At 34.5% G+C, this 69,717-nt stretch overlaps 8 protein-coding genes across 11 annotated transcripts in view; 4 read left to right on the top strand and 4 right to left on the bottom strand.

Annotated features, from left to right (window-relative positions):
• Positions 1-11,800, bottom strand: part of LOC18607078 (ABC transporter C family member 12) — an 18,911-nt gene extending 7,111 nt beyond the window's left edge. The window contains exons 1-21 of one of the 4 annotated variants that reach the window (XM_018115244.1): positions 11,396-11,800; positions 10,437-10,478; positions 9,994-10,339; positions 9,443-9,621; positions 8,977-9,016; positions 8,148-8,304; positions 7,546-7,660; positions 7,380-7,460; positions 7,205-7,229; positions 6,719-6,775; positions 6,400-6,465; positions 5,865-5,939; positions 5,575-5,682; positions 4,836-4,970; positions 4,111-4,217; positions 3,924-4,017; positions 3,163-3,330; positions 2,510-2,650; positions 920-1,120; positions 697-795; positions 455-607 (exon numbers count right to left, since the gene is read on the bottom strand). In XM_018115244.1, the coding sequence (XP_017970733.1) occupies positions 455-607; positions 697-795; positions 920-1,120; positions 2,510-2,650; positions 3,163-3,330; positions 3,924-4,017; positions 4,111-4,217; positions 4,836-4,970; positions 5,575-5,682; positions 5,865-5,939; positions 6,400-6,465; positions 6,719-6,775; positions 7,205-7,229; positions 7,380-7,460; positions 7,546-7,660; positions 8,148-8,304; positions 8,977-9,016; positions 9,443-9,621; positions 9,994-10,326 (2,334 nt within the window). In that variant the 5' untranslated portion in view covers positions 10,327-10,339; positions 10,437-10,478; positions 11,396-11,800. Of the gene's footprint in view, positions 1-454; positions 608-696; positions 796-919; positions 1,121-2,509; positions 2,651-3,162; positions 3,331-3,923; positions 4,018-4,110; positions 4,218-4,835; positions 4,971-5,574; positions 5,683-5,864; positions 5,940-6,399; positions 6,466-6,718; positions 6,776-7,204; positions 7,230-7,379; positions 7,461-7,545; positions 7,661-8,147; positions 8,305-8,976; positions 9,017-9,442; positions 9,622-9,993; positions 10,340-10,436; positions 10,479-10,835; positions 10,964-11,395 lie in introns of those variants that run through there. The other 3 variants (XM_018115241.1, XM_018115242.1, XM_018115243.1) reach the window with 3 other exon arrangements.
• LOC18607077 (ABC transporter C family member 2) lies at positions 12,012-27,508 on the bottom strand. The gene is made up of 28 exons (XM_007041061.2): positions 27,394-27,508; positions 26,367-26,784; positions 25,278-25,456; positions 25,065-25,104; positions 24,722-24,878; positions 24,195-24,309; positions 24,029-24,109; positions 23,647-23,671; positions 22,841-22,897; positions 22,235-22,300; positions 22,068-22,142; positions 20,853-20,960; positions 20,276-20,410; positions 19,986-20,092; positions 19,774-19,867; positions 18,961-19,128; positions 18,582-18,722; positions 17,905-18,105; positions 17,521-17,619; positions 17,264-17,416; positions 16,275-16,660; positions 15,507-15,687; positions 14,923-15,246; positions 13,943-14,699; positions 13,528-13,649; positions 13,124-13,369; positions 12,557-12,983; positions 12,012-12,383 (listed from the first exon to the last, which is right to left on the bottom strand). Exons 2-28 carry the CDS (start codon positions 26,697-26,699, stop codon positions 12,286-12,288), a joined length of 4,875 nt encoding a protein of 1,624 aa, XP_007041123.2. The 5' UTR covers positions 26,700-26,784; positions 27,394-27,508; the 3' UTR covers positions 12,012-12,285.
• On the top strand, positions 31,663-33,403 carry LOC18607076 (cell division cycle protein 123 homolog). Its single transcript, XM_007041060.2, has 2 exons — positions 31,663-31,781; positions 32,173-33,403. Exon 2 carries the CDS (start codon positions 32,216-32,218, stop codon positions 33,218-33,220), a length of 1,005 nt encoding a protein of 334 aa, XP_007041122.2. The 5' UTR covers positions 31,663-31,781; positions 32,173-32,215; the 3' UTR covers positions 33,221-33,403.
• LOC18607075 (DNA damage-binding protein 1) lies at positions 34,096-42,532 on the bottom strand. Its single transcript, XM_007041057.2, has 19 exons — positions 42,234-42,532; positions 41,955-42,003; positions 41,743-41,802; positions 41,562-41,653; positions 40,962-41,013; positions 40,763-40,825; positions 40,604-40,653; positions 40,112-40,187; positions 39,503-39,712; positions 39,285-39,391; positions 39,022-39,130; positions 38,105-38,305; positions 37,792-38,007; positions 37,407-37,517; positions 36,858-37,133; positions 36,305-36,579; positions 35,413-35,761; positions 35,027-35,311; positions 34,096-34,880 (listed from the first exon to the last, which is right to left on the bottom strand). Exons 1-19 carry the CDS (start codon positions 42,335-42,337, stop codon positions 34,299-34,301), a joined length of 3,267 nt encoding a protein of 1,088 aa, XP_007041119.1. The 5' UTR covers positions 42,338-42,532; the 3' UTR covers positions 34,096-34,298.
• Positions 44,247-44,998, bottom strand: LOC18607074 (photosystem I reaction center subunit psaK, chloroplastic). The gene is made up of 3 exons (XM_018114668.1): positions 44,772-44,998; positions 44,594-44,674; positions 44,247-44,522 (listed from the first exon to the last, which is right to left on the bottom strand). Exons 1-3 carry the CDS (start codon positions 44,850-44,852, stop codon positions 44,295-44,297), a joined length of 390 nt encoding a protein of 129 aa, XP_017970157.1. The 5' UTR covers positions 44,853-44,998; the 3' UTR covers positions 44,247-44,294.
• Positions 57,067-61,343, top strand: LOC18607073 (eukaryotic translation initiation factor 3 subunit B). Its single transcript, XM_018116307.1, has 11 exons — positions 57,067-57,335; positions 57,416-57,653; positions 57,750-57,896; positions 58,439-58,567; positions 58,816-58,944; positions 59,022-59,105; positions 59,191-59,315; positions 59,427-59,625; positions 59,703-60,235; positions 60,404-60,512; positions 60,707-61,343. Exons 1-11 carry the CDS (start codon positions 57,211-57,213, stop codon positions 61,040-61,042), a joined length of 2,154 nt encoding a protein of 717 aa, XP_017971796.1. The 5' UTR covers positions 57,067-57,210; the 3' UTR covers positions 61,043-61,343.
• LOC108660562 (F-box protein SKIP19-like) lies at positions 61,556-64,134 on the top strand. Its single transcript, XM_018114561.1, has 2 exons — positions 61,556-62,121; positions 63,183-64,134. Exons 1-2 carry the CDS (start codon positions 61,730-61,732, stop codon positions 63,808-63,810), a joined length of 1,020 nt encoding a protein of 339 aa, XP_017970050.1. The 5' UTR covers positions 61,556-61,729; the 3' UTR covers positions 63,811-64,134.
• LOC18607072 (F-box protein SKIP19) lies at positions 64,547-67,448 on the top strand. Its single transcript, XM_018116489.1, has 3 exons — positions 64,547-65,002; positions 65,951-66,604; positions 66,899-67,448. The coding sequence occupies exons 1-2, from the start codon at positions 64,689-64,691 to the stop codon at positions 66,558-66,560; spliced, it is 924 nt and encodes a 307-aa protein (XP_017971978.1). The 5' UTR covers positions 64,547-64,688; the 3' UTR covers positions 66,561-66,604; positions 66,899-67,448.

Here is a 69,717-nt window from a genome sequence, read left to right as displayed (position 1 = left end):
TTTGTTTATGGTTTTGGAGCTATTTTAAACAAAGTTTTTACTAGAGCCTAAGCACTCCTCGTCCTTGCTGGACACTAAGTACTAGCTCAGTAGTTTCTTATTGGAGTGTTATGAATCTATATATTGGTGTGATCTTTACACTACGAAAACAAAATATCATCATAGAACTTTTCAGCACTGTTGCTTTTATGTTTCACATTGGGACTCTCATTTCTTCACCTCAAGTTTAAACCTATACCAGATCTTATACAGCTGCTCTGACAATTTCCCTTCATTTTGACCTCAATTAACCCTAAAATTTAGCCTCAAAACCTAATTTTCTCATTTCGTATACACGTAATAAGTTCATGTCAGTTTGATAAAGCCTCTTTCCCGTCTACATACTATGAAATGTACTACAAGCAGTGTAGAATGTGACAAAATTTGCGAATGTTGATCAGAGTAAACAGATTACCTGTTGTGCAACATGTGCATCAAGGGCACTTAAAGGGTCATCAAATATGTACACATCCGAATCGGAGTAGACAGCTCTAGCCATGGAAACTCTCTGCTTCTGCCCACCACTAATATTTACCCCTCTTTCACCGATCTCAGTGAGATCATGATCCTGAAGGGCAATATCAGATTAGTTAATTAGTAATGGAGACATTTCACAATAAAGAAATTACAAAGAGAGATGTATTAAATCCACTTAACAGGAAGTATGTCGAGATCATGCCATAAAGCTGTCACATCAATGGTCTTCCAATATCGTTCTGGTTGAAAGCTAGACCCAAACAATATGTTATTACGAACCTGTGAAAATAAATTTTGACGGTCAGATGCACGCATGGTAGTAGGAAACTTTAATATTCAATAAATACTGGAAGTGGTAGATATTTGAAATGAAAGCAAACAACAAAAGCAACCTGCATCTTACAGTAGCATTAAAAATCCATGAAACTTGTGGAACATAAGCAACAGTCCCTCTTATGACAACACTTGAATTTGCATCACAAGGAAGCTCCCCTAGCATTGCTGATATAAGTGATGTTTTTCCTTCTCCAGTTCCACCAACAATTGCAACTAAGCTGCCAACTGGCACATCTAAATTGATATTTGCTAAAGTGGGCTTTTCTGCCTGGAAAAATAAAATTTCAAAATTGTCTTCATCCAGGAAAGAAGCACATTGGAATATCAACGATGTTTATGATAATACAGTACGTGAGAACTTCCTTATTACAAAGCTGGGAATAGTGCATGGTCGGTCATTAGGCTTCTGCTTAGTATATGTGTTAGCCAATCTTATCATAAGCACCAACCAAAGAGTTACATGTTTGTAAATATGCCGCTTATGTGGTTGATTTGGTAAGTAAATAATTTGTAATGAAGATAAACAAGTGTTTGTGTCACGCCCCTTTTTTGGAGGAGGGCAGGACAGCCCGATGGCAAGGGCTTGAGGCTCGGGAGTGGGTGAGCCAGCTCGAAGATGGGCGAGCAATGAGGGCTGCAACCCCAATTTGGCGCCAAGGGACTTGAGACATTGGCACCCATGGGCGGATGAGCGCGCAGGCCAGCTATTAGACAGGCAGTGTGCGCGGGCCAGTACGCAGACGGGGGTGCGCAGGCGCGCAGGAAAATGGCACCCAGCAGAGCTGGCAGACTGACGCGCAGCGGGTGGGCGCGAACTGCCCAGGCAGTCTGCCAGAAGCGCGGGAAACACTGTCCAGCCTGAGGCCTGCGGGGCAGCCGTTGCCTGCCGTTGGCAACAGTGCCAGAGGTGCGTCAGAGGGGCCCAGCAGAGTTCAAAACAGCCCCTAGCCGTTGGGAACTGCCTTGTAACGGCTCCAAGGGTTCCTAGGCTATATAAACCCCTTGAGCCCCCTCATTTGGGACTAATGACTCTTGTATTGGAATTTCTATCAATAAAAGCTCTCTCTTTGTTCTCTCAACTCTCTTGTGCTTGCCAAAATCGATCCTAACTTCTAACTTGAGAAGGCTGCTAGCCTTTCTAACCGACCTTAAGCAAGGCAAAGGCTAGCCCGCACAGGTCAAGAGAAAACCCCCGTGACATGTGCTCCATGATGACATTAAAGAAGCATCCTCTTGTGTGAACCAAAAGAAATCTAGTTACATCCATCATTAATCTGCTTCTGTGATGGTTATTTTTTTTAAAGACCTAAAATGATGGAAGCCCTCTAAAATAGCACCCAATTTATTAGGTTAGTATAAATTTATTAATATGGGGGCAAAGTAATGTTTACATCAAGGATACTTGCAGCATTTCTGATATTCCTTCCCTTAACCCTTATTACATCCAAAGCTATAATGCTCCAGCCAGATGCCTTGAGGAAGAAATCAATACCTAACAACTCTGCCTTTCCAATCTCTTGCAAAGCATGATGCAAACTCAATGTATTGACTGATCATTAGTAAACCCTTAATAAGCAAAATCAAATGCAAAAGTCCCATTTTCTCAAAGTAATTGACTCATAATTTAAGAAAAAACCGAATAAAACTATAGATTGACCTTTGAATCCCATGAAAAGTTTCCGTCCTTAATTGAGATGGCTGGAAGCCCTGGCTGAAGGGGTGGGTTTGGCACTAGAACTCTCTCTTCTGCTAAGAAAAGCTCCTCAAGACGTTGCAAAGATATATTTGCATTTACAACCTGAAAAACCAGGGCATTAGACTGTCGAGAAGACAATAAAAGTTATTTGAATTTTTGAGCAATACTGCTAAAGTAAAGAAACTTAATGATTAGTGAACCTCGAAATTGTCCCAACTACATTACATTGCAGATAATGATCAACAAAAAATTTAAATAGATTTTACATCTTTTAAGGTTATTCTCTTTTCATCACCATAAATTCCTTAATTTTATCAATAAGCTCTTCAGTTAATGAGTAACTGAACAGCTTTCTTGTCTAGACAACAGACTGAGAAAGGTTAATTAAGCACTATGATAACTTTGGACAACTAAACAGGTGTAAAGACTAAGGTACGAACAAATTGACCGTGTGAAACTCAAATTTTCAGTAAACTACAAAGACAATATATCGGATAAACAAACTGTACCTAAAATGTTTTCCCAACAATAAGATTCTAGCAATGGGAGACATAAAGCTGCAAGCCAATTGAATTCTGCTAAATATAATGGTATAAGGGTGAAATAAGTTAAACCTGACTTAACAAGTTAGGAAGTGTGTTCAGAGGCATTCGAAGCAATGCAAACAGAGAAAGTGATGTGAATGCCCTTGCGGGTGTTAAACCCCCACCAAGCAAAGTGAATGTCCCAAATGAAACTACTGTCACGACAACGGGTATGCTGTTCAGTATGAAACTGTTGAACTGCAAGAAAAGGCAACTTGTTAAAAAGAATGAAAAAAGAGTGGTAAAAACCCATTCATACTTCATGTAGCTTGAAGGCTAGTAGCTTAAACAGCTGGTACAACATGCATAATTTCAGATCAGCCAGATCGATAATGAGCATCCAACCATGTTTTGTTGTATGCAACTTGCATAACCAACCTACATACTCTACAATGCAGTGATAGACCATGGATTTGTGTCATTTCATTCTACACTTAAATGTACAAACACACATCAAAAGCAAGTATATGATACTCTGGTCATAGAGCAGAATCAGGGTAGCAATAATGTAAGCCACCTTTTCCCATAAACTGGCTTAAACTTGTGGATCCAATATCATGGATGAAGCCCATCATAATCACATTTTCCCTTGCAAAAGAAAATGCATAAAATAGTGAAAGCATAACATGTCCAATGTTATGGTTGGTGACCACCACAATTACATTTTCCAGAGCAAACATTGGTGAAAGCAAAATTTCACATGGCAACAAGCAATGTCATATCGTGTTTTGGCATTTTCAAATAAAAGACACGCACAAAAGGAAGCAGGACTAGAATTTCAAATATCATACAGCAGATAGTAATTGAGCTCTCCGAAGCCATGACAGCTCATCATTCCGTATACTGTCAACTCTAGACTGAAAGCTCTTCTCCCATGCATAAAATCTGAAACATTTTCAAGCATAGAGCCAGCGTCACTGTCGAATGGCAAGAAAATATACTGAAATCTATGGACGGTGCTTTCTGAATCAACCATACTTCACGGTGTCCATAGCAGCTAAAATTTCATTCATAAGGCTGACTCTCCTGTCAGTCCACTGCAGTCCTTGCTTAGTCATTTTTCGCATTTTGCTAATCACAATGGTCTGTCCCCAGAAGACATAAAGAAAAATCAGACAAGACAAGATTAATCATCAGAGATATTGTTTAAATAATTTCATCTTGGATGGCAAGAAAAATAGGTAACAGCAGATATTAGAAGATCATCGACATGGACAATCATTTCCCAACTTAAAATCATCACAGTTGCTTGCCTTGACTGGCAGGTTTCTCTTTTAGACAAGATTTAATCCAATGATTTGGTTTTCCTACCTCTGCCACTCCTGATGCTCTTTTGCTTTCTTTCTTTCTCTCTGATCTAGTAGGAGTTTGCATGAATTATGGAGATCAGTTGTCTGTTAACTCTAGAGAAAGGGGAATAAACTACAGCATTACATATTTGTAGGCTGCCAGAAATTACAATGGCAAGCATCAATTCCTCAAGTAAATTCTCTCTTTGATAGGAAAATGAAATCTAAGCTGTTACATTTCATCAAGTAGATTCTACATTAATTGTTTCACAAGTTTCACATTTTAAGATGTTACTTTCCTTTTTCTTTTTTAATTATCCAAAAATACATAAATCTAACATCTTAAAAAAGTGAAACTGGTAGAAACGATTAATGAAGAAGAGTTTCAATAAAAAAAGGGATAAACTTTTTTACCTGCAGTGGGACCATGAGAACCAGCATTAGTGCCCCAAGAAGTGAAGCAACACCGAGTTGCTGATAAAGAAGAACCATGGAAATAATGATACGAAATGGAGCTGACCATAATACATGAAGTTGTTGGCATATTTGCTGCAAAAAATAAAGTAGTATCAATAATAGTTTAAGTCAACCCTCTAATATGCAAATGTTATGCTTTTGTTCCCGAATCTGCAACATTCTAGATGTTCCCCAATGGTTATGTTCCTCTTACTAGGTCAACAAGTTATGTACCAGAGTTCCGAGAAAACAATTTACCATAGGAGAAGTTATCAGATTTTAACGTACACATCAATTTTAACACAATTAAAAAAAAAAAAAAGCCTTCTCTAGCTCAAACATCAGAATTCCACACTCTAAAATATTTGTTTTTGAAGCAAAATTGGCCAATATATCCCATATTTAGGGGTATAGAGGCATAGTACTTCATTTGATATTTCAAATTCTCAAATTTCAACTGGCCAGTTATATTGATTACATCAATACTGCATTCTTCATAATTACTGTCAAAGGATCAATCATCTTTCTTAAAGTAATGACATAAGGCATAAATTTAAAATATATCAGGAATCTACTAACAGTTTCCTGTGATATACTGTCTTTTGTCTTCATGTGGACTCTGATTCTGAATGCATAATATACATATTTAGCATCACTTAACATATGCATTTTCACAGCAATTGAACAAGACCCATACCTGAAGCGCATTAGCATCTGTTGTGATCATATTTGTTATCTTTCCAGATGGGAAATTCTTGCGAGCTTCATGAGTCAATCTCAGAGATTTGTGAAATATAGCTGCCACCTAAAACAGAAACAGTAAAATAAAATTAGCCAACCAATTTGAAAAAGATAACTCAAAAACCAAAATATGCTCCGATGAAAGCAACTGTGAAATCTTGAAAGTCAAAGGAGGCTAAGTTTAACACACTCAAATAGCTCCATGTGCTTGTTTGTAAGCATTTTAGGATGAAGGAAATATATTACCAGAGTAGACCGTAGACGAAAACCAACTCGCCAGACATTCTGCATATACTGAGACTCGAGTAGTACAACAGATAACTGACATGAGTTGAAAAAAATCACAATATCAGAACTGCAGCAACAGCTTTACAAGGAATCATTTCTTTGATTTTAAATTATATCAATCACAGGAAGAGCTAATGGAAGCAGCGTTTTATCTTTTGCTGAAAGAGCAAACTAAGAACCTACTTTGCTCATGCAAACATTTCACTTAGGGCCATGAAATGGCATTTATAAGGATTGCAGAAACCGATAGTTCTCAACAAACACATTGATAAAGACAAGGATATCAACAGAGCTAATCAAATTACAGAAGAAATGAGAGAGAAACTTCAATAAAACCCTAAAATACATTCATTGGGTGAAACACACCCACCAATTCAAAAACAGTTGAAAAGAAAAACATAATCCATAGCAGATACCGTGTCTAAACTGAGAGATTTTGGTTTATATTAAACCATAACTCCTCATAAGGAAACACATAGAATAAGGATCATACCACTCCAAGAAACATTAAGAAGGCATAGATATAACCAATCCAGGCTGGGTCACCTCGTTGCATTGACTGCAGACCATAACAAGAGAGTTACAAAATTAACACAACAGATAGAATGCACAAAGTAGGGTCATGTTATATCTAAAATGGGATAGAATTAAAAAATTGACTACCATCATCACTAATATAGGGTTAGTAAATCTGTAGAAAAAATTATCAAAATAAAATAAAAAGCTAATATTTCTCTCCTGTAGCAAACCAAACAAAGAAAAACAAGGTCATCTTTTACACAGGCCTTAGCCAGGGGAAAAAAAGCACTGACCTGTAAGAGATGGTTCAATAACATAGGCCCCACAAACTGACAAAGGTCAGTTCCAATCTGTGATGATCAAATAAGAAGCTATAAGCTTGCATTCACAAATTTGTTTCAGATTCTTTACACAACATAGTCAGATCTTCATGAAATGTTAAATCTCCATAACATTTTCTAGAAGGAAAACTTCACACTTTATCTATACAAAATGTGCATGGTCAGCAGATTTATCATGAGATTAGGTATAACTTTATATTTAAGAACAAGAATCAAAAAGCTCAATAAAAAATCTCTTGAGAAAATGAGATTATGTGCATTTTAGCTCAAAATTATTACAGTCATGACACATGCCCGTCAACAGTATGAATATTGCACAACTTAAGTATTACAGTTTCAGATAGTAGATATTGAAGGAACATCACTTCCAATAAACTACATCTCCATACATAAGGATGCGAAATTCCATGAAAGAAATATGAGAGCAATGCTCATTACCTTGAAAACGCCTCCTAACCAAAACCTGCATGACTCATTTATGAAACAAGAGAGTTAGTATAAGTAAGACAAGATGACATCTATGCTCGGAAGAGAAACTATTCAGGATGCATAAGTTCTTGTTACCAATCATATAGGAAAGGAAGAAAAAAACATTATCACATAGCTAACTAACCTTCCTCCTAAGCTACTATTCAATGCTCTCAAAAGCCATGGTTTAGGTCTTTGAGTTTCTTTAACCCAACATCTGTGGAACCTGCAAAGGGAAAAATTGTTATCACTGAATAGCTGTATATGTTATCATGTGGAAGCAAATGCAAGGGAAGCAACAGAATACTAACTTCTGAATCAGTGTTTCAGTCTGATCCCATGTATCTAACTTCCAAACATCCCTTTCAGTGATAGGTCTTCTATGACCTTGCCGCATGAGGGGAGTAATCCATCCAAAAACAATTCCTGTCATAGCATATTGCAGTGAACTTTCAATTAGAAGCTCACAAGTTTATAGTAAAGCATCACTTGCCAGAGATTACTCCAAAACTGATATTGTAACATAATAGTGAAGGTTTAAACTCAGCAAACCAAACTCAACTGTCTTTCCTAGTACAACCCACAGACCATATCTTGCTAAATGGCCATTCTTGGAGAGAGGAGTAGGTTGGGGGACAGACAGGACACAGGTGAAAAGAACTGAAAAGAAAAAGAACACTATGGATACCAGACTTCTAACAAAGAATTAAATATTTCAAATGTAGAACATCCCAAAACTTGCACATATTGCTACTATGCTGGTCGCTTATTCACGGTCTAGCCAAGTCATTATCCAGTTATAGTTCCATCAAAATGATGCTTTTCTACAAATAGCTAGCAAACCTGCAGCCATTTTAACTTTCTAACATGTGGCATCTTGACCACTTGAAAAAAATGGTATCAGAGTACTTACTTGAAAAAATATTGGCTTGCCTCTCGGGACATATTTGCTCTCCTCCACGAAGTGGTTCATATTCTTCATCATCAAGAGACTCACTTTTTATCAAAATATATCCAGGACAGGGATTAAGATTGGGAACATAAACAAATAGAAGAATCCCAAATAAAACCTACATCAGAAAAATAAGCACAAATAAATGAAACTGCTTTAAGATAAAAGCATTAAAATTCTCTGTCAAAGAAAGAATCCAGGTTTTTCTGTCCCACAGGATTTAATTTAAGACTGCCCCAGCAAACATTACATTACCAGGAGTTCAACTTAATTACGTCAAAATCCCAAGAAGTTATAATGGCCTCAATTATCTAGGAGCATTCTGCACAAAAACTAGTCATGCTACTTAAGACAGGCTTATATCTTTTGTCCATCTATGACTTTCCAGTATGGTAAGTGAGAAAGTGCTAACTTATAACCCATAAAAGGAAGGAGGTGGCTAAAATAAGCTAATTGATGTCAACCTAAAAGTAGGCATGTAAATGGTCAGGGTGATGAATATTTGGAAAAAGTGGTGATGATAATATTTCAAGAGACAATCATAGTGGGAACAGTGAACGCACGCGCGCGCGAGAGAGAGAGAGAGAGCTATGCCTCTCTATAACTTTCATGCTAATGTTTATACATCATAGCTTGCTAATGGACACAACTTTAGCCAGATATCAAGTGGCTACATAAAATTAAAACAGGTGTTGTGGCACCAAGGCAAATAAAAAAGCAGGTAAAGGCCACTTTTGTAAAAACACTTGAAAAGACAGAGTAGGATAAAAGGCAAATATACACAACAAACCTGGCAGAAAACCAAGCTGATGCTCAAATACAGTGCATAGCTGCAAGAGCAAATAAACTTGCCACTGTGAGAAGTTAATATATGGTCAAATTTCTTTATGATCTAAGTAGTTAAAGAGTCATTATCTTCTATAAATGCCAGTATTTGAGAATAAAAAAAAATAAAAAGGATAAATTGCATTACCAGTAAGCTATTTTTGGTCAGAGATTTCTGAACAAACATTTACTAAATGATTCAATCACATTCATGGGATCAGGCTTATAAAAGAACATGCATAAAAGAAAAGAATTGCAAGTCATATATAACAATTTATTCCTCATATTCCCTAGTACTTAGAATCAGCAATAACTCAACCCCCCCCCCCCCCCCCCCACCCAAAACAAAAAAAAAAGGTAAAATGCTTATGGATTTTTTTTTTAAAGGCTTTTGGTAAAGAAACTAAATTGAGGAATGGGTGGAACCTGACCTACTGTACAAATCTTTCATCGGGAGAACACGATTTAGCAGCACAGCATCCCCAACCAGAACATAAACAACTCCAAAACGCACATACCACCGAAACTCCTTGATGTAACTTTTTGTTTCCAATCCTATCATGATAAGCACAGAGCACCAAGCAGTAGCCTCAATAATCAAAGAAGTTGCCTGCAAGAGTGTAAAATATAAAGCATAGACAAGTTTAAGCACACTTCTGTGTTGCGCATAGCAGATAAACAAATGGAATTGCAAGAACTAATGTAACATCTAACCATCACCTGGAACCAAATAAAGTAAATAGGATGAAATAAGAAAAACAAATTCAGCATAACTAAACCAGTGGTCTGTTTTTAAAGCAATAATAGTATCTATAACAGTCCTCCATAATTTTAACTAAAAATACAGAACTTCATTTTAAACTAGTAATAGTTAAATTTTAGTACTTGTTCTTGTGCGTAAGAGTTGTATTTGAAGATAAAGTTCAAATCACTAAAGCCACGAATAAATACAGGGCCACCTACTAGCTTAACAGAAACGCACCTCATAGGGGGCAAGACCAGTCTCTCCATTCAAATTAAAGATTGAAATATCCATCAACAACCTTAGTAATGGCTCGATGGTACAATAACCAGCCAACAAGCCAAGCACATAATTATAGCATTTTGACCTCAAATAAAACCTCTCGACTTTTGAATTCTTCTTCATCATCCATATCCGATAACAGCACAAGCCCAAAAGAACCAAGTGAGAAATGGAAATCACCACAGAGTCGATAGCACAAGGTGTGTATGCACCAAAAGCGCCATCAACCTCTTTAGCCCAAGCCTCATTGACCTGGGGCTGACAATACCAAACCAGGGGTTCAATCGCCATCAGTAGCCACGCCCTGCAAGACACAAAACAGATTAGATGTTCACTCAACTCATCTTCCCTTCTCATGATAGAAATGTTAAAGGAAATTTTATGCCTGGTTAAGCACTTACTAAAACACTGCACAGGCTTTGCCCTTCAACACAATGTACAATCTGCATTGAGAACAAACCACAATCATGCTTCAATCATTTAAAAATTGTAGGCATCCCAACGAGAATTATACAAAAAAAGGAATTCAATTTGTAACCATGATTCAGATGTAATAAAACCAAAAAGGTAATTTGCAACTAAAACAACTTCTCGGCCTGACCAAGAAACCATTTCAAATTATGATGATTCAGAACCAACTCTGTTCATAAAAAGAAAATGGGATTAAAGATTCGAGTTTCAACAATCATCCCCACTCAATGTAAAATAAATATTTAAGTTGTTCCGTTTCAAAGCAACAAGAAATCCAAAAGTTCAGAATCGTCATTCATCTCTCTGCAACCAAAAGTTCAGATTGCCACCTCGGCGACTGCGGACAGGACAGTGTTGTTGTAGATTATAGGCTGTAAGAAGTAAACCTTAAGAGAAACATGGACAAAAGATACAAAAAACCAAAGATTCTGGGGGAGAACCGTGTTGCTATATGCCAAATGCATGGTTACTTACTATGTATATATAGTTTGAAAAAGAGTCAGAGAATAAGTAAGAACCTTGTATTATTATTACAATATACAAAAGGAGAAAGGAAGTTGAGAAAGAGACAAGAGTCAGAAAACACCAAAAATAGATGTAGCCAAACATGCGTCACGGCTTACGTGACACGCTTGTATAATTTGCAAAACGACAAAGACACGTAAAAAAAAATACACTGCTAAGTGCTAATACTCGTCTCTCTGTATTCTGTATAGAGCTGGATATTAAACAAAAGACCCTTCGTATTTGCGAATCTTTCTTCAGTCTTTCTTTACCCAAATCAACATTTTCCAAAAAGAAAGATGAAAAACTCGAAATTGTAAAAGAAAGTTTCCTTTTTTGGAAAAAGAAAGGAGAAATTGAATAGAAAATGAGAATCTTTCTTTACCCAATTTAACTCTTTTCCCCTCCTCTTTGATACTCTTAACCCTAACGGTTTTCCGATGACCCGTAGTGCAATATTTAGTGAACGCTGTCAATCGGGGTTGAATTACCATTTTTCTTCTTCGATTGAATGAATTTTCCCGCCGGTCCTGCATTTCGGCTTGCGAGATTCGAGTATGTCTACCGGCGAGGTAACGCCGTCTTCTTGATTCAAGCAAACGCTTCCCTTGTCCCTGCGCCGATGCATAGAACTCGGCTTCATCAGAAAATAGTTAAAACTGAGCAGCCACGATTTTTCCTTTCTTGGTCTGCAAATGTTTAGCAAGCCTAAAAATAGCGTTCACCGAATGTCGGTGAGTTTGTGATACACCAATAAGCGTTTCCATTCAGGCCACGCGGCACTTATATTAGTCCGCCACGTGGCTATTTACAGCTATAGTGCTTACAATAAAATTACACTAGTAAAAAATGAAAATGATTTTTTCAAAATATAATTGGGAGAATTGGATCACCCCACTGTCGGCTGATCCGACCCCTAAGGCTTCTCAGATAGGCCTGACCATAGGGCCGGTATCTTCTATCGGACGCAATGGACCAAAATTTTTTTAAAGAGTGAGTGATGATCCTTTAGCATATCCATAAGTTTATAAATTATATAAATAACTATACTTATCTTTTTTATATAAAAAAAAAGTATAAGCATGTTAATTCTGAAGGGCCCAAAAGTAACGGGGAACAAAACTTTGTGCAAGATTACAATGATTCATGGTTATCATCCTTGCTGGGAAACTTTGGACAATTTTCTAGATTACTATACTACAAAAATATCCAGTCATGGACAGTCGTAAGCAAGGCTATCAGACCTATTGCACCAGAGAGGAGAGAGATTGCTCTCTACATTTCAATTTGATCCCAGTCGATGGATCTGTCTTCGAAACCATAATCGGATTGTTGAAGCCTGTTCCTTGCCAATCTGCTCATCATAGCAAGACCTGGAAGAAGGAAAACATAGATATATAAGATATGATGATTAAACATAATCTTGACTCTGTTACGTAAACTAACAAATTCTTAAAATTACAGTATAAGAAAGGCAGAATCGTTGATTCGAGTCCTGTAAAGAAGAATAATAAAAATTCAAATATACGGCATTTTCCTTTTGTACCTTCAACCATTTTGTAAAGTGCCGACCACCATCCATCTTTGGACATCTGGTACTGATCCAGCGACTCTTCAATTGTTTTGTCATGCTTCCCTTCCAGAACTCCCTGAAGAGTCATCACGGCATCCCTTGTTTTCTTGAGGATGCTACTTTCATCTTCAACTTCCAAGCGCGTAAGGTCATTCTGTGATGAAGTGAGGCTAACAGCAAGTGCAAACTGGGCAGCAGCAGCCCAACGAGAAGATGCCAGCCATTTCCTCTGTTTATCCAACTGCCTATTCTCTTCTCTGCCCAACCTGTTCTCTCCTTCCCCTCCGAGTGCTAAACTACGCAAGTATTGAGCATTAGCAGCCCCTGTACTTTGAACCATCTTGGAGAAAGCACTTTCTTCATTTGACAATAGTTCCTCCGGTGTATCATATTCCAGAACCTGGGGTGAGAATAAACACTAATACATCAACCAATAGCCAAACGGGAAAAAGATAGTAACTACTGATGAATAAATTACACTTTGTATAGCTTAGAAGTCTTTCAAGGTGAGCTAAACAAGATTTAAAATTGTGCATATACCCTGCCAGAATCAAGCAGAAGAATGCGATCACAGTCAATTATAGTATTGAGCCGGTGAGCAATGATGAGCATGGTACAAGATTTGAATTCTTCCCGAATAGTTTTCTGAATAAGAGCATCAGTTCTGACATCAACAGCTGCAGTTGCTTCATCAAGAACAAGTATCTTTGATCTCCTCAACAATGCACGAGCAAGACTTAGCAATTGCCTTTGTCCAACGCTAAAATTTTCCCCTGCCTCTGAAACCTGAACAAAACATAAGAATTCCATGGTTGTTAACCAAGAACCATGCTGACTTCAGCAACTATGAACATTTCAAATTAAACCACCAATTAATCATTTCTATTTTCCCAACAACTGCAAACTGTTAAAGAAATTTCTGTTAGAAACTTTTTCATAAACACCTCAGCGTCCAGACCAAGAGAATTCCTCCGAATGACATCTTTCAAGTGTGCCCTCTCTAAAGCCTCCCAAAGGTCAGCATCATTGTGTTCATTGAAAGGATCGAGATTAAATCTCACAGTTCCTGGACAAAATAAACAAAATCATTATTAATATCATATATTTTAATAGCAACAAAATAAGAAAGGTGACATGGGATGCAGAGCCTACAAACTAATGGATAATCTAGTAAAAAGTATAAAAGCAAGTCCACAAAAATGGCATCCGTCAGATTAGCTCCACTTTATAAGTCAACAGATATTCAGGCAAAGAACATACATATAACACTAGCAAAAGAGATAGAAAGATTTTAAGTCAAATTATGGGAGAAACACAGCTATCATCAACATTACAATCTAGATTGTAGGTGGGGCATACCAGAGAAAAGAACTGGTGACTGAGGTATAATGCCAAGTACTTTACGAAGGTCCATCAGTCCAAACTTTGCAATATCACAACCATCAATCAAGATCCTTCCTCTTTCCAGCTCTACAATTCGAAACAAAGCATTTAACATGCTTGATTTTCCAGCCCCTGTCCTTCCAACAATCCCCACCTTGTCACTAGGAGAAATTGTAAAAGACAACCCATGCAGGACTGGAGGAAGTTCAGGTCTGTAACGAAGGACAACATCCTCAAACTTGATAGATCCAGATGAAGGCCATCCAGGAGGGGGACGGTTACTCTGAATAATAAGTGGAGCCTCTGAAGGCAACTCTATATATGTGCCAACACGCTCGACTGCATTTAAACTATTTTCAGCCAAACTGGCAAGTCTGAGTACAGCGGTCAATAAACTTGTAATGTTTAAAGCATAACTAAGAAGTAGACCCATAGTAGATGCATATGCCTGCTGGTCCTCTGCCCTTCCATTCTGCATGACAGCAAAGGTTGCTGTAAACCAAATCATGAGCCCACCCAAAGTTTCCAAACGGATTGCAAGCCAGCGATTTGAGCTCATGTTAACGTGAGTGAACCTGATATTATTGTCCATGGATTTCCCATTTATGTCAGCCATGCGATCATAAGCTTTATATGCACGAATAGTTGACAGACCATTAAGTGCTTCGCCAAATTGTGCATATACAGGTGATCTAGTTATAGAATCTAAACGCTTCACTTCGCGTGCTGTGCTCTGTGAAATCAAACAAAATAATGGTTACATGAGAAACATACAGAAACATCCAATTGCAGAGACCTCCATATGTTCAATTTTAGGTGTTAGTAACCGAGACAGCTAGAGAATCAGAAATGGTAAAAGAAAGGCACTTTCTACAAGAAAAGAGATTATGGCTTTCAGGATTAGAAAAGAAAACCAATATATCAATAAATAAAAGATGAGGTCAAAGTTCATTTACCTGGTAGTACAAATAAGCTGCATAAAACAAAACCAGAAGTGGCATTATGGCCCACAAAGACATAGTGCTCACAATTCCTATCAAGACAAAAGTAGAAAGGAGTTGCGACACTTGTCCCAAAAACATATTGACGAATGGAGCAACATTTCGGTCAATGTCACCTAAATCCTTTGCAAATCTATTAATAATTCGTCCCAGTGGGTTGGTGTGGAAGAAGACCATTGGAGCTCTAAGTATGGAGGTAAGCATGGCATCATGCAACCTTCTGGCAGCATAAAGACTTGATATGACTAACCAATATGAATTTACCAATGTCACCATGACCTGAAACCACATGGGGAAGAACAAAATATATAAAAATATGAGCTATGAAACCAGTAACACAATTCACTAAAATGTGGTGAAAGTTTTTCTGACAATAAAGATACAATTATTTGTTGGAATAATAGGAAAAGAAAACTTCCTAACTCTTCAGGAAAATAAAGCTTCTCGTCTCATGTAAATAAAAGAGAACTTCTGAAGGCTGAGCAAGAGGAACTTGTGTAATGAAACTTAAAGCCAATTAACATCGAACAAGCTCATACCTGACCAATTGATAGAAGTGAATAGACCAAATTGTAGTAACCAGGTCCATGTGTCTTCTTAGTGCTTTGATCTGTCCAAGAACTCAGCCATGTGCTACTTGAAACTCGTAAAACTTCTGTCAGGACGTAACACACAAAGAGCACCATTACCACCCAAAAACCTCCCAATGCATTCTTGTACCTGGGAAGAGAAGAGAAAGGTACTGCATTCATTGCCTTTTCTTTTTCTTTTAACAAAAATTGAAAAAAAGGTTTCAGCAAAAATCACAGCAGGGATTGTTAAAAATCCCTCCCTCACTCCCAAGTCATACAAGATGGATGGCTTGCCAATTACCTTCACACATTTACTTAACATAACAAAACCATAAATGTGCTCAGTAAATCCTCACTAACAAAGCAGAAAAGCAGAGAACCAAAACTATTAGTAGAAGACAGGAAAGTAATGGTATTTCAGTGAGATAACTCTTTTAATTCAGTTGTATTGAGAGGTTGCATTTGGATGAGAGCCACCAGCAGGAGAATATGTTGTCACCTTTCCTCTAAGCATAAAAGAAGGGTGAAAAGTTAGTGATTGATAATCTTGAATACGGGGAAAGTTGTGGTTGAAAGGAACACCATGCCTTTCTTATTTTCTACATCTATCAGTCTACTTAGGTAGAGATGAGTAGCTTGTTATCATTGAATTTGGTGGAGCTAAAGACATGTTACTAGCATTACATACATGAAACAATGCAATTTTGAAACAGGAGTGAAATCAACATATTTTACCTCATTAAAACTTTCCAACTAACCACTCCAGTTTCTCGCTCTTCCTGCTTAATGAGAACAGATTTGCCTTCTTTTGATTTTTTTGCTTGAGAAGCATTTTTGGGCATGTCATTTGCTACCCCATTAGCAACAGGTTTAAAGTCCTGCTGATCAACTGTATGGTTGTTCTCCTTTTCTTCCTCATACTCTTCCATCTTTCCTGCATTCTCCATTAGCTTTTGGAACAGCACACCATTATTGGAGAGGTCCTCAAAAGTTCCTTCCTCTTTTACCATTCCTTCATGAACAAGGATAATTCTATCAACTTGTGAAAGGAAGTGCAGCTGGTTTGTGACAAGAACTCTTGTTTTGCCTCTCAATTCTCCCTTTACACATTTATCAAAAACCTGAACATAATTGGTAGCAGAAATCAGGCCAATGCTCTATCAAAATAAAAACCACACTATCATTATCAAATTTCTGAAAACAAATAAAGTCTGCAATAAGTGAGGAATATTTAATAAAAAAAGAAATACTATAGGCGATATGAAATTTAAAAAAAAAATACATTAGATAAAAATATGTAATGCACAGTAACTCATATAAATCAAAATTTTCACAATTATAATACATAGACAATCAGATTTTATGCAGGCATGCATGATTTTTTTTTTCCTAATTTGATAGGTTAGTATAGTTCGTCCTACTCCGTCCCACAATTTGAACATCATATTGATATTAGGAATCCTGATCTTGACAACCTTCATATAGTTATTAACAAGAAAAAAAGAGGGACCAAGGATATTAAACATGCAACAACATCAATGAACTAAGTACATGGATTCTATTTTGCCACTGTGATCTCTCTGGGGCAATATCCTAAGTAAGATCAATAAAGACAAGGTTTTTTTACATGGCAATAAACATAATTCTGTTCAGAAAAAACAGAAGTACAAAGTAAGGCCTAAGGTGCAAATAGAACCAACAAAATGCTACTGTGAACCAGTTACCTGTCGAGCCACATGTGCATCCAGAGCACTCAATGGGTCATCAAAAATGTACACATCTGAATTGGAATACACAGCCCTAGCCATGGAAACCCTTTGCTTCTGACCACCACTAATATTAACACCTCTTTCACCAATCTCAGTAAGATCACCACCCTAACATAAAAGACAGACACACTATCAGATCCAAAACTGTTGAATAGATAGCGACTTCTGCCCTTTCACTACACCGTCATGTTACAACTTTGTGAAACACTTACAGGCAATAGCTCAAGATCATGCTGCAATGCAGTAATGTCTATTGCCTTCTCATATCTTGCTGCTTCGAAAGGAGATCCAAACAATATGTTATCACGTACCTGCAGGTATAAACTCCAAAGATTAATAATTCACATAACAGCAAGTAAACTTCTAAAATTTGAAAAGTACAGACTTTTTATCATGTTAAGCTAAGTAAATCTAAAATCACTATAAAAGATATCTAAATCATCTTGGAGGAGATTACATATGCTCCTATATTGCCTATTTCCATAAAATTCCTCAAGATAGTATCATGACTGATTGCCAATAACTAAACAAGTGAGATAGCCCAGAAACATGCACAAACACAAATATATACCAGAGGTAAGCAAGCCAAAACTTACAGTAGCATTGAAAATCCATGAAACTTGAGGAACATAAGCAACTGTTCCTCTGATAACAACACTAGCATCAGACATTGGAGGAAGCTCCCCAAGCATCGCAGATATAAGCGAGGTCTTTCCTTCACCAGTACTGCCAACTATTGCAACCAGGCTTCCAACTGGTATATCCAAATTAATATTAGACAATGTGGGCCTCTCTGCCTGAAACAAAAACAAGATTTTATAAGGTAAGCAATAAATGAAAGAGCACACTTGAATATTTGCAAAGTCACAAAGGACATAACAAGAAGCTGTAAAACCTTCATCTAACTAAAAAAATTTTCAAGGAAAAGAAAATAGTGACACAAAGCAACATAGTATAGAACTTTTGTCTCAGTGGGTTAGTACAAACAGAACCAACATTTCATTTCAACTAAGTGAAAGAAATCAACTGATAAAAGATCTATTCTGTAACAACCATCTTTAAAGTTCATGAATTTATGTTGCTTAATGGGATTATCATATTAAGATTTTAATGTAGCCGTTCTTGAATAAACAAGCAAATTATTAAAATAACCAACAATTTATGTTTACAGAATAAGAATTAATTATAGATTAACTTAAACATGTAATCTGTACATATTCATGCAAAATACAGACTGAAAGGAAGGTTTAAGGTGATAATATAAAAACAAGACCTTTGAATCCCATGCAAAAAAACCATCTTTTATTTGGATGGCTGGTAGTTCAGGATCAAGAGGAGGGTTTGGTAGAAGAACTCTCTCTTCAGTCAAGAACAGCTCCTCCAGACGTTTTAGTGATACATTTGCATTTACCACCTGTCAAACTTCAGCATTAGAAACCAAGAAAAACAACACCACTAGTTTTGGTGCATTCCCCCTTTCTATGTACCAGAAGAGTATACCACCTTTACACAACAGAGAATGATACAGAAAATAAGCCATTCAAAGTGCGGAGAAAGACAATCATATGTCCTCTCTACAACCAAAATGCCAGTTAAAACGCCACAGCACTAAATGGATAGCATGGATAGTTGAAAGAGGCAAGGAGGATAACCTGAGTAATAATATTGGGAAGCATGAATAAGGGGAAACGAAGCACAGCAAAGAGAGAGAGAGATGTGAATGCCCTTGCAGGTGTCAAGTCGCCTCCAAGCAAAGTAAACAAGCCAAATGAAACCACAGTCACCACAACAGGAATGCTGTTCAGTATAAAGCCATTACACTGCAAAACAAGAGATAAAATCAGACAAGAGAAAAGGAGCTGCTGCTATGATCCCTACGCAAAACACCTATATCCATACCAACACTTACAATCAGATCACAATTAGTTAAATTGATGACCCATGAAAAGCATACATCATGCACAACTCTACCCACATAGCAGAAGTGAAGAAAATTTAGTTTGCCACCTGTAACTCTCTCTTAAATACCCAAAAGTCTGCTCTATTTGTTTTTCTTCTGATTAATAAATATTTTATTAAACAATTGCAAAAAAAAAAAGTGATAACCCATCCCATGCATGCAAGAATCATACAAAAACACATTGTAACAGATACTACCACCTTTTTTTTTTTTTCGAGAAACAATCATTTAATACAACTCATTTGTCTCAAACAGCAACAGTCATATAAAACTTGTAAAAGCAATAGCATGAAACCATTAGCATGTACACAATGTCACTTTTAAGTTGGCCACCTGGTGTTGAACACAACAGAGATGTGGACTATGGTAATTGACTAACATTTTTCTTCTAAGTGCATCATGCTTCAAAAACACGAAGAGCTAACATGTATATATCATAGTTAAATTAAGACTTCCACAAACAGAAAGCAACAGAGGGAATTAGATGCATATATCAGAGGAATACCGCTGCAAGAAGGGAAGCTTTGCGGAACCATGACAACTCATCATTCCGGACACTTTGAACTTTAGACTGAAAACTATTCTCCCAAGCATAACATCTGAGACATTTCCAGCATATAATCAGAGTTGTAACCAAGCAACCTTGTACTATACTCAAAAGGTCTATAAAAAACCTTGAAAGGAAAATGAAAGAGTTGTTCTGGAAATAAATCATACTTTACAGTGTCCATTGCAGCCAATATTTCATTCATAAGGCCTATTCTCTTATCTGTACGCTGTAAGCCCTCCTTTGACAATTTTTGCATTCTGCTTATAACTACAGTCTGTTTGCAAAAGGACAAAAGAGAGTAAGATAGAAGACAGAAACAAGGACAATAAAATGCAGGACGATATAAGTTTAACACCACCCTATCAATTCAAGGAATAAAAAGTGCAACATCCACTAAAAAAATAAGAATTTATCTTAAAGATAGAAAATGAGAAATGTAAGGGAGAAAATCACGTACTTGCACAGGGAACATAAGGACTAGCATTAATGCACCAAGAAGTGAAGCAACACCCAACTGCTGATACAGAAGTACCATTGCAACAATTATTCGAAAGGGAGCTGACCACACAGTGTGAAGTGATTGGCATATTTGCTGCAAAAAGAACAAGGATGAATAATTCATTAGACAGAAAGAGCTGAAAGGAAATAAATAAAAATGCACTGATTTGTTTTCACAACCAGAGTTTTGCCGTTTCTTGCTCCCCATAAACAACAACAACCAGGCTCTAAATGGAAACTCATTATAAACTTTTAGAAAAGAAAGATCCAACGTCAATAGCTAGTAGCTACATGCCTAGAAGATACACCACTTTTAACATCTACTACCAGCTTCAGGACATTATTCAGGAGAAGAGGAGAAACGGAAAACCAAAAAGATTAAGGGCATAGTGCAATTCTAATAGCTAGTAGAGTACATGCTTAGAAGAAACAATAGACTGCACAGAATCCCATCCCACATCATAGAAAGTCAGACTAGTTTTAGCACCATAAAAAATTTTAAATACACATAAAGATGTAGTAAGGGAAGATCATGCCTGAAGTGCTTCAGCATCGGTTGTCATCAAGTTGGTTATTTTGCCAGAAGCAAACTTCTTGCGGCCCTCATGAGTAAGCCTAAGAGATTTGCGAAACACAGCAGCAACCTAGAGAAGATAAGAGTATAGTCAGGAAAATATAATGCAGAAGCAAAACGTTAGTAACTTTCTACAACAAACAGAACGCAATTCCATAATATAAGGCTCTTATACAGACAAGTCATCTAAGACATTGTCTAACATGTATCCAGCATTACCAAACAAAATGATAGTTGATTATAGAGAGAGCTAGTGGTGCTCACAACCTACAATTACACCAAACATGCAGTTCAAAGGCCTCAATAAGATTTACACTTGTGGCAATAATTCAAGTCATGTGATCTATTTAACTAGTGATGATGGTAACTAATCAATAACTTCTTCTCAAAAAAAAAAAAATCAATAAGTTAATATACATTCAGAATTATGAAACAGAATGTAATAATAGCAACAGTGCTAACAACCTTCAACTATAATAACTGACACACAATTCGAAGGTATCAAATAAGATTTACACTGCTGGCTATAGTTTAAGTCATATGACCCAAAACCATTACTTCTTAGCTAATTTGCTAATAGAAAAAGCTCAGAATTATGTAAAAACGATGATCTTTAATAGTCATTCGTTGGCCTAAAACCAGGATAGGGCCCCGCAATAATTTAAGTCATATGACCCAAAACCATAACTTCTTAGCTAAGTTGCAAATAGAGAAAGCTCAGAATGATGTAACAATGATGATCTTTAATATTCATTCATGGCTTAAGACCATGATGGGGCTTCTCAAGGCCAAGCTAAATATCTCCAATGGCAAAATGGCCATTAAAATTCTGGCAACAGAAGCAACCAACGTCAATGTGAACAAGAAGCAGATAATTTAACCAAGCCTAAAAATAAATAAGCCAAGCTAGGCCTGCCAAACAAATCTTCCAAAAAAGACAAATTTCAACCGTAGCAAGCTAAAACCAAGTCAAATAACCTAGATAATAAAAGATCCAAAAGTACTAAGTATGCAAGGTCATTATATTGAGACAAAAGGCTCTCTTAGCCAGGTCTTCAACAACCTCTCCCACAGATGAAGAAAATAAAAGAAAAAGAAATAAATAAGCTTGTTGATATTCCAAAAGACAAGCAAATCTGAATGAAATAAATTGTTCCCAAGATAAATACAAGATTACCAAAGTAGATCTCAGCCGAAAACCAACTCGCATGACATTCTGAAAATATTGAGCTTCAAATAACACCCCAAGGGCCTGGATCAAGTTTCAACCAATCAAATTCCATGTGCATTTTTATTAAGAAAGCAACTAGAACCTCCAATGTAAGCAAAGGATTAAATTTATACCACTCCAACAAAAATTGAGAAGGCATAGATGTAACCAATCCAAGCTGGATCACCTTGTTGCATTGACTGCAGCAATTCATTCAACAAATACAGGGAAATATTAGGTGATAAAGAAAAAAGATGGATCAACCATACATGTGTGCTTTAGAATGTGTGTTAGTTGGCCAATAGTAAGAGAAAACCGTAGATTTCTTAGTGATAGCTGTTTCTTTTTACCTCTGTGCCTGAATAACATGGGCTCTCCATCATAATTTACTCTTTTTTTTAACATACTTAAATGAGTCAAGCAATAATATTAGCATTGAGGAAATAATATAAATATAAAAGTACTTCCATTTAGAAGAGAAAATCAGAATATTCGCAAAGGACATAAGAGGATATTACAAGCATGAAGTGTAATTCTACAACATGTATATGCAACATAAACAAAGGACTTCCATTCACTGATTTTTTTTACGTTTGACATCAGAAGTTAAGGAGAGCTTTCATTCACTAAAAAAGAAATGAGACAAACTTAGTTATTCAGAAAAATTAAATAATTCCATACACTAAAAAGAACTTGATCACAGACAAATACAGAAGAAAGCATAGATACAAGTAGCAAACCTGTAACAGTTGGTTCAATATAAGCGGCCCCACAAATTGAGAAATATCGTTGCCAATCTACAGGTTTAAAGAACAAGGCAGCAGGTTTAACGGAGAAAATATCAAGGGTAATGCAATTCCACAACGGACACTAGCATTATTGTACTGAGAAACTTCACATACCATTAGCAAATGAAGATTTAAAAAAAGGACATGTCTAAAATATAGAAAAACAAACCTCCAAAGCCATCAAAATTATAAAAATGCAAGACCATTTTTTCCTAGGCAATTTCTTTGAAGGGGATACACTCCCTGGTAGGCAGGATTGGTGTTTCATACTCAGCCGGCAGACCTCTACCCTGCCTTACAGTGGAGTACCTGACCATTGGGCCCAGACCTCATGGTCGAATAGTGGAAAACATGAAGTAAGGATGCTTTGAACAGATTCTTTCACATTCAGTCTTACATTTTAATTGAGGATGCTATGAAACAAAATGATCAGGCGTTGCAAATAGAAAAGTCTCTCGGATGTTCATGTCACAAGCATAAAAAGCTTGGAAGGATCGAAGCTGACACTTTCAAGACACACAAAGCATTGGACTTACCCAAAATTCTCCAAAAAATTTATAACTCTATAAAAACAGCTTAGAGTATAAAAGCTCCATGAATGCAAGGCATCAGAACACAATAAATAAATCCAGACATTTCTGAAAACAGAGGTTGGTAAACAATTTGCAATTCATTAAAGATGTTATAACATTGTGCCTCTCTAAGAATCAAATTAATTTTCCAAATAATGAATGCAATATTTAAGATGAATTCGTTACCTTCCAGAAGCCTCCCCACCAAAACCTAAAAACAGAGAAGGGGATGAATTAGACAAAGATGAAGATATACAAACTTTGCACAACACAGTATATAGTATTAACTATTTCAATAGATGAATATCATTCTCATCCATATACATACAAAAGGACCATAGCTCAGAAATTTAACTACTTTTGTATTTTGATAGTTTCCTCAGACAATATGTCAATCTCCACTAGAAACAATGTTACTACCACTTTCACTGCTATTTATCTAATTACTTGTCGCTTTCTTTTTTTCCTGAAATTAGCTAATGAAATACTATCAACAAGAAAGCCACGTGCTAACTTAAGTCACACAACCAAAATTGATAAGACTCATAAGTAAGCTATATTTTACTACCTTCCCCCAAGGCTACTATTCAACGCTCTTAAAAGCCATGGTTTGGGCCTTCGTGATTCCTCAGCCCAACATTTTTGAAACCTACAGAGTCAGAAACAGATATTATACATCCTTGTGATACATTAAATATTCAAGTATTCAAAATAACTAGAAAGTCGGCACACACTTGTTGTTTAGTGTTTCAGTCCGATCCCAAGTATCTAACTTCCAGACATCCTTCTCCGTGATAGGTCTTTTATAGCCTTGCTTCATCAAGGGGCTCATCCAGGAAAAAAATATTTCTAGCAAAAGGGAAATGAATAAAAGAGAATTCTTAACAAATCACAAGTACAAAATTTATTTGTTGATTCTCCAGAGAGACCAACAGGTAGCATTAAAATACAGTAAAGTATCGCTAGAATGATCATCCTTATATCCATTTCTCCTTCACGATAATTGCATGGTTAGAAAGCAATGAGCACATAGAACTACCATTTCAATTAAACAAGTGATGTCATCATTTTCAAAAGTTAAAATTACTCATTATGAGTATGTAATACTGGCTGAACTGTCATATGTAGTCCAACCATGGCAGCATACAATTTACAATTTTCTCATTTTTGAGAATAAGGATCTATATCTTAATCAACATATAATGGTCATTCAGGGCTCAAAACTAGGCATCAAAGATAAATTACAGAAAGGTATACATACTGGAAAAGATATTAACATGCCTCTCAGGACATATTTGCTCTCCTCCAGGAAGTTCTTCATATTCAGCATCATCCACAAATTCAGTCCACATTGGCGTATAACCGGGATAAGGATCCAAATCAGGAACATACACCAGTAACAATATACCAAACAAAGCCTAAACCAAAACATCAGCCAATCGTTAATAGTGTAATCATAACACGAAACAAGCAATGATAATTGATGCAATGTAATTATTGCATCACCCGCCATGTCATTGTTGTCCTCAGGCCTTTGAGGCAAACTCATAACTGTCCCTAACAATAGCCTTTTGAGGATATAAAAGAAACGTAAGATAGCACACCTGCATAAAGACCTCACTGAAGTACAGATACAGGACAGAGCTGCACAAGTATAATACAAACGTGAGTGTATCAAGGCAAACTGTATTTATTGAAAAAATATGCAAATTTCAACACAGTAGTTGAGGGAAAAGGAAGAAGAAGAGAATCAAGACATGAAAAGAGGCCATCTCAATCCAAAACAAAGGCAGTTTAAGCATCCAAGAGAAACATACCTATTGTAAAATTCCCTTACTGAAAGAATGAGATTGAGCATCACTGTATCCCCTATCAAAGTATAAATGAGGCCAAATCTGACAAACCATCGAAACTCACAAATATAAACTTTAGTTTCCACACCAATCATGACCAAAATAGAGCACCATGTGACAGCTTCCACAATCAAAGAAACAATCTGCTCAACGAATGAAAATAAAAAGCCTCAGATATGATTTGCATTAGCCTACTGTACTAGATTAAATATGGTTGACAGATAAACTGCTCAAGCATTTTTAATTGACAAAATCAAGTCCTTGAAGATAACTTTTTCAACTTAGCATGAATAGACGGTCATGTTCTTAAGGGTTAAAAATTCCCGGAATCCATAAAATCATTGTTAACAATAAAGTTTCCATCCTAGACTCCTGAATCCTTTAGAAATAACATACTTCCATCGAGGGCAATAATATTCCTGAACAACAGGAACAGAGAATAGCACTAGAACCTAGAAAAATTCTTGAAAATAGTCAATGGAACAATTCAGACCAACACACATCCTTTTTCTTCCCAGATGTATATATAGAACATTGAACATTGCAATGCCAATTGCCTTTAAGCCATATAGCAGCATTCGGACACAGAAAACTTCTTTATTCACCACGAGAGTTCAATTATCGAATGCTTCTCCAACCAAGAAAACTGATAATGAGAAAGAGCAGCTGGCTGTAGAAGAAACTATGCTACAAACTACCATCAATGTACTTAAAACTTATTCCAGTAACATTATACAGAATAGATTAAAGCGTCTTTGCCACCCTACTTTGTGGAATTTCCTCCCTATCTTATGGGAAGAAAGATTGCATGTGGCCATGCTCATGAAATGCAGCTCAATGGCTATCATCTTATTCCACCCTCCAATAGGAATGAAAGCAGTTACACAAAAATATAACCCAATTTCACATTAAACTTGAAGCTAATTCATATCAAATTCAAACTGCTCATCCAAAGGGTGATGTACAACAAAATATAGACTCAACCAAAATATCACCAAAGCCAACAAAAACAAATATATAAATGATTAGGCAGCATAAGGTTGAAAAATCTACCTCAAATGGAGCAAGACCAGGCTGTCCTTCCAAATTTAAAACTGAAATCCCCATGATCAATCTGAACAAAGGCTCAGCAGTAGAATAAGCAGCCAACAAACCCAGCATATAATTATAATATTTAGACCTCAGACTGAACCGCTGAGCTTTGAAATCTTTCCTGATCAGCCATATCCGATAAACACAAAGGCCCAATAATACCAAATGGGATATGGTGATGACCAGAGAATCAGTTGCACAGGGTGTGTATGCACCAAAGGCATTAGCCACTGCCCTTGTCCATACCCCATTGGCCACTGGTCTACAGTACCAAACCAATGGCTCAAAAGCCATTATTTCCTTGTTGCTTCTTCACACAATTCTCTTCACTTAAAAGCACATAATCCTCCAGCCTCCTATATATTACTCATCATTCTGCCTGCGATCAATTTAAAATAAATTTAGCGTCAAATAAAGAGAATCAAAATATATAAAGCATAAAGAGAGAGTATGTTCTTCCTTCCGTTTGCTTTTTGTTAAACTAAAATGGTGGTTGACCTTCAAATATTAAAGTCTTCTTCATTTACCATGTTTTCTCAGTAACCAAACAAAAACACGTCCCCACAACAAGCAGGAACAACTCTTCTTCGTTTATATCGATAAAAAAAGGATTTTAACTAGAAAAAAAAAGCATTTATGATAAAACCCAAAGCTGGAAAAAAAAAAAAAGAAATGAGGCCAAAACATACAAAAAAGAATTCGAAAGAAGGAAAATAAAAAGAACCCAAAATCATTTCATTAAAAATAATCAAAAATAGAACAAATCCATACGAAAAAAAGGGTAAAAAAAATTACCGGTAATACAAGGTTTGAGCCAAAAAAACTTAAAAGAAAGCTTCAAAAATAAAGAACACAAGTTTTGTTGGATCAAAAAGCGAGTCAGAACAGAAAGGGCATCAATGTCTGGCACTTCTAAAGGGAACAAAAAATCATTTTCGTTCCCGCAAAAAGGCTTACAAGTTTTACCGACAGATTCTCATGCTCTTACCCTTTTCTTTTATCTTTTCTTTCTTTATTTTCCCAGTTGGATTCGAGAGGAGAATCGAATTCTCTGTCACACGAAAGACACAACGTCGTTACTCGGTGGTACTACAAACAAATATGTTTCTGAATATTTAAGGAAAAAAAAACAAAAAAGAGTTTATGGCGACGAAAATATCTGCGTCACCGCTTACGAAGTTCGAGAGTGATAAATTTCAGGGGACGGGAATAATTGCGTAATTATTAGCCAATAATTTACGAAGCGGAAAGTCCACAATTTTGAGGTTTTTTTGGACAATTGAAGACATTGGACGTATCATCATTTTGTTTTCCTTTGGTCATGTTCTCATCAAGGTCCAAAATGTATGGTTCAATTCAAGTTACAATAATAAAATTAATGTTCAATTTTGAGAAAATTTTGTAAATTTTAGCTATTAAAATAGGTTTTTAATATGTTAATACAATAGTTTAGGAAAGGAAATTGATTAGAGTATCTCATAAATAGCAACAAAAATCCTCATAATTTCAAAATTAAGAGCATAAATAATGAGAAAAAAAATACGAGATTTTTATTTTTTATATGAAAAAAATCACGAAATGTCATGATAAAAAAATTAAAATTACAAAAATGTAGATGAAATTACCTCAAAGTAATAATATTTAGACGCTAATTTAATTAAAGACCAATTGTCTTTGGTGATTTATTTCCTTTATTTCCAAGTCCACCCCAAATTTTTTTCCTTTTTTCAAGTAAATTTTTCCCTATTTTAATTGTTGTTAATTTATTTTACGATATAATCATTACACAGTTCAACCTAGAAATTCAAATAGAATGTGAAGTCTAAAAAAGGGATTAAATTTTAAATTTAACATCATTTTCGTTGACTCCAAACAAAATATGCAACTTGGCTACCAAGAAAACTAAAAATTATTTAAAAAAACAATATTTACCACAAAAATATTTTATGTGCATTTTATTCGAAAAAAAAAAAGTAATGACTAGCAGTCTAAGTAAAGTGAATAATACTTTGACTAAATCACGAGAGGTTGGTAAGGCAAGACACCAATCTTTTCCTTATTTGGACTTTGAACTCATCTAATTGATAAAATATACATAGCCGCCGAAGAATTTATTTTTTGCATCTTAACCCCCCTTGACCTTAAGTTTTTAAATTTTGATTTTTATTCAAATACATCCTTACCTTAATGAAAAATTAACCATTGTAAAACTCAACACTACTAGGTATTTTATGCTATTGTGATAAACTGATATGATTACATAACAATTAACGTAATCACATGATAATTGACACAAAAAAATGTGTAAATTATGTCAATAGCTTATGTTATTTTGACCAAAAAAAAAACAATTAGGTATTATATCTAATAATAATTAATTTTTTTTGTTAAAGTTAAAAGTTTATTTAAGTGCAAATCAAAGATTAAGGACTCATTTGCATATCATATAAAATTAAGAACTTAATTAGAAAAAAACAATAGTTCAAACGGCCTAACAAGATTGAATGTTAGCAAATGAGTTGGACCTGATAACCATTGGATAATGTATACTATTTTCATTTTCCTTCTTTGAAAAAAATAAATAAAATTGGGGAGGAAACTGCAATTAAAGACAACTTTGGTAATAAAAACACTATGAACCCAAAGCAGGTGCCAGATTAAGATTGGATTATGTGACTTAAAGAAATAATGAAATGTTAGGTGTGACTTGTAGGTCTGACTAGCAGGAATCCGTCATATTCAATCACAATTAACAGCCTGATTTGGTCCCTAACTTGTCTTCCAATTTAATTAAGGTAATTATGGGCAACCGTGGATCATTGAATCAATGGAGACAACAAGATTTACGAGGAAATTACGAAAACAATTGGATTTTATTATTTTAAAAGATAATATATTTAGTATTGGCAATTTATACAACATTCAAAGAAAAACTTTAAAAATTTGTTTAAAGAAATTGAAATAAGTTTTTATTCTTCTATTCTATTTAATTAAATCATTGTATTTTTTTTTTAAAGAAAATTTGAGATGAATAGTGTTATTTAATTTGAGATAAATAACAAAAAAATTTTACATTAAAAGTTAAAAACCATTTTCGTACAATTGTACATGATATGCGATAATAAAAGGATCTTTTCTGTTGCTTTGATCATTATGGCAGACAAGACTAACTCCAATTTTTTTGTCCATTTTGCTTTGATAACTATACAGACAGAGTGAGGGAGAAAAGCAAGGTAGGACCTAATGTTGATGGCAACTCTTGTTCCTTGAATCAAAAGATTCTGGCTAGCTACTTGTCCTTGTCTTATCACCAGAAAGGCTTTTATCAATTTCCAAACCTGTGAAAAGTTTTGGCTTCCCATTATCCACATTGTAATTTTCTATGGCTATGCTTGCATTCCAAAAAAGGTTATCAATCGAGTCACCCATTTTTGATTGATGAAAACAAGATCCAAAACCATTGGTTGCTTCGCCTTTTCTTCACGATAGGAATTGGTTTTTCCCTTTCAAGGTATTAAAATTCAAATGATGTAGATTCAAACACTACTTCGTTTAATTATTTTCAAGTCTAAATCATATAGTTGTCAAAAATTTAAGTTCAAATTATTAATAGTAATTGACTTAAAATTCTAATATAAATCGTAATGATTTCATTTATATCTGATACGGGATAAAGTATTACAAAAACAATAAAACAAATATACAAAATTGACAAATCAATCAATTCTCGTTAAATTCAACTACCGATTGTACTAGATATTTACTTGGAGAAATTTTAATATACATATATATATATATATATATATATATATATATAATTTGTTACATGATTCATGTTAGAGCAAAGGCAAAGGGAGGGGACTAATAGGGGTTCTCATGCCTCAAAAAATTTTAAAATTTAAATTTTTTTACATAATATACAAAAAAACCTTTAAATTATAAAAAAATCAAATAAACTTTTATACTTTTTATTGTGTTCAATTAAGCTATTGCATTTTTATTTTGATCAAAATAAACTCTTGTACTTTTTATTTTGAGTCAAATAAGTCCTTATAACTAAATATTGACTTAGTTAAAATCTCATTTATTATTTTATATTGCATGGCGTTGATGTAGCATGCTAAAATATCATAATTGATTATGATATGGTATGTTAATATATCATAACTGATAATGACATGATATGTTAATTTGACATGATAATTTAATCATGTAATATTTTTCATCATTCACATCAATATCATATCAATGTCATGTGGATATAAAACAATAATTGACATTTTTACTAATGGTAAGTAGTTAATTATTAATTATAAAAGTTTATTTGAATATTTTTAAATAGTTTAAGGACTTATTTGAGTATTATGTTTTTTTATATATATAAATTTTATAATTTTGATCCTTACAAATATTAAACTTCTAATATAACTGTTTTATAAATATTATTTTTGTCCCAAACATGAAATTTTTGACTCTACCACTGATCATGAATAGAACCAGCATTAGTGAAAATTGCTTTTTATAATGGGCCATTAATGACAAAACGAAAAATAGTAAAAGAGCATGAATCTTCTCCATTGTGATAAGATATGTCAATCAAATCTTGGATAACAAAGACCCCACCTATATATCTTCTAAATTCTTTTTAAAAATATAAAGAAAGAAAGAAAGATTGGGTAAGAAATAAGGACAATGATACATTTGTGAATGTGAGTATTAATCTATATAAATTGATTATCATTCGATTAATTTAATAGTTTTTTGGGTTTCGATATTAATTAGTTAGAGAGATAATTTATTTAATTATTTTGATTAACTTTTTATGTCCAAAATATATAATATGAACCAATAATAAAAATAAATGATTGATAGTATTATATATATATATATACACGATTAAATTAAAGGTATTTAGACTTTATAGTAAAATATTATCAACATTTTTTAAAATGTATTTTATATAAATATATTGATATTATTAATAATTAAAACTGATCAAATTGATTAAAATATATCAATTTCGATTTTTTTAAGTATAACTTGATCAATTTTAATTATTTTTTTATTAAAATTCAATTAAATTCGATTTTTAAAATTTTAAAATCAAATGAACGGAGCCAACATAATGTTGTATAATCAGAATATCTGGCCCAGAATTGAACCCAAATACATGGCCCAAGAGTAGTCATTACTGAGCAACTAGGTGGCCCAATCATTTTCTTTTTGGATCTCTATTTCGATTCTAAAGCCCAGTCGCTTTTTCTTTTTTCAGGATATTCTGCTTTCACCCTCTGCTTCCGCAAGCACTCTTCACTCTCTCTCAATCGTTCCGGCAACCCTTTTCTGCTGCCGTCGCCTGCAAAACCCTGAAAGGAGGTTAGCTCTTTGTTCTTTAATTAATTGTGATTAGGCAAAGTGTGGTTAGCACAATATTGGTTGAGAAAATTATATGGCTAAGAGAGAGAATTCATTTGTTAGTGCCAAGTACCATTGATTTGCGTCTGGGTTCCTTTTTAAATCGTAAAATTTCCTATGATTTTCAGTTGTTTCTCATCTCAAATTTGGTGTTTCCATAGACCCTTTTTATGGTTCTTTTTTGTTAGTTCGTTAATATCAATTACTCTCTTACCGATTGATTATGTATGGATGTATGTATGCATGTATTTGTGACTCTTCTTCTGTTGTTTGAGAATGTTGTTCGAGGGAAATGGTATATGAATTCATTGATGCTGAATTTGATCATGTTGAATTGGCTTTTTGACACCAGATAGCAAAGTTGAAAAGTCTTCAGTTACTGCATCATTGCAGCAATGAAGGAAGAAGAAGTAAATCGATGTCAGATTCAAGAATGGTACCCAAAATTTAAGTCAGTGTCAATTAGAACCCTCATTCACGAGCTTCCTGAATCATTTGTCCAGTACCTGCTTGATGATTCTGGACCATTTCTGCTCCCTGTTTCCATCTCAAATGAGGATGCCTTGCCAAATAGGATTCATAATCCTGAAGAGGAAGAAGACTATCAAGTATCAGAAGGATCTGGAGATGAAGCAGAACCTTCAGTGCCCCCTTCTTTCCCCGAACTTGAGTTGAAGATTAAGGAGTCGATTGAAACCTTAGGAGGTGCGGTCTTTCCTAAGTTGAATTGGAGTGCACCAAAGGACTCTGCATGGATAAGCACATCTGGGACTCTCCGTTGTGCTACATTCAGCGAGATTGCTCTCTTGCTTCGGTCATCTGACTCCTTAACCCATGATTTATGTCATGCATATGATTCATGCAGTGACAAAAACATGTCAAGACCCCCAAATTTCTTCCTTGCCCTTCGTAAGTGGTATCCATCTCTACGACCAGAAATGGAATTCCGTTGCTTTGTCCAGGGCCAGCACCTTGTTGGAGTTTCACAGCGGGAGGTCACTACATTTTATCCTGTTCTTTGTGAGAAGAAAAATGATCTTGAAATGTTGGTTAAAGAATTCTTCAATGACAATGTGAGGCTACAATTTGAATCAGAAGATTACACATTTGATGTTTATGTTACAAAGGATGAGCGTGTCAAGGTGTTGGATTTCAATCCTTGGGGTGCATTTACACTGCCTCTGCTGTTTACCTGGGAGGAATTGGAGCAAAAACCGAGAGAAGGAGATTGCTTGGAATTCAGAATTGTAGAGAGCCAATGTGCTGTTCGGCCAGGTTTGAAGACAGCGGTTCCATATGATTACTTGGATACTAGCCCCGGGAGTGGCTGGGACCAATTCCTGAGAAATGCTGATGAAGAATTGCAGCTACAAACCAGGTCTCCTGAAGCAGGAGCTTGAGGACATTCATTTTTGAGTTTTCAATGTTGATGTTGTAATAGTCATTCCTCCCAAGACATGTATCACCAAGTCAAATGCATGATCCAGAACTTCTACTTTGTTATCTAATGCATGATCAGTACTTTATTCAGGAACTGCAAAATTTTGAGTTCTTATTACGAGCCTCTAACAGTTGTGACTTTCCTTGTTGGTGTTCACCCTTTTCGATTATCTATGGTTGGTTTGATGGAAGGTGTAGCATACTTCAACCGCTCTGCAATGCTGCCTGTGACAAACTGACTAAGAAAAAACAGATTCGAGATAATTTTGATAGTACGCAGTGATCGAGTTGTCTTTCTCTTCTACTTTGTTACTGCATCTGTTTCTGCGAAGGAAGTAGTTTTCAAACATTTGAAGGACAAGCAAGCCTGTTTTGAGACTACCTCTAATGGTGCATGCGTGCCTTGAGAATATAACGTGCCAAGGCAGACGAAAACCGGACATCAAACTCTTTACATTTTCTTCATAGAAGAACCTCTTTTAACATTTTTCAATTTGAAATTCGTTGCAATAACGGCGAAAGAATTTCGGTACGCTTTTTTTTTTTTTTTTAACATGTAAATAGAATATTTCAATTTCACATCAGATATTAAATAGATAAAAAGATCTTAAAAAAAATTATAAACGTAAATGATATCAAAACAGTCTACGTCCAACGTTTTAAAAATCGAACAAAAAAGATTTAACTCTTCCAGAAGAGGTTAATAATCCCGTGGCAAGGCTAAATATCAAGATAAAACTCTCCACAACAAAATAAAAAGTATGAAGTTACAGGAATACAAAGATGATCGGACTTCGGATGTAGAGAACTTCAGAACAGAGCCAAAGAGATGGAATTCCTTGAGAACTGCCAAATCAATAGCTATGGGAGTGGTCATCAAGGGCAAAAGAAATGTCATATGAACAACGAGATGATAAAATTATAATACAGATGCATCTCAGTTTTCAAAGAAAATGCAAATCTTCTTCTACGCATGCCAATAAAAAGGGTCTCTAAACAAGGCCAAACAAAGAATAAAAAATTAAATTCAACAACCTATCAGTGCAACCTCGTCAGTTCCTCAACTCTCTTGGAAAGCTCCTCCACTGAAACACTCATCGCCTTGGAAATCTCCTCCATCTTACCACGGCTCAGATCAAGGAATGATTCGATCAAATCACCATCCAGAAAGTTTTTGGCTTCCACAGTTTTCTTCTCGTTGTTGAATGATCTCCATTGTTCATGGCTCAGCCCTCCAACACCCTTTATTACCTTTCTTAAGTTCGATTGGAGCTTCTCCAAAAAGGCATACTGCTCATGAGGAAGTGAAGCAATGACACCGATGACACCGTTAACGGTGCCAAAAATAACAGTTGGAATCTGGCCTACATCAGAATCTGGCAATCGCATAACAAGGGAACCATGACAGAATCGGTTGACAAATTCCCCAAGGTGGTACTCACCAACCACCTCAAGACGGCCCCGTTCCTCATCAGTGGCCCCTTCACTGTTCTTCCGAACTGTGAAGAGGTTGAAGTTGTTTTCAGCACCAAGATAGATGTCATCATCAAGAATCTCAACAGCTGACATCCAGTTAGCATTATAGTCACGGGCTCGTTCCTCAATTGCACCTTCCTCATGCTGTAATCAAATTGTGCACCAATTAGTAAGAACAGAAGTTGTTTGACATCTAAATCACTGGCAATGAAGCCAAGAAATGCACACAAACAGAAAATAAGCATGATTGCAAGTGAAGGCTTAGCAGAGTGTTTCGGAAGCCTAATTACTTTGTAGATTAACAAGGATATTGATTTCATCAGATCACCAACAACAATGAAATCCCCACGAGTTTGTACATAGAGGGCAAGTATGTGGCCATGATGTCCGCATTCAGATTGCAGTTCCCGGGTGCCATCCTCCCGAAGCATCCACTTGTACAGCTGGATTTTTTGATTAATAGCAGCCAGTAGTTTGCCGTTGAAAGCACTTAGAGAGTAAACTGCCCCCTTAGTTTCCTTTTCGGCAATAAGCTGTAACTTCCCATCTTCAACAATGAAAACCAATATACGGCCCTGTGAAGAAAGTTAAACATTGAAATTAGAAATTTTCATATAAAAGCCTTTGATTTAAAAACAAAAACTAAAAAGAGTAAAAAACAAGAATGAAATGACACCTTAGTCGGCTCATTTTCTTCTGGCAAAACATATGCAGTCCCCACACAATAATATACATTAGGATCATCTGAGAATGAACAGCTCAGTATGGAGCAACCATACTCAAAAGTATCAAGAGGGTAGGTCGAAATGAACTCAAAGGTTTGATCATCTAACAGGCGGATAAAATGCATTTCAGATTCGTCAGCACTAGGCTGGTTTTTCAAACTACATATTGCAAAGGTCCGAGACTGTTCCTGATGGCAGATGCGACGAGCATGCTCCCCAAGTGGGATAGAGCGAATGTGAAGCTTCTGGATATCATCAATAGTGCCAATAGTAAGTTCACCTTCTTTCGCAATGGCAAGGCTGGTGAAAAAAGACAGTAATAAGTACTCCTAACCCAAGTATGTCTTTAAGAAAGAACTCTAAATAGTAAAAAGCTTATTTGCCAGCACTAAACTTCCAAACCAATCAATGCTAGTATCTGGTCATTAGAGCACTAATACTACAGAAATTGACCTTCAATAGGTTACTTCAGACTGGAGCTAGTATTACATAGCAAAGAATTGCAGAAGCAGAAGGTATTACATATTATGAATAATAAATGCTACACACATGTTTCATATACAAGTTTACCTCAATACTGAGAGAAACTATGCAGTATGATCAAACAATGTAAATTAAGCCACTTCTGAGCACCAAATTTCAGATTAATAATATTAGTCTGTTAGCCTCTGTCATATGCACCGCAGCAAAGCTTAATTTTGCATGCAAAACCTTCTGAATTATGGGAAAAAATAACTTGGTCTAAGGATAGACAGAACTTCAAATGAACCAATATAACGAGAGAAATATTTTCCTTTCAAGTTAGAAAAAACAGATCTACGAAAAAGAATAGGAGAAGCATACCTATCTGGAAAAGCAGCAGAGTTAAAAGGGCACATATGACTGACTTCCTTCAGATTGACATTGCTGTAGAGTAGTTTCTTGTTACTACTATAAATGACAGTTGGCCTATCAGATGCGGCAAATACATGGGTGGTATTCTTAGAGGAGAAAGTACGAAGCGTTATGGGCTGGGTCCCAAGAGAAACCTTTTTCCTATCTGTTAACTCACCACTACTCATGTTCAATTGAAAATTTAGAAGATGACCATCTCCAAGGGCACACAACAAGTAAGAGATCTGCAAAAGGAACAAAAAGACTTTTAAACATAGGTATGACAACATAGTTAACTAATCAAGAACACAGAAAGACAAATGCCAAATATCATAGTTCCACATGGCCAGCACGGTCTTAACTGCAGTGCTCTTATTATACAAGTTTGAGATGAATAATCAATGTATTGCTTTGCAGCTAGGCCAACATTAAAACACTTAGCAATATCACACACATCATAAGAGAAGCTAAATAAATCAGTGAGATAAGATTAAAGCTGAAGAAACATCAAATAAACTCATACCCCTTCAAAGGAGCAAAGAAGAACAGAACGAGGAATAATCTCTCCTCCCAATTGCTCCTTTGTGATGAGATTCAGGTCAGGGAGTGAAAATATCCTCACACTTATATCTGTCCACATTCCAACTGCAGCCAGCTGACTGTAGTTAGAGTTCTCACCGATGGGGTTAATGTCAAGACATGAGATTTCATACTCCAGCTGCACATGTTTTACTTGTGTCAATGTGCCATCACCAATTTCCAAATAAACCAAATGACCACCCCCTGTTGCGAGTAAAACCTGTAATACAAACAATGCAAAGACTTAACTAGAAGTCCCTTATATAAAAGGCATTTGTGAAGAGTAGAAAGGCAGAAGAAGATTTACATCAAGCTTTTCCATTGCAAAACCATCTCAAAAAAGGACAAAATTATCATTGGAAAGAAATAGGAAAGATTATTATCATTAGAAAAAGATAGGAAAAAGGCATTTGTTTGTATAAACATGTTTTGAAACCTACATACAAACAAAACTGCCAGTCTCGACATTTTAGAAAGGGATAGGAAAAGGTACCTGGGTGGCATTAGCAGTGGCAACATTGACTGAATACCCAGGTGGAGCATTCCATTCATGCCGTAGCTCTCTAGATATTGAACTCACAAGCCTTACAGAGCTTGAAGTGACCTGCCATGATGCTCATCAGTTGGCATGAAGTACATATAATATTTTTTTGTCATAAACATATTGCTTGCTCTTACTATCAACAGGCAAATCATATGAGCTAGTGATCATCTAATAAAACTCTATTCGCAGGGCAAGTAAAACTACAAAAAAGAAAAGCTAGAGTATGTAGATGCTAACACTGGCTTAAATGAAAACAGCAACGTTACACAAATAAACTTCACCTACTGTATGCTCATGCAATGATTGCTGCCAACTTGATGGCAAAAACTCTCACCTGTACAAGTTGATTGTAAACAGCATCATGGCAGAACAATGTCTGCACTTGAGAATTAAATCCCTCAATCTCTGTTTCTTCCAACTCATCCTCAAGATTCATTGCCAAAATACGCGTCTCACTAATAAAACTAACAACCAGGAACGTGTCAAATGGATCATCTGTAGAGGATCTCAATGACCACATTCCTTTGATACCTTGAAGTTCTACTGAGGCCTATAACATGCATAACAGTAACAACATGTAACTTATGTGAATATAAAAAGGTTAACTTTATTAAGCGTAAAGAAATTCCTTAAAACACAAGATGGACCTGTTCATTGATTCCTATTCCATTTCGAACTATGCGAAGGGAACCATCCTTATAAGCTCCAGAGCAAGTTACAACTTGACCCTGCCCTTGCCTCTCAAGGTCAACCACACAAAAGTCAACAATAGGCCCCAAATTGACATACCTCTCCAAAACTTCTACATATGAACCTTTTGCATCAGGTTGTAGATTTAACTTTATCAGCTGCATTGATTCCATAACAGAATGTCAATACATTATCACAAATGACATTATAATGATGACGAGGTGAAAAGCATGGGTCAGGCAGCCTAGTCATTAAATATTTACATACAAGTATGTGATCACATATGACACTTCACTCACATCTGTATCGTATCAAGCAGGTCCAGAAGAGGCCAACATAAGAAAACATCCTTGGGGCATTGGAAAGTGTTCTTCAATTGAGAGGAATATTACTCTTACAGTGAGTTTGGATAGAGGGAGAGTAGAAGAGTAGATCGAAAGAGAGTAAAGGGTTTTTTCTTTCTAATTTGTTTGGGAGTTTTCCATAAGGGAGGGGGGAGAAAGTTTGGAGTTGAGCATGAGTATCATAACTCCCTAAAAACCTCACTTTTTTCAATTACATCAACCCTTCTGATTTGAGAGTAGAGTACTCCATATAATTATCAACTTGTGACCCCTTCTTTACCCCTCAGTTTATTTTTGGTAATTATATTGAATCATGTTGTAATGGTAATAGCGCATAGAGCATAAACTAACTGGAAAGTAGTTTGCACTTAATTGAACTAAGGTCACACTCAGAACATATAAGTTATTTCATTCATGTAGCTTGGGAAAACAGTATAAAATCGAACTCAAAAAGTTCAGAGATAATAAATGTATCATGAGATAGCTTTATAGGACAAAAAAGTCAAAAGTAATATTCATGTCTACCATACCTGTGAATCTCCATAACTTGAGCCAATATAGACAAATGCGTTATCAAGATATGATATTGTCGATGCAATGGAAGTTTCCCCCAAGAGTTCGATTTTGAGCCCAGTAACCCTGCAAGATGCACATGAATAACATATTCTTAAGAATGCCCCAGTAATGCACCCTGTCTAGAACCAAACCAAGCTTTGATATGTTCTTTCAATCACAAAATATCTTCTACTGTTCAATAACAAACATTTAAAAAGAAGAATGAAAGCTCACTCACTTTTCTTTCTCATGGGTTATGACAAGCAGGTGAAGAAGGCCAGCATGATCGCCAAGCAAATACCTAGAGCCATCAGCATCAACTCTTCCATAGGCTTTTGTAATTGACTAGAAGTACACATCAAATATCAGCAAGAAATGTCAAATCTACAAGGAATTACTGTGAAGATCCTTTAGAGAACTTATAAAAATTAAGCAGTAAGTCCATAGGTGACCTACAGGTCTGATTGGGATTGCTTTGAATGCATTCGCACTGCAATAGACAATTGTTTCTTCTCCAATAATAAGGACACCACAGAGAGGTGGGGGTACAGGTATGAGCAAATCAGCTCCATTGTCAAGATTGTTTTGGGACCATGGTCCCTCGACAAAGTCCTTCTCCTTTAGAGCAACCTCATATGTTTTAACGTGACGTGCATCTTTATTGTCCTGTATGTAAGAGCACAAAATAAAAGGCAACAGAAACAATTATCCCAGTGTATCTGTGTTGTTTACATGATAAAATACAATCCATGAAATAAATGCAAGAGAACTAGACCATTACCAACAAATACAGCTAACAAAATGACAATATCCTATTGACTCGAGCTTAATAACAGGCAAAAACTCAATCAAATTACTTCTGTATTGTAAAATTCAAGCACCAGTTACTACTATTTCCTTTTATTATTTTTAACTAAGTTCAGATTACTTAAAAAAGTCTTAGCTCAAGGCAATAAAATTTAGAAGTTTTGTGCCTAAACTTGGAAAATGTTAAAAAAAGAAAGAAAAAAAGAGATAATGCACAAATCTAGAATAAAGATATGCATTTAGAAAGAAAATTGGGACCTGGTATAAAACTACGATTGTAGGCTTTGAGCAACCATATAGAAACTTGATGTCCAAAACTTGAAGTTCCTCAAGCCTGAAAAACAAATAGCAGTCATACGGAAATAAAATCAAGGACACCAATTTAAATGAATATCTAATGCTCTTAATTGAACATAATAACTTTGTTTTGATCAGTTAAAAGATTTATTGACAGCACAGAAAGAGGTAATATAAAGAAACAATCAGATGCTCATTGAAATACAAGCCATGGCCCAAAACTAATTTGAGCTACTGCAGCATTTAATCTATGATAAACAGTTTATTGCAACAAAAGTGAAGCAGTATGTAAGAAAAATTAAATTTAGGGTTTACCAAAACTGTGGTTCATCCAGCATCTACTATTCACTCTTGGTTAGGATCATAACCAATCTCTTTACTTACTAAAAAAGAACCTTGTATTGATCAGAATGACTGGAGAAAAGAAAAACAGAAGAAGAAGAAGAAGAATACCTTATATTAAATGCTTCTTTGAGTTGCCCTTTATTATCAAAAGGAATAACCTGAGAAAACCACAAAAAATATGATGTACAACTGTCTCAAGAAATGAGAATAATAAACAACAAATTATATAGACTTGAAGTAGGAATTTGCCACACCAAGTGTGCATACCTTAAAAAGCCCATCATATAGATGGAGTCCAATTAACCTACAATCAGGATCTATTATGCCAATCTGTAGAAAATGGAAAGAAGGGGGAAGGAGTCAATGAAAAGAATTTTGCTGAAGGATGCAACAAAAAATAAACTTTGCATTGTTGAGAAACATTTGTACCCACCACAAGAATCACTTTGAAATAAACAATAATTACCTGTCCATTGTCTGTGGGTCGACCAATACGGTCTGAAACATCCCCCATTGCTCTGCAGGTAACAGCCTATGATCTTAGCTCAAAGAATGTTGCTCAAAGAAAATCAGAAACACACCCCACAAATTCTTATAGACATCATCATCGCCCAAATTGCATCAACAGAAGAAGACTTTGGAGAAAAGAACGACCACAATAGACAATCTAAGAAAGAAGATGGACCACTGTTGTCTTCCACCTTTTCCTCTTTTTTAACAAAAATAGTAATTTAACAAGAATCACACAGCAGACAGATGAGATAAATTCCCCACGGCTTCATACACAGTACAGATCACCTCTGTCTAACTTCATAAACAGATGTGATGTTGTTTGTGATTAGAACCACCAAGAAAAATCATACCTAAATTTAGGGAAATAAAAACAAACAAAAACAATAGTCCCACGAGAGAAACCGATGTGAGTTAGATGCCAAAACTAATTGTTCAAGGCAAACTGAGTGCTATAACATAAAGTATGCACACATAAAGTCTGACTAGTTTAAGGATGAGAAAATGAACCATACGAAAATAAATAAGTAAAACATATATTTTTTCTTTTTCAAACCTTGTAATAAGCTCGGATGTCTCAGCATCCCATTGAAGAACACAGAACTTGTATCGCTCTGTTGCAATAAATAGAAAATCCTGAGCTTCACCCTGTTACAAAATGCACAACTTATATTAAATTAAATATTATCCGGCTCGACTCTGAAAGAATATTTAGAATAACAAAGATATTTACTCACGTGTGGACGGAAAAGTTCAAGTGTTGCAATTCTTCCATATATTGGCACATCTAACATCGGCTGAAACATGAAAAATGCAATTCTCAAAATTTATTTTTTCCTAACCAGGAAAGACAAAAAAAACCATTTCTAATTGTGCAGTGAAAAGAAATATGAAAAGCCACTAATTTTCATATTTTATTTCATCTCCAACCAGAAATTAAACTAGACACCTGCAATCCTTGAGGAGTAAGCAAATGGATTTCAATCCGAGTACATTTCCTGCAAGCAGAAGAATACTTAATCGAATTAGTAATTATAAGTTGCTGGACTCAAATTCCTCGCTATTAATCAATAAAAACCGAAATTGCACAGCTACGTTAAAACCCTAGCTCTTGTATTATCGAAAAATAAACAAATAAGGAAAAAAATTCAAGAAGTGAAAATTAGGGCAAAGAAATTATAATCAGAATGGAAAAAAGAAAGAGAGGGGGCCCGGAAAGCAGACATACGCAATGATGAGATTGAGCTCTTGAGGGCTGGTGAAGTTGCCGACGCAAGAGTGAGTAACGTTGGTAGGCTTGTGCGCCGTCACCACGTAGTTCCATACACTCATTTTTCCTCTTCCGGCAGATCTCTGGTTGAAAGGGGGGGAAGCCCTAGGGTAAGTCTGTCGCAACTGGCTTTGCTTCTGGAAAGGTTGCGAAGCTCAGCTTTCTTCCTCTAGCGACTTCGCTTCGCTGTTACAGTGGCGCTGGTGTTGCAGACAGCCGGTATTTAGGTAACACGTCATGGCTTCCCTTCGTTTCTAGTAGCACCACACCTTTTTTTTTTTTTTTTCATTTTTAGATTTAATTATTTTTAAAAAAAATACTCTTTTACTATTTTATTTATTTATTTTCTTATTTGAAATGTTCAAAAGTTTTTTTTCCTATTTAGATATTTAATATTTAATATTTTTATATTATAAATTTACTTTTCAAATAATTATTTACCTTTTCATATTAAAAAGTTTTTTAATATTTATATTATTAAAAAAATTTAAAATTTTTAAAAAGTTTTTCCATAATTAAAAAGTTTTTATATTAAAATTTTTATATTAAAAAGTTTTTTTAATATTTTATATTATTAAAAAGTTTTTCCATAATTCAATTGTTAATATATTTTATATTATAAAAAATGAAGTTTTTTGTATTTTAAATTCTTGATATTCTNTTAAAAATTAACATTTTTAAAATATTAATATTTTATATTATTTTTATTATAAAAAATTTAAATTTTAATATAAAACATATCAAAATCAAAATTTTTATCTTAATTTTTATAAAATTTAAAAATAAACATACATTTAAGAACAGAAAGAGAAAATACACTAATACATATTCATCCGTTATGGTCTTTTAATTGTTAAATTAGATAACATATGTTAAAACAAATAATTAAATTACTAGTAATTTCAATTTCCAAATATAGTATTTAAAATATTTTTTCTTTTAATTTTTTTTTCAAATTGATTGACTTGTTCTTAAATATTGATTTAGATGTATCAACTCTTATCTATTTAAGAGTTAAGATTGAGATATTTGCATAATAGGGTCCGTACTTTGTGTCATGAATTTTAAGATGAAGTGAGTTTTAAGTATATAAATATAAGCTTTTCATAATCAATTAGATATATTTTTTAAATTTAATATATGGACTTATGACAAATGGTATAAGAGTAGACTTTAGATTTTTACTTACGTGAGATCCATAAAACATATAAGAGTCAAGATAAACTCAAACTAATGTAAAAGTCCTTCCCTTTTACATATATTAATTGTATAAATATAGATTTTTCATCACTTATCGGATGTATTTTTTAAGTTTAAAATGTGAGTTTATAACATTTCATAGTTGAAATTTGAGACAAAATTTAAATAAATTTTTTAGATGGAATTCGAAAAGTTTTGTTATTTTAAATATTCAGTAAAATTAATTTTAAAAATAAAATTAATAAATTAATCATATTCAATAAAGATATCAATAATATATATAAAAAATTAATTAAAAGTATTTTTTATATACATAATTATATCACTGCTTATTAAACGTCAAAAAATTTATTTCTATTTTTCAATATATATATTTAAACTTCTTAAAATTTTAATTTAGTCTTTTAATGTATTTAATTTGAATTTAAATTTTATATTTTATTTAATTATTTAAAAACAAAAAACTCAAACTCGATCCAAAAGCTCCGATGCCTAATGGGCAATTGGCCCAAGAGACCAAAAAGATGTAGGCTGATTTAATTGGAAGCCCATGTTTACTTTCTCTTCCAATTTTCTTTTATTTTTTTTAAATTTTCTTTTTTCTTCAACATGACCATCACGAAACCAATGCATGTAAGAAGCAAGCTGAATTTGCTTATGATCATCGAGATTCTTAATTGCTTGTTCAAATTGTTGTGGCTCGAGGCTGTGAGGAGATAGTAATGTAAAATTATGAAAAAAATATCAGTAAAATAAAATCGAGAAGCTTGGTTCAAATAAAAAAGAACAGTGCTTAAATTTTATTTTATTTTTAAATTTTTACAGAGCACCAATGTTCTTAAGGCCTAGAACAATCCCAACACCAATAATGTGGCCAACAGAGCCACAAGCCAAGGTGTCTGCGAGAGTAAAACCAGCAGGGTCACCAGTCTGCAACCCGGAGTCCCTTGCTTCGAGCTTCAGCCCAGCAGTGGCCTTCCTGTTTGCTGAGGGAGCCAACCCAAATCTCCCAGCAAAGAGCATAAGGCTTGTTGTTGTCACCATTATCTGTCCCAACACCCCAAATATCAGTCAATCAAGAACTAAAAAGATCTGAAAACAATCAATGAAATCCTCACCAAATTTGTGGGAGAACCAATGTAACCACAGCGAGCACCCAAAGCTCCCTTCCCCTTGCGCCTCATTGGCTGAACCGCTGCCTGCGTTTTCCACACAATTAAACTAGCAAGACTTATGAACTGAAAGTTCATACTAAACCTACAAAACCAGAAAGACCAAGTTGAAAGAATCACTAACCAGGCTCCTAACTGGAGCTGCAGAAATTCTGGGTCTTAGCCCACTGAACTGAGGGAGAGTGGTCATTGCAGTGGCTGCCATTTGCTAATCTCAAAGCAGAAGAAATGATAATCAAAAGCAGTTTCTCTCCCTCTGTTTCTAGTTTGACACTTCGATGATTTTTTCTTTTCACTTTGGGTTTAAAAGAGAACATAAACCTAGCAGACCCTTGGAGCCACATGAGCAATTTGTGGCTTTAGAAAGCCAGAATTGGATACACTTTGATACTTGTCGATGACTTGGCAGTGCTCCATTGGGTTCCTTCTCACTTGGATAAGGTTGCAGTTTTTCCTTTTCTTAAAGATTGATGGTTTTGCGTATATGCTGAGCTGGAACTGCTACAGTTAAAATAGTTAAGATTTAAAAGATGTCATTTTTCTACAATTCTCTTTCATTTTCCCCTCTTTTGTGGCCAATTGTTTCAACCATTGGAGTTAAGCATCAGTTTCGCATTTAATTTTTATTTTCTTTCATAAATTCAGAAAATAAGTGGTTGAGTTTATAGTTTTGAATTCATGTCGTAACCTTATCATCTATGATATTAGAGTATTAATAAATAAATAAATAAATATGAATACAACACGATTAATTTAATGTATGATAATTTAAAAAATATTTATAAAAAATTTGTTTATGTTTCAGTAGTCTAACCCAACATCCTAATTAGCTAAGCTTACGTTTTGAATCCTGGACATGATTATCATGTACAAAACACATGATTATGTCAACATGGAATCAGGTACATTGGCCCTGACTTTAAAAATCAAATTAAGGGGAAGAAATCTACACGTGAGAAAGAAAGTGTTTTTTGGCGTTCTAGAAAATGGATTTTGTTGTTAAGTAATTCAATTATACAAGAATGAGAGGACAAAATAAACAAATAAAAAAAGAAAGAGATTTAATTTACTATAAATTTGTTCTATTAGGGTTAGTTGGTCAAATTCCTAGAGGATTTTTAAACATAGTCTTCAAGCTTTATTTGTAATCTCCTTGAATCTCTATGGTGTCTTTGTATCTCTATCTTCAAGTTACAAAAATGTTATTATCTAACCCTAGATTTACACTTTGATTTAATTAATTACATTCTATAATCAAGAAGTCTCGAGCTATATTTGAAGGGAGCTAGGTGAGAAAAAAAATTTTATAATCTAGAGAAAATAGAGATAATGTAGGGTGCGCAGATCCTATTTTAAAATAAATATAATGAGAAATAAATTTAACCATTCATGACCTAATCTTCTAAGGTCTAAGTTTATACTCATTCTCATGTTTTATAATCACAATCAATAGTATAGAAATAAATGCAAGCTCAATGGCATTTGGTGATTTTGTGTGTTATTTGAGAAAAGTATCAATTAATTCACTTAAAGTGCTAAACTCAAATTATTTTGTATTTTTTTATTTTAATTTAGTGTTTAAGAATTCCCATTTTCAAAACACTTAAAGTAAACATTTTTACTCCTTTTACTTAAATAGAAATTCATTAAAATAACACTTTTCATTTTAAGACTTTCCATTTTAATTCTTTCCATAATTAAAACTCCTTTTAATTTTGAAAAACTCTTTATTTTAGGTAAACTTCCTAAAACATTTTTACAACAATATTTTAATTTCTAACATTTAGATCATGGATTAGTTTCCTAAATTGTATCTTATTCAAGTTACCTAAATGGTGACTTAACAAATTTTGAAAACTTCTAGTCAAACCAAAATTTTAAGAAAAGTTTAATGCTATCACATAACTTTAGAAATTTCTTTTAAAGTAGGAAACTATTTCCTATGAATTTTTTAAATTAAAATGTTATCCTTAATTTTAAGAATTTCTTTTAAACTATGAAACAAATTCCTATTATTTATGAATCACCAAAAATTAAAATTCTATCTTTAATTTTAAGAATTACTTTTAAAGTAGTAAACAATTTCCTATTCTTTATGAATAGTCCAAAATTAAAATACATAGCATTTAAATACTCTTAAAACTCCATAAATCATTAGTCAAACTCATGAAAAAGCTGCTGAAAATTTTGAGTAAGTGTGTTTAATAACTAAACACAAAATTTATGGAGAATTAAGCCACCAAAACTGATCATAGCTGCCCAAAATTTTTTGCATTGAATCTTTGTTGTTTTGAAACTCGAAAACATGATTTTATGATTCTTTTTCGTACTAAATCAAGTATGGCTGAAACATGTAGTAATTGAATTTGATACAACTAATTTTTAACAATTAAAAACTACTCATAATGCTTGCCCAACGGTAGCAAAAATAACAACACATTAGTTTCCAAAACACCTCAAAACTATTTAGCTTTAAATTGGCTTTGCATGCCTTTTAATCCATTCATTAATTTTTCACTTAAACAGGATTTTAAACCTTTTAAAATATGTTTTAGTGGATTAAACACATATTGTCCATATTTGAATTAAAACAAAAAATCAAAATTTAAAGAAAGTATTCAAAATCGATATATATCAACAAAAAAATCAATTCTATTGATTATCACCAAGAATCAAGCATGCAAATTACATGAAAAATATAAAACAAAGGCTCTGATACCACTGTTGGGATTCGACCTCGTACTCAAATATGAAATTAATAATATAACGCAACGAAAAATAAATTAGCATTTAATTAGGAAAATAGTTGAATCCTACAATATCAATGTTTGTGTTTTTCATGTAATTTTTAAATTAATTATGAACATTCATAAGTTTAAAAGTTACACACCTTACCATAGATATCATAACTAAGAGTCAATTAAATCCAAAAACGCTTGTGATGAAGCAAGTAACTTAAAAAGAAAATAAGACAATTTAAAATGCTGTAGTCAAAATATTTGCTTTTTCACCTTTAGGATTTATCAAATCTCTGACCACCTAAATGTTTAGCCTTTAACAGTAATCCATATAGTGACCAAATAAGACCTTTTTAAATGTAGGAGTTTACTTGAGTTAGCAAATTCTGTTTCTAAAATAAAAAGACCAAAATTTTTTGTCAAATCTTATTTCTATCAGATGAAGAAAACTATTTTTTTAATATTTTTATGAAATAGCTAAGAAGTGGCTGAAGGCTTAGAGTTTTAGTTAGCTAACATAACATATTCATATAGCTAAACTAAGTTGTAACCTTAAATACAACAATTGTATTTTTATTCAATTAAGTCCTTATGAACTTGATTGATTTTTTCATTTTATGTTGGTCTGTTTCAATTAAATTAAATTTAATTAATTATTTTTATTTAATCTCAATCATGTCACTTAATGTGTGTGACTCATTAGGCTTCTAACATGGTCGCAATAAATATAAATCCTAATCAAATTCAATTTGATCATTGATTTATATTTATAGATCATGAGCGGCATCTAGCAATACATCATAACCACCAAAATATTAAAAAGTCAATTAAAGAATTTGAAAAAGCCTTTCAGTGATAAGCCCTTTTGTGTAATACAGTCTTCTCATCAAATATCTCGAATATGTCATAAAGCATGACTCAATGTCTACTTATGACATTTCATATTAGTTATCATAATTTATGACTAACCTTATGAATTTAGGAAAGTAACTTTGCTCAAATTCATCATGCTTTGGCCAAAGACTTTATACTAGTTAATCAAGAATTGAGAACAAGTGATATACATCCCCTAATATCACTTGGGGTGATGAATCCTTTCTTAACCACTCATTCACCTTCACATGCTTTATGGTATACCCAAAAACATTATGTTTAGGCGTTTAGTCGCCTTCAAACCCGTAGAAGTGAAATCAAAGTATACTATTTTTCATACAATATGACTTGGTGTCTCAAGTCCAAGGACTAGTTACACGATTATCACATGAAAACATATTCCATAGACGCTTGAGTGAAATACCAAATGGAGTTCTTATAGCGGGTCATGTTCAGTGAACTTGTTCTTTAACAAGTACCTATACGTTACCCTAAAGTATCCCATATACTTCAATCTATGAGATTGATTACTTATTTCCCAAGTAAAGAGGCTTAACATGTACCAATCCTTAAGCATTATCAATGTCCTGTCTTGACAATACAATGACCAGAAAAAATTTTAAGAACATGGCTTTAATGCATGGTGATCTCATAGTTATAATAACTTTACAATTCTCTTGTAAGGCATTTATGTTCCATAGGCTTCATCTAATTAATACTTAATAACTTTTTATTATTGCACTAACATGAAGAAAAGCCTCTTTCACATATAGTTATGGGATTAAGTATGCATTAAATTATAATATATATTCCTTAACCAATATAATTGGCTTAAGGACATATACCAACAAGCATAACCTGGTGAAGATCCAATGGAAGAGCCCTTAATTTTGGGGAACTAGTTTGTCGCAAGTCCAGTACAAAGTGTGATAAAGTTTAGGAAATTTGGGAAATCTAGTGAAACAACAAAGTTGAAAGTCTCGACATTGACTAATTTAACCAAAAAGAGAAACTAGAAATGGATTTGAATTAAGTTCAGGTTTTGCCAAATCAACTATATCTATTTCATTGTGATCATCAAATTTCATTCTAGTACAAGACAACAAAATAATGCTAATATTAGTGCAGGCAAGAAACCCACCACTCCTTTAGCTACTAAGTTAGTTAGGTGGTCTCTACCAGAACTCAAAAGTTCATTGCCTTCAGTGGCAATAAAACCCACATCTCGAGCAAACCTAAATTAAAGCTATAGCTTACACATGCGCAAGATGAGCTGATTAACCCATTTTCCCCAAGTTGATATTTGCTAGTCATTTATGCTGTTATTGAAGTCGTAATTTTTGTTGGTTGTGTTTGTAAATTTACCTACACACACATGCGTACATATTATATATATATATTCTCTTATGCCTGTTTAGATAACAATTCACCAAAGTGTCATATTTCTTTTGGTTAAGCTTCTATTAGATACAGTTGTTTTGTTTCCCCATTGCATTATTAGAGATTGGATCTTAGGGGCCATAGAGTGCGCAGCCTCAATGCTAGTGGCTTGAACTTGTCACCAAATCTAGAGGTAAACTAATTCTTTTTTAGATATACTAATATAAATCCATCCCATTAATCAAATGTTGTTTATTTAAGGCATTTGGGGTTGCACTATATCAAACAATTTCCTTTTGTCTCTCTCTTTTACACTTGTAAAAGCCCTCTGGAACTTTATAATTAAGGTATGATAAAAGACGTAGCACTGTGGTTGCTAGTGTATGGCTTCTACATATTGCTCCATTATTTAAGGTATTCTCTGTTTTAAGATCCCAATTATTGAGAACTGTATGCTAACTTCTGGACATAGGAACTGAGAGCCTGGATTTTAGATTTATTATTAACGTTCTGATAAGTTTTGATTCCTACAACTTTGTATAACTGTAAAGCATGTGTGCTCATAAGTTATAATTATTATCTAGTATATAAGTTCGAGGCAAGGATGAATAATCTTAGGAACTGAAGTGAAATCAGTCTCATATGGTCATGATCTTAGGAACAGTGTGATAAGAATAGAATATCTCATGAAAAGTTTTTCTAAGTTCTTATTATTGTTCCTTTTACTAATCCTTTTATTGAGCAGTTTGTTTATCTCAGAGACAATCCAAAATATAACATCATAAGCAAGGAATGAACCAAAAAGATTTTACATTCAAGCAGTCTTATTTTTTTTTATCATTTAAGAAATATATTATAATGTCTCTCTGCATATCTGAAGGATAACTCCATAAAGTCGTAAATAGACAATTATAGTCCTTGTCACCTAATCACTAGAATCAAATGGTTTCAATAAAAACATAGAAATGTCTAAATCTGTTCTTTATTCTTCCAAGGTGTTATCATTTAAATTATCAACAAAGCCTTCTGCACGCATCAGATATATAATTTTTGGAAACTCAAACTCATCAAACCAAAAATAAAAAAGAAAGAAATAAAAAATTTAATTTAAGATGATAGTGATTGGATTGATTACGAAATTTTAGAGTGAGGGTGTAAAGGAAATACTTTGAGTTATAACACAATATAATTAGTTAAATTATAATATCTAATTAGAACATAATACATATATTATTTTTTTTTGTTGAGGAATAAAGAAGAGACAAATGAAATTTATAACTATATATAAAAGAAAGTCTTAAGAGGGTTTCATAATTTTGACATTTAACTTGGTTGGTTGTTGAACACTTGGTGCACTAAGGTTTCGACATTTAATTTGGTTGGTTGTTCGACACTTGGTGCACTAAGGAAGCCCCATGAAGATTGTGTTTGGGATTTTGGGTTGAGTTTGTTAAATTTATTTTGGTTATGGCAATAAGTATATTTTTATCAGTTATTAGGTATTTTATAATATATACGGGTGTTTTTGTCTTGTTATAGTAAATTTTTTATTGGTATTACAAGCATTTTGATATTTATGAAATATGGTGAGGCTTTATTTATCTTTCTCTCTCCATTTGTTCTAGAATATTCTTCTCTTAACATATGTGTTAAAAAAGAAAGGTTTTTTTTTCTCCTTTTTTATCTTTTCGTTAGTGCATAATTGTTTTTTGGTCAAAACAGTACTGCCTAAATTATAAATTTTGGCTAAATTATCGAATAAGATACTATCATTATATATAGGGAAGTATTTCACTACAGCAAGAAACCTCATTAAGCCAAGGAAGCCCAATAACAAATAGTAACTATTCTGTTTTACAAATTTTAACCTTCAATGAAATTAGTTGGTTTTCCAACTCAATAAAGACCAAAGTCGCTACTCCTTAACTTATGTGTATATAACATAAACGTAAAGCAAAATGTACTCCAATTGCAATTTACACATGTGAAAATTAAGAATCAAAAGGAAAAAATCATTCTAATTACTTTAACATAAAGGCTTGATATGTTTACCCATTTGACAGTAATTTACACATGTGAAGTATTTATTCAAGTTTTGTTGTGCAGGGTCATTTTTAGTAATTTAATTAATATTTAGCTAGGATGGGCTCATTGGATTTTATGAGTCTAGTAACTCTATTCAGACATGTAATGTGGTCATAAATTTATGTAATCTAAAAACATTGATAATTCCTAGACCAATTATTATGATAAAAAACTGTCTACTTATTGATATTTCTTTATATTTTCAAATTATGTCAAATTGATTTTAATGGATATTTTACTTAAGGGATGTTGATCTCTTACTTCTCAAGCTTCAATGTTACAGTGTTCGCAAAACAACAGCATCGATCATGATGCTCTACTCTTGCCAAATGCAGCCATGCACCACTCTTTCTTAATTATAGTATTGAAACCCTAAATTAAATAGATTTTCAATCAATTTCCACCAATTTGACCCTACATTTATCATTTCATCATATCTATGTTCGCTGTTTCCAAGAATTTCAAGCAACATGAATTAGAATCATCAATTTTAGTCAATATTTTGATCTTAAACTCCAATCAAATCAACTATATATTGACCCTAATTAAAAGCTTATATGAGTAATAACCCTAAACCCCAAATATGTTCTACAAGGCCCACCAATTAAGCCATTGCCCATTGTTTAACTAGAACCACATTGGTACACAAAGATGGCAATTTGTCTAGTATACTATACTACCAAACCTAATTAATGGCTTCCCAATTTGAGCTTTACACTTTACTCACATCAAGAAAACGTAACACTGATGATCTTATAGAAAAATGAGACTAAAAATTAAAGAAAAGGAAAGAAAGAAAGAGGGTGTTTCGGCTTTTGTAATTAGGTAATTAAGTTATAAATATGACTAAGAGAAAGATAGTACTTAAGTCAATGATTAATAACCTAAAAGTTAGAAATTCCAAGCTCAAGGTTAAAACCCCTTCCTGATAAAAAAATGAAAAAGGAAAAGAGATTTAATTTAAGTTGATCACGTTATATTAGAGTTAAGAAGTTAGAAAAAGGACGTTGAATTATAATACATAATACAATGTAGTATTATTTCATTAGAATTAGACTATTAATAGAATTAATCTTATATATATATATATATATACACCTTATTGGTTTTCTTTAACATATACAATTATATAAGATGTCACGAGCCAACCTTGTACTGGACTATAATAGGGTATAGTAGTCTATGAGATTGAGTCTTTTGTACCTTTAAGGGAAATATCCCTATTTCAAACAATGTAATGTCTCGTGGTGACACCTCTATAAATACTTGTTAAGTCTTTATGGGAAAAGACTCTTTAGGAAATGAACGTCATCATTTCAAGTATTATAATGGCTACTAGTAAAATATTTATAAAATCTCGTAAACTTTTTATAGGGGGTGAGTAGTCGACGGATTGTTGGGTTACCTCACTAGTAAAGGTATGCTTGTAGCGATCCATTTAAAGCTGCCCCTATGGCCCGACGATGGCTTGTCTCAGTCCTTTTATAATTAATTTTATATTAATAAAATATTTTTCTTTCTTATGACTAAGTGGCTGCAAATTTAGAATTCGGTATGCCTTTTAATTTTGATGTGAGTTTTCTTAATATGATTTATTGCTATTATTATTGTTGAAACAGATAAAATCGAGTATTAGCTAACTTGCATGGAAGCGTCCACTCGAGTGTTGCATGGACTGTCACATACTTAGACAAATGAGTGTAGTCCGTGATAGTTGGTGTTAGAGTACGGGCCAGACGTGCTGATCTAAAGTGTGAAAATGGTGACCATGCGAGGTGCACTAGAGGACCATCAGAGGATTAATGAGCTAAAGGCCACGGTGGTCGCAGTAAAAGCTCAAATGGTTCCGCGTTAACGAATAGATGAAATTGAGACAATCCAGCGAGAACTGTCGAGATGATTAATACCGTGAATGATGAGACTAGGGATATATTAAGTTGTTAGAGTACGGGCCAAACGTGCTAATCTAAAGTGTGAAAATGGTGACCATGCGAGGTGCACCAGAGGACCATAAGAGGATTGATGAGCTAAAGGCCACGGTGGTCGCAGTAAAAGCTCAAATGGTTTCGCGCTAACGAATAGATGAAATTGAGACAATCCAGCGAGAACTGTCGAGATGATTAATACCGTGAATGATGAGACTAGGGATATATTAAGTACTCTTCAAGGCGAGATTGAAGAATTGAAAGATCAGGTAAATCTTTTGGTTATTGCTGCTGGTAATGCCAACGAGAGTTTCGAAGATCAAGGGAAAATGGCTAAAGTGCCAGAACCCAAGCAATACGAAGGGGTCCAAGATGCTAAGGAGTTTGAGAACTTCCTTTTTGATATGGAACAATAATTTCGAGTTGTGCGCATGGAGTCGAAAGAGGACGAAGTGGTGATGGTTTAATGTAACTTGCTAGGGACACAAAGTTGTGGTGGTGTTCCAAATTCATTAATGGTGAGTGCCATATCAACACTTGGGTTTATCTAAAGTAGGAATTAAAGAAATAATTTTTTCTTAAGCATATTGAGTATATGGCACAACGAAAGTTGCGAGAGTTGTCTTAAACAGGATCAATGTGAGAGTTCGTGAGGAACTTCTCTACTTTAATACTGGATATCAAGGATATGACTGAAAAAGATAAACTGTTTTATTTCCTTGAAGGTGCGAAACCATGGGCAAGGACTGAGTTGCAATGATAGAGGGTACAAGATGTGACTACAGCAATGGTAGCAATTGAACACCTTATCGATTATAGTGAAAACTTTAACAAAAGAAAAAACCCTCCATCCAGGACCAGTAGTTCTAGCTCAAATAATAAGGAAAATTCCCGAGATTAAACAAACCCTCAAGTGGAAAAGGTGATAGAAGACCACCTGTTAGGGATTCACCCTAGTTGAGAACTAACAAGCCGTGGAACTCCAAGCTACAGCCATATTTCTCATCAATAAAACTTTGTAAAGTACAATATTTCTCATCAGCAAAACATATTTACATTAACAACAAATGCTCCAAGGAATATGTATTCTTCTAGAAGGACTATTTAGCTAACATGTATTTGGCTATTATTTCTCAAAGTAACCGAATCATATTTGAAGAATGCCTTGCCATTAAGTTGCACAGTTTACCACGAAGTTCAAAATGTTGTTAGGCACTCAATTCAATAACAATGGCCAAAAACAATGTAAATTCAAGTTGTCAAATACTCAGCAGTTAAGCAACCAACATGGCTGAGTGCTTACAAAAATATTTCTTACCTGGATCTTAATAAATGTTTAGTTTTTAACTGTTCATGGCTCTTTGAGCGAAAGCGGTCACAAACCGAATATCCTTCCCCTGTTAGATCTTTTCCAAGCTAGGAATGAACGTATCTACCACTGTACCATATTTTTCACATATGATTCTCAACCATGGGGATTAGCTTTGGGGGGAGATTGTAGAACCCTCAGTGGAAGCTATTCTTGGAGCTGCAGTAATCAGTGGTACGGTGGATGCAATTAAAACACACAGCTTCCACCCTTTCTGCAGCCAGTGGCACATTAGCTAGCTATTTCATATAAGCAACAGTTTTTTTTTTTTTTTTTGTAGTTCTTTTCTTTTTTCAGATTCCTGGATTCGAGAACTTCTTTCCTGAGTTAAAAAAAGTTTCATACTGTAACAAATGTAATTGAAGTTGTAATCCTTGTATCCTTTTATTTCACAATCTGTCTCTTTGTCAATATTTATGAAATTTTACTAAATTTATCATATTTTACTATGATGAAATTATTCATGTTGATCTACTTGCTTTGTTCTGAATGTCATTAAAACTCAGAAAACTATCTGCAGCTCGATTGTTCGAATGTCTTTAATACCTTTCCTTTCTTTATCTTAATGTAATAGGAAGCCAAAACCTCAGTTTGACTACATGGTAGACATTTTTGTTATCTGAATAAGCCCAAGCCCAAGCCCAAGCCCAAAGTTGGTCAAAATTAAAACCTATTTTTAGATTAGTTACAATTTAGAATGTATATATAGTATCACAATGTTATAATTAATTAGTTATATGTCACAGTGTGTGATATTTATTGTTCAACATTGTCATGATTTTCGTTTTATTTACAAATTATATCACTTTGTCGAATCGAATAATGTATCGTCAAATAATAAATAAAATAAATTAATAATACATAACGAAAAAATATCAATTATTTACAAAACATGAAATTATTTTTATCTATTAAGTCTTTATATCTTGTTAAAGCCTGATATAAGGGCGCTTATTGATTGGAATCACTAGTTCTTTTTAAACATTACAATGAAATATATATTATATAATTAAACTATTGTTAACTAAAATGGTGTGATCGCACTCGTGAAGGTTCCATCCTTCCCAAGCATGAACGATCCCGACCACCCACCATCCACTCATCACCCTTCTCGACAACCAATTCCAATTAAAATTTTTTTAACAACATTAGAACTCTTGCTTCGCAAGGGTCTGTTGCTACAGTGTTCACTATGTAACACTCCTTTTATCATACAAAAAACTAATATTAATTATGAGTATTAAGGCACAAAAGATTCAAATTTGAAATTTCACCTTTAGACTGATTTAGGCAGTCATAAAACATCCTACAACATGATTAACTGAATGTTTAAGCTAAGCATGCCATTCCCAAAAAATATATTCTAAATTAATTAGAGTTAGACTATTAATAGGATTAATCTTTTATATAAATACCTTATAATCTACATGATTTAGGTTTATTTTTATTTTTTTTAACATATATAATTATATAATACAAGATTTTGATAGATTAAAATTTTCTCATTTTGCTCTACTTCTGGAGAGGATGTTGGCTGTGCAACAAAAAAAATGAAGGTATTGAAGAAAGAAATTAGTCTAATTATTAGATGAATAATCATAAAACTTTATTGGTCGGATTGAATATAAAATAATAAATAATATTTTGATTAATGTTAATTAATTAAACATTATTTATAAAACTTATTTGATTATAAATAAAATAAAAAATAATTATAATATAAGTTTTGTAACAAAAAGAATAATACACAACTCAAGACTCTAGCTATATTAGCTATAATAATTTTTTTTTCATTTTAATGTGAATAAAAAATCATTTTTCCGATAAAATATTAAAGTGTTGATCGATAAATCATAAAATATTTTCAACAATTTTAAAATTTTTCATTGTAATTGGTTAATAATTATACTTGAAACAAAATTCAATAAAAAATCTATCTAATTTTTAATTTGAGCATTTAAAAATTTCTAATTTATATTGAAAATTTAAAATTTTGTACTTTTTCTAATTTGACTATTATAAGGATGTCATTGAAATGGTGTGAAATAAGAAGGGTATATAATCTCAACGCTACATCTTAAAACGCCACCGTCCTAAAACCCTAACGCAAATACCAACGCTACCTCTTTCCATTCTAATCCAGAATCCAGACGGCTCATCCCAAATCTCGAACGACGCAGATCGAGAATAAGCATGGCGTCGGAGGTAATGCTAATGAACGAGATAGAGTCGACGGCGGCTCGACTGGGTATCGACTTGGATAACTTCGATTACAGTTCCGTCAAACTTCCTCCTGGAGAATACTGTGGCATTGTCAGGTATTAAAACCCATTATCTTTCTAAATTTTTTTTAGACTGATTTTTTTTTTGTAATTATATAATTTTCGGTTTTGAACAGTGACGATGAGGATGTTTACCATGATGATCAACTGGAGTTTGATTCCGGGTTTGGAAACATTATAGTCGTCGATAATCTCCCGGTTGTTCCTCGTGAGAAGTTTGAGAAACTCGAAGGTGTGATTCGAAAAATCTATAGTCAGATTGGTGTGATTAAGGAGGATGGTCTTTGGATGCCCGTTGATCCTGAGACTAAGAAAACCCTGGGTTATTGTTTCATAGAGTATAATACTCCTCAGGTTCGATGTTTATTGCTTTTGAATTTTGAGAATTTTGGTCTTATGCCTTTGGTTCTCAAAATCTGAATTGGTTTCTTTGATTGGTTATGGATGTAGGAAGCTGAGCTTGCTAAGGAAAAGACAAATGGGTACAAGTTGGATAGAGCACATATTTTTGCTGTTAGTATGTTTGATGATTTTGATAAGTACATGAGAGTTCCGGATGAATGGGCTCCTCCTGAGATTAAACCCTATACACCAGGGGTAATATTACTGTGTCGTTTTTCTCCACATTGTTTTCTTAGTAAATGCATTTGGTTTCTGTTGTAAAAATTGTTTGATGAGTATCGTTCTCATATTTGCTTTGTGTTGATTCAATCTCTGATACTAAGCTGCTTATAATGCGACTCCATGAACAGTTATGGGGTTTGTATAAATGGGTTTATATAAGCATTTAGAGTATGTAAAGGATGGTTTTGATTTGACCGAGTTGAGGATTGGTGCTGAATATTTGTATGTTTCTGTAAAACAGTATACTTGCACTAAGATTCTAGATAAGTTAATTGTAGCTTCTTCTTTAAGAGGTATTGTGTAAAATTTATTCTATTAGAAGTGTGTTTCTTCCTGTTCTCCTTTCTCTGCTTGATATTTTGATTTCTAGATTCTAACAGTTTTCCATGTACTATAGAAGCATCCTATATAACGGATAATCTCAAGTATTGTTCTTTTTATTATACACAAACCTGTGTTCTCTCTTTCCTTCCTAGTGTTGGATATTTATATACATTTATTACTTTGATGTGCAGGAAAATCTTCAAAAGTGGCTTACTGACGAGAAGGCACGAGATCAATTTGTAATTCGTGCTGGCACTGATACTGAGGTTCTATGGAATGATGCAAGGCAGTCTAAAACTGAGCTTGTTTACAAGCGTGCTGTAAGTAGCATGAGCTTGTAGCACACATTATGACTTAGTGTGGCTTGCAGTTTGTGAACCTTCTCTCTCTCTTTTTTGCGTGTGTTTTTGCATGGTGCACAGAGATCCATGTCCGTGTGTTTTAAAAGAGAGTAATATTGGTTGATTTGGTTTAAGTCATTGCTTTGTTTTGTTAGTGATCCGGTTATCATTTTCATTATTGGATTGTTGATGCATTGTGATTGATTTTACCTGTTTTTTGTTTACAGTACTGGACTGAAAGCTTTGTGCAGTGGTCTCCCCTTGGGACATACTTGGCAACAGTTCACAGGCAAGGAGCTGCTGTTTGGGGAGGTGCTAATACATTTAATCGCCTAATGCGTTATGCCCATCCTCAGGTTAGAATAGGCTTTAAATTAACATATTCTTTAACTTGGCATTTCATCATCTTTAACCTTCAATGATACTGATGCAGGTTAAGCTTATTGATTTCTCCCCTGGTGAGAAATATTTGGTGACGTACAGCAGCCACGAACCAAGCAATCCTCGTGATGCAAATGTAAGGTTTTCAAACCAATCCTTGTTACATGATTTTATTCTATTATTATCCAATGTCATTTCTGATATAAATTTAATTTATGTAGAGGGTTGTGATAAACATTTTTGATGTGAGAACGGGGAAAGTGATGAGAGATTTTAAGGGAAGTGCTGATGAATTTGCAATAGGAGGAACTGGTGGTGTTGCAGGAGTTTCTTGGCCTGTTTTCAGGTGATTCTTCTGATTATTCTTTGTGAATCATTTGGTTTATATTTTCCTTAATTCATCTCATTTTGGTCAGCATCCCTGTTATTCTGATGAACTAGAATTGTTATTTGTCAGATGGGGCGGTGGAAAAGAGGATAAGTACTTTGCCAAACTTGGGAAGAACATGATATCTGTTTATGAAACAGAGACATTTAGCCTTATTGACAAAAAATCTTTGAAGGTTGAAAATGTTGTGGACTTCAGTTGGTCACCAACAGATCCAATTATTGCACTTTTTGTTCCTGAACTAGGAGGTGGGAACCAACCTGCTAGGGTAAGCATCTGTGTTCTTTTTGAGAGGCTCCATTATTTTATGAGTTTAGATTTCAGCTAATATGCCACATTTCTCAGGTGAGTCTAGTTCAAATTCCCAGTAAAGAGGAATTGAGGCAAAAGAATCTTTTCAGCGTTAGTGATTGTAAGATGTACTGGCAAAGCAATGGTGATTATCTTGCTGTCAAGGCTGATCGCTATACGAAAACTAAGAAAAGCACATATACAGGCTTTGAGCTCTTCCGCATCAAAGAAAGAGACATACCAATTGAGGTTTTGGAGCTTGATAATAAAAATGACAAGATAATTGCCTTTGCTTGGGAGCCTAAGGGTCACAGGTTCGCTGTTATACATGGGGATAATCCAAGGCCTGATGTTAGCTTTTACTCAATGCGAACTGCTCACAACACAGGCCGAGTTTCAAAGCTAACTACTCTAAAGGGCAAGCAGGCAAATGCCTTATTCTGGTCACCTGGTGGCCGTTTCATTGTACTTGCTGGATTGAAGGGTTTCAATGGTCAGTTGGAATTCTTCAATGTTGATGAGCTTGAAACCATGGCAACTGCTGAACATTTTATGGCAACAGATATTGAATGGGATCCCACTGGAAGGTAAGCTAAAGATAATTTGATATCATCAATATTTGTGCTCGTTGGTTTTGTGTTTAATTGAAACAAGGTGCTCTACTATAAAAAGAAATGAAAATTGCTTTCCTTTTAATAAAAGGGGTACATTGGTTAAATTTATATTCTGATAAGTGCTCTCTCTGTATATATAAGGTATGTTGCAACTTCAGTGACTTCAGTTCATGAAATGGAAAATGGTTTCAACGTATGGTCCTTTAATGGCAAGCTACTTTATCGGATACTGAAGGATCATTTCTTCCAGGTAAATGAACCATCCTTCCTAATATAAGCATAAATGATAGATAAATTTCGTTGCTGATGACTTTTGTTTGTTGAGACTTGAGTGCTATGCATCATTTTCCTGGAGTCAGGTTTGTTTATTTCAAGCACTTGGTGCCTTTGCCAGTTCATGATCTGATCGATTGCTGGATTTCTGTTTGTCTTTTTGTATTGCAGTTCTTATGGCGCCCAAGGCCACCATCCTTCCTGACTCCTGAGAAGGAGGAAGAGATTGCAAGGAACTTGAAAAAGTACAGTAAGAAGTACGAGGCTGAGGACCAGGATGTATCGATGTTATTGAGCGAGCAAGACCGCGAGAAGAGAAGGATGTTGAAGGAGGAATGGGACAAGTGGGTTAGCGAATGGAGGCGGGCACATGAGGAGGAAAAATTGGAGAGGCAGAAGTTGAGGGATGGAGAAGCTAGTGATGAGGAAGAGGAATACGAGGCCAAGGAAGTTGAAGTAGAGGAAGTGTTGGATGTGTCGGAAGAGGTCCTATCCTATGAAGATTGAAAGCTGAAGCAGCAGCAACAGGGCTCTCAGGATGTGTCGGAAGAGGTCCTATCCTATCATGAAGAGTGAAAGCTGAAGCAGCAGCAACAACAGGGCTAACGAACCAGAACTTGATTTTCCGCGTCTTTGTTTTATTTTTGCCGGTTATCTTGTAGGAATTAAACAATTTTTTTTCTTTTTCTTTGGTCCTAAGCTATTCGCTTTTGTTTAAATATTAATTTTTCTTTTAGAATTTTGATCATGACCTGCTTAATTTATAAATGATTTTTGAGGTATCATGCGATGATTGAAAGCAGTTTCATCAATAGAAAAACTCTGTAAAATTCCACTAAATCAAGGGATAAACAAAGAGGAAAAAAACGAGAGTTTCTTCATGGCCCAAGCCTCACCAAACTGTTGTAATATCAATGGGTTTTATTTAGGATCGTGACAGAGTCAGAATCGGTATTTGATAATTTATAAAGAATTATCTGTTTTGATTCATTAAAACTTAGTATTTTCTGTCTTACCTTTTTATTCCACAAAAGCGTCTTGAAGTTAAAAGGTGTAAACAGATAGATGGCAGGCATACACCGCTGAAAGGGATTGAAAATTTTTTAAAGTCAACAGTTCCGCCGTTTAGCTTACGCCCCCCTTAAAAATTCTAAGTAAATTCCAACACTTCCCTGGAAAATCTGCAAACAAGCCATGTCCACCGTTACTGAATCCCAGTCACTCGAAGCAGAAACCGAAACTGAAACGGAATGGGAATCAGAAAGCGAATCCGAGCCACCGAAAGAGCCATGTCTCCGAAACTGGCTAGACCTCCCGCGGGATGTGACGGCGTCGATCCTGTTGAGACTGGGAGCTATAGAGATCATCGAGAGCGCTCAAAAAGTATGCACTCAGTGGCGCAACATCAGCAGGGATCCCTCCCTTTGGCGGTCCATCGACATGAGGAATGCTGGTGACTTACATGACATGCCCTATAATCTCGAGATAATGTGCAGGCATGCTATAGATCGCAGCTGTGGTGGTTTGATCGATATCAATGTCGAGTATTTTGGTACGGATGACGTTCTCGCTTACATCACCCAGAGGTAATGTACTAATATTACCCTCAAATCGCTGATCAATGGTCAATTTTGAATGTTTTAGTGTGTTTAATTTGCTGGGTTTGGTTAATAAGTCATGGGTTTAGGTTTTTTCTCTCTTTTTTTACGTTTCTTAAATGAAAATTCATGCTTACTGTTCTTAAACTAACGGTATCTTTTAACTGCATGATTTTTTGGTAAACAAAGTGCAATGTGCAATTGACTAAACCAGTGAGGCATTCATGGCTGTGCATTATGTTTATAAAATGTACTTCGAGGGTCTGGTCATTTCATAACTCAATGTGGATATATTCGCCTCTTTGCCATCCCTACCGCCCATCTGAAGGATCCGCGGATGACCTAATCATGAATTTTGGATCTCACTGAAAAAAATGCCATTCAGAAATGCTCATGAACTCATTTCTTAGCTTGTCATCTATCTCCAATTCTATGGCACTTTGACATAAAAGCCTGATGTTGTCACAAAAGCTACGAACATCCAAATATACTCCTCTGTAGTTGGATGTTCATAGCCTTTGTGACAACATCTGGCTTTTATATATGTCGGAGTGCGATGGAATTGGAGATAGGTAGCAAGTCAGGAATGAGTTCATGAGGAATGGCATTCTTTTTCTGCAGTGACATGCAGAAACCATGATTGGGCCATCTCCGAATTCTTCAGATTGCTGGTAGGGATGGCAAAGAGAATGTTAGTTCAGACTATGAAAAAGACATGGTGGCTCATTAGTTATTGGAGGAGAGTGGCCTTTATTTGTCATTGCTTTCTGTATGAGATTTCTGTGCTGGTTTTGTCAGGGCTGCGGCCATTTGCTCCGTAATATGCCAGAAAGTGTCTACATTCTTTTTTTTTTGTTCCTTTTTCATATGTTTCATTGCAGGGTAACAAGAAAAAATTTTTACCCTTTGGTTCCTTCAATTGACATGACGCCATTTATATTAGAAATGTTTGTAATATACTATCACTTACTTTATTATACTAGCGGTAAGGTTATTCGCTAATTTGACTGCTGATATGGCAACCGACTTTTGTGTTGATGGTTTCACAGAACAACTCATCTCAGACGCCTCCGACTGGTGCAATGCTGGGGTATTTCAGATGAGGGATTGAGTGAAGCAGCTTCAAAATTTCCATTGCTGGAAGAGCTTGAAATATATTCTGGTAATACCGGCAAAGATGCTATTGAAGCTGTTGGGCGTTGTAGCCCTCTTCTGAAAACATTCAAATACAATCAAGTGGCTATCAGAGACCCATATTTTAAGGATGACGAGGAGGCACTAGCTATTGCACAAAACATGCGTGGACTACACCACCTCCAGCTTCTCGGAAACAAGCTGACTAATCATGGTTTGCAGGCCATTCTTGACAGGTGCCCGTACCTTGAATCCCTTGACCTGCGCAGATGTTACTTTGTTAATCTGGATAAGGATTTGGGGAAAAGATGTGCTGAACAGATTAAAAATTTGAGACACCCCAGTGATTCAACTCATGACTATGAATTCACTGTAAGTAGCGATTCTGGATTTTCTGATGATGACTACCTTTCTTCTGACTTTGGTAATGAGGATTATGGCCTTGATTACGAATTTTATGGTTCTGATGGTTTTGATGGTAATGATGGTATTTATGATAATGATTATGATTATGATCTATGGTTTAATTGGGGAGATTTGTAGCCAGGGGTGACTGATGAAGTTAAGGAGTTTTGGATGTCTGAGAGGAGGTTCTTCTTGATTTTGGACAAGGATTGACGCTATGCAAATGATATTTTGTGAAACTCAGACCCTTTTGTTGAAATTACAGAGAGCTCAACTGTAGTATTTTTTGTCCAGCTATGTAGTAGGAGCTAATTTCGGATGCCTATATATTTTTCTTTTTGAAGTATATATTTCTATGAGAATTTTAGTTGTCTGACTTTATCATAGCAGTTTGATTCATACTATGTTATGGTTTTTAAGGTTTAACTGAGACCTGAAGGTTAGGTACAATGCTTAAAAGTATTATTGAATTACTTTTTTATTATGTTTAATTAAATTTTTATATTTTTATTTTAATTGAATATTATTTATTATTTTATATATATGGGACATTAATCACTATGTCATGTTATCCTTCATTACGAGATATCAAATCACAAAATAATAAAAGATATTTTTATTAATAATAATTAATAAATATAATTAAAATAATAATTTATTTAAAAAAATTTAATAATTAAAGTTTTTTAGATATTAATTTTAATGTTTAGATTTATGAAGGCGAAAATCGAAATCATTCAATAATTTGATTTTGATTTATAATTCAATTGATAAAATCGATTATTAATAATATATTTTAGATTCATAATTAAAATATATTAATATATAATAATAAATATAAATGATATTTGTACTAATTATATAAACAGAGGTAATATAACTTTGACCGTTTCAGCTCTCCAATATCTTTTTCTTTCTTAAGAATCTACCCACGCCCATTCTTTTCTCCTTTTTTCAGTCCTTCCGACAATATTTCCTACTCTACGCGAGAAAACAGAAAAGAAAGAAAACGAACTATGACCACCGCCGAAGGCGAAAGTCGTAATTGGCTGGAGCTGCCCTTGGACGTGACGGCCTCGATTCTCTCTCGGCTGGGTGCATTTGAGATCCTGAAGAGCGCCCAAAACGTCTGCTCTCAATGGCGAAAGATCTGCAAAGACCCATTGATGTGGAGATCCATCGATATGCACAATTTGGGTTATATAGCGGCCGAGGACCGTGTCCTCGAAATGATGTGCGTCCACGCTGTCGATCGCAGCTGTGGCCACTTGCTTGATATCAATATCGAGTATTTTGGTACCGATGAGCTTCTACTTAATATCGCTGAGAGGTACAATTTTCATTTTTTTTTCAATTTTATGATCTCTGATTGTTTTTCGAGTTCTACTGCTTATCAATTGTCAATTTTCAATTTTTTAATGTTAATGGAGCGTTTTTAATTTTGCTAGGTTTGGTTAATTAAGAGTCAATTTGTGCACATTTCATAGAATTAGGGTTTCTTGCTTTAACGTTTGAGGATTTTGATTGCCTTTGGTTCTTTAATGTCATGTTGGACTTTTTTTCTTAATATTTTTATAACAAAAATAGTGAATTACGACTAAATAAAAAGCTTCTTTTTTTTTTTCAATGAGACATATTAGGCTCTTAAATTCTTACTGCAGGGCAGGTCATATTTGGTCCAAATTTTAAGGGCAAAGAGTTAAGCTGATGCATTTAGATATTTCGAGTTTCAACAGTTTCTAATTTGAATATCAATGTGGTATGATTATCTAAGACAACAATTGATTAAAGATTAGTGACGTAAATGAAACTTTCCCAGTTTGTTTTTGGTTTTCCTTTGCATTCTCATGGTGCTAGGCGAATAGAGGAAGGATATGGATGGGTAACTATTGGTTGGAGAATATAATCCTTCATCAAGCAACCAACAGTTTGGCTTAGTTTGTATCACTGCTTTTTGGTGTTTGTATGATTTTGGTTTCCTTAATGAAGTTTCATTGGTTGATTCACTTTGGAAGTTGTACTCTTATTGAGATTCAAGATGTTTGTTCTTAGTCTGGTATTTTGTTTGTTCACTTCATCTGTGATTAATTACCCGAATATAATTTCAAAATGATGTTTCAGCTTGAACATCCAATAGAATGATGGTTATTTGTTTGCATTTATAGGTTCAAACATTACTTATTTACACTATATTACAGTACTAAAATGGTTATTCATTTGTGTGCTACTGCTGGCTCTAGTTGCCCATTTTTTATTCTTCCAATGATCCTTGTCACAGGTCTAGTCATCTTAAACGTCTTCGACTTGTATCGTGCTATAACATTTCAGATGAAGGATTAAGCAAGGCTGCTTCAAAACTTCCATTTCTAGAAGAGCTTGAAATTTCATACTGCACCATTTCAAAAGATGCTCTGGAAACTGTTGGGCGCTGTTGCCCTCGTCTGAAATCCTTTAAATTCAATATTCGGGGATGCAGACGCTTCCGATTAGAGTCTGATGATGAGGCACTAGCTATTGCACAAACTATGCCTGAATTACACCACCTCCAACTTTTTGGGAACAAGCTGACAGATGATGGCTTGCAGGCCATTCTAAATGGCTGTCCTCACCTCGAATCCCTTGACTTGCGCCAGTGTTTCAATGTTAGTCTAGTAGGGAACTTGGAGAAAAGATGTGTTGAACGCATGAAAAATTTGCGACGTCCTTATGATTCGACTCATGATTATGAGTTTGATGCGGAAGTTCATGATACTGGGTCATCAGATGAAGATTACCCATCTGGAATTTCTGACATTGACTTAATGTCTGATGATTATGATGATTATTTTGAATTCTCAGGGGCCAGTGACTTCTCTGATTACGATGACGAATACTTGTTTTTTGGCTAATGGTTTGTCCATGAAGTAGAGACTACTCCAGACAAGGAAACCAGGTTTCATTAGCAGACTGCCTTATCCCTAATAATTTTGGGCATTTTTCTGTTACTTTGTTTCTTACTCCACTTTTGTGGTTTTATCTTTTTTTCGTTAAAAAAGAATCTTTTGTAATTAAAGGGGTGGTCATAGCTTGTACTTTTCTCTTGTTTTTGGTGTCACTGACCATTTAAGTAAACATCCTGAAAAGTCTGTTTTAAGCAAGGTGCATCGCTGTTCATGTTTCCTGGTTCTTTGTCTAATGAAAGCTGGTGCTGTGTTGCTGTAGTGATGATTATATTTGGGTGTTGTAGGTAACTAGGATGAAGATAAAAATTGAGCTGCGAATTCAGTGATGTTATTGCAGGCTCATCAGGTTGCTCCTCATCATCAAATATGTCTCTTTTTGCACATGGAAGGTTGACATCTATCGATATGTCTGTTATCGACAGTTTGAGAGGTTTCATATGATCGTGATTCCTCCAGAAAACAGCAGTTAATCTTTTCCAGGGACCTTTGTTGTACCTCTTGTTTGGTATACTCTTCTATCTATACAAATAGCAGTTATTATTATCTTTTGGAATCATGTGGCGAATCAAAGTTTATCAAGTTGTTTTTAGTTGCTTTATAGCCCGGGTCTCGGGAACCATGTCTTTGGTGAATCTGGGAAGGGATGGATGCCTTTGTTGCAAGGCAAAAGTTGTGATTTTCTATTAGCTAGTTTCATAGTTAGCATGAGAAAGAGACATGCCTTGTTCTCTGTGTGTGTGTGTGTGTGTGTGTATCTATATACATATATATATATATATATATGCTCTTAATGATATCAATGAATATCTTGAGATGTTTAAAATGTTTTTGTAAGTTTTGTGAGAATATCAAAACATCATCAATATATACTATTGTGAATTGAGAGTAGGGATTAAATATTTCATTCATTATTCTTTGGAATTCTGATGGTGCATTTTTTAACCCGAAAGGCATTACATTCCATTCATATTGTCCAAATGGAACTGTAAATGCTGTTTTGTATCTTTCAGTTTCTTTGATCTGGATTTGTTAAAACCCTGATTTCATATCAAACTTTGAGAATATTTTTGCATTACATAGTTTTTGAAGAAGATCTTTTTTTGTGGGAGTAGGATACCTTATCCATTCCAGTGCTTTGTTTAATGGTTTGTAATTAATGACAAGTCTTGGTGTTTCTCTTTCTATTTCTGCATTTTTAATTACATAGAAAGCAGAACAACTCCATGGTGAATTACTTTTCCTGATTAGTTTTTTATCTAGTAAATCCTTAATTTCTTTTTTGCAAAATTCTTCTATTTCTTCGTTCATTTGTATTGCTCGAGCTTTTGTGCGGATTTGTTTTTCATTAAAATGTTTTGTATAAGGTAATTCTACTTGATGTTTTTTCCTGTCCCAAAATGCATTTGGAATATCAGAACAAATTATATCTTCTATTTCTTTTTTGATTTGTTCTATTTGTCGTTTGATCTCATTAGTGGTTAGTTGTTGATTAATCTTTTCAAAAGAAACTTCTTCTTTTAGATATGTGATTTGATTTTGCTTGTTATTGATTAAAGAATTAATTTGATTTGTATGAATTGATAGAGATTTTAATAAATAAATAAATATATATATATATATAACATATATAATTTGAAGATCAAAAAATAGTTTCATATTTGGCCACGTTTTTATTCTCATAAGCTGCCATCTGAAAAGTTGTGATTTCTGTAATACATTTAAAAAGAAGAATTGACCAGGTGGAGGGCAGAGAGAGTGAAAGAGAAAAGACATTGAAGCAAAGAGAGAGAAAGAAAAGGCTGCTGAGAGATCAGAGTTTATTGTCGAAGCAAAGAGAGGGATTGCAAAGAGGCCCGTGTGCTGCACACGGGTCATACTCTAGTATATATATATATATTAAAGCTACCCATTTCTGGATCCTGAATGGAGGTGCATATTCTCACACATCGGGGGGCAAGAAACATTAATTTTAAGGATTGTAGGGCGTTGTCACTGAGCCCTTAGGCTTGTTAGCCTGGCCCTTCAGGTCTCATGGGTTGGGTACTTGACCTTTGGGTCTTGGAGGCTGCCCACTTTTTGGTTCAAAGCCTGTGTTCTCGTCGCAGCCACCTCCAATGAGAGCTTGGACTCAGTTCGTGTATAATGGTTAAAAAAACTAGTAGTACTAATATGTATGTTGCTAACTAAATACAGGTCATAAATACAATTACCTGTTATCAGCTTTTCATGCAAAATATACATTTAAGGTAAAAACAAAGGGTAAATTACCTTTACTTCTTTAGAATTGAATTAAAAATATACATTTAACTAAATTACCTGTTATCAGCTTTTCATCTTAATTTATTTCGGGTCAATTTGTATTAAAAATGGACATCTCTCAAAGTAATATTCAAGTAACAAAAATCTTAATATTTTTATTCGTATATTACTCCAATTCGATTATAAATATTTTAATTTTGAAGGAATGAAGTGATATCAGATATTCATTTAGGTACTACTCGCTATTACCCTATAAAATATAAAATTTCTAATGTAGAGTCTATGACTTGTTTTCCATCAACTTACAATTACTTGCCAGGAACATTCTTTAGAATTGAAATGATACAAAAAAAAATTAACATGTCCTCTAATAAATAAACAAATGATCCAAATTTTTTGTCCGAGAAAAAGAAAAGCTTATAATTACTTGGCATTAATAGTTTACACATTTCTTAATTACTTTTATATTAAATACTATAAGAAAGTAGAGCAGTAGTTTGCTGATCTGAATTAAGATAATCATAGTAGGAACAGAGAGAAAGACGATGACTACGTAAAAAGGAACAGATGACAGGCCGTAAGCAGCAAGTGGCAGGGCTAGGGGAAGTTTTGCAATCCTCATCTATGCCATTGATGTGAAAAATGACTGTTCCAAAATTCCACAGGCCATAGGCCACGTAAGACTAGCCTTCCCTCTCGGCCATAGACTTTCTAGGCACAAGTTACGTTGCATGTTCAACTCACATGATCACATTTCTTTCTTCTTTTTTTTAAAAAATTTTAAGCTAATTTTGGGATTTACAGAGAGAGAGAGAGTTGCGTGCGACGCCGTTTCTGTCAGGGA

This window comes from Theobroma cacao, chromosome 2, assembly GCF_000208745.1.
Source record: "Theobroma cacao cultivar B97-61/B2 chromosome 2, Criollo_cocoa_genome_V2, whole genome shotgun sequence".
NCBI lineage: Eukaryota > Viridiplantae > Streptophyta > Magnoliopsida > Malvales > Malvaceae > Theobroma > Theobroma cacao.
Note: the sequence above shows the minus strand (reverse complement) of the source record. Positions and strands in the feature narration are given on the sequence as shown.

What these genes read in the sequence shown, in the direction of transcription:
- LOC18607077 (XM_007041061.2), bottom strand. Translation starts at nt 26,699, where the DNA reads ATGGCTTTTGAGCCATTGGTTTGGTACTGTAGACCAGTGGCCAATGGG. An exon ending in CCGATGCTGAAGCACTTCAG is followed by an intron (nt 20,411 to 20,852) that starts GCATGATCTTCC and finishes TTCTTTTTGCAG; the next exon opens with CAAATATGCCAATCACTTCA. An exon ending in GCTGCAATGGACACTGTAAA is followed by an intron (nt 19,868 to 19,985) that starts GTATGATTTATT and finishes GAAATGTCTCAG; the next exon opens with ATGTTATGCTTGGGAGAATA.
- LOC18607076 (XM_007041060.2), top strand. Translation starts at nt 32,216, where the DNA reads ATGAAGGAAGAAGAAGTAAATCGATGTCAGATTCAAGAATGGTACCCA.
- LOC18607075 (XM_007041057.2), bottom strand. Translation starts at nt 42,337, where the DNA reads ATGAGTGTATGGAACTACGTGGTGACGGCGCACAAGCCTACCAACGTT. An exon ending in TTTACAATCAACTTGTACAG is followed by an intron (nt 37,518 to 37,791) that starts GTGAGAGTTTTT and finishes GCATCATGGCAG; the next exon opens with GTCACTTCAAGCTCTGTAAG. An exon ending in AAGAAAATGAGCCGACTAAG is followed by an intron (nt 35,312 to 35,412) that starts GTGTCATTTCAT and finishes CTTTCTTCACAG; the next exon opens with GGCCGTATATTGGTTTTCAT.
- LOC18607074 (XM_018114668.1), bottom strand. Translation starts at nt 44,852, where the DNA reads ATGGCAGCCACTGCAATGACCACTCTCCCTCAGTTCAGTGGGCTAAGA. An exon ending in CAGCTCCAGTTAGGAGCCTG is followed by an intron (nt 44,675 to 44,771) that starts GTTAGTGATTCT and finishes TGGAAAACGCAG; the next exon opens with GCAGCGGTTCAGCCAATGAG. An exon ending in TTGGTTCTCCCACAAATTTG is followed by an intron (nt 44,523 to 44,593) that starts GTGAGGATTTCA and finishes GTGTTGGGACAG; the next exon opens with ATAATGGTGACAACAACAAG.
- LOC18607073 (XM_018116307.1), top strand. Translation starts at nt 57,211, where the DNA reads ATGGCGTCGGAGGTAATGCTAATGAACGAGATAGAGTCGACGGCGGCT. An exon ending in GTTTCTTGGCCTGTTTTCAG is followed by an intron (nt 59,316 to 59,426) that starts GTGATTCTTCTG and finishes GTTATTTGTCAG; the next exon opens with ATGGGGCGGTGGAAAAGAGG. An exon ending in GTGGGAACCAACCTGCTAGG is followed by an intron (nt 59,626 to 59,702) that starts GTAAGCATCTGT and finishes CACATTTCTCAG; the next exon opens with GTGAGTCTAGTTCAAATTCC.
- LOC108660562 (XM_018114561.1), top strand. Translation starts at nt 61,730, where the DNA reads ATGTCCACCGTTACTGAATCCCAGTCACTCGAAGCAGAAACCGAAACT. An exon ending in CTCGCTTACATCACCCAGAG is followed by an intron (nt 62,122 to 63,182) that starts GTAATGTACTAA and finishes ATGGTTTCACAG; the next exon opens with AACAACTCATCTCAGACGCC.
- LOC18607072 (XM_018116489.1), top strand. Translation starts at nt 64,689, where the DNA reads ATGACCACCGCCGAAGGCGAAAGTCGTAATTGGCTGGAGCTGCCCTTG. An exon ending in CTACTTAATATCGCTGAGAG is followed by an intron (nt 65,003 to 65,950) that starts GTACAATTTTCA and finishes TCCTTGTCACAG; the next exon opens with GTCTAGTCATCTTAAACGTC.